Source organism: Ursus americanus, chromosome 14 (genome assembly GCF_024610735.1).
Source record: "Ursus americanus isolate L20-20 chromosome 14, mUrsAme1.1.p, whole genome shotgun sequence".
Classification (NCBI taxonomy): Eukaryota; Metazoa; Chordata; class Mammalia; order Carnivora; family Ursidae; genus Ursus; species Ursus americanus.
Genome location: NC_142140.1, coordinates 62,634,795 through 62,697,892, shown reverse-complemented (window position 1 = coordinate 62,697,892; position 63,098 = coordinate 62,634,795). Strand labels below are relative to the sequence as shown.

At 56.6% G+C, this 63,098-nt stretch overlaps 9 protein-coding genes and 4 non-coding genes across 26 annotated transcripts; 3 read left to right on the top strand and 10 right to left on the bottom strand.

Moving 5' to 3' along the window:
• Positions 1 to 31: 31 nt before the first annotated feature.
• SAT2 (spermidine/spermine N1-acetyltransferase family member 2) lies at positions 32 to 1,688 on the top strand. 6 transcript variants are annotated; one of them, XR_015726764.1, is made up of 6 exons: positions 32 to 376; positions 520 to 571; positions 703 to 786; positions 921 to 979; positions 1,142 to 1,182; positions 1,315 to 1,413. XR_015726764.1 is itself a non-coding variant. In XM_045797345.2 (6 exons), the coding sequence occupies exons 1-6, from the start codon at positions 47 to 49 to the stop codon at positions 1,480 to 1,482; spliced, it is 627 nt and encodes a 208-aa protein (XP_045653301.2). In that variant the 5' UTR covers positions 32 to 46; the 3' UTR covers positions 1,483 to 1,688. The 6 variants fall into 6 exon arrangements, 5 of the variants coding, with proteins under 5 accessions (XP_045653301.2, XP_087723682.1, XP_087723683.1 ...); XM_045797345.2 differs by having other exon boundaries at positions 32 to 226; positions 878 to 979; positions 1,315 to 1,688; XM_087867556.1 differs by having other exon boundaries at positions 41 to 376; positions 495 to 571; positions 1,315 to 1,688.
• A 9,004-nt stretch (positions 1,689 to 10,692) lies between these two features.
• On the top strand, positions 10,693 to 24,808 carry FXR2 (FMR1 autosomal homolog 2). Of its 2 annotated transcripts, none has more exons than XM_045797346.2 (17): positions 10,693 to 11,141; positions 16,850 to 16,902; positions 17,248 to 17,341; positions 17,715 to 17,786; positions 17,880 to 18,028; positions 18,296 to 18,389; positions 18,856 to 18,972; positions 21,060 to 21,230; positions 21,360 to 21,438; positions 21,790 to 21,899; positions 22,149 to 22,235; positions 22,531 to 22,753; positions 22,901 to 23,098; positions 23,182 to 23,382; positions 23,476 to 23,571; positions 23,703 to 23,803; positions 24,111 to 24,808. In XM_045797346.2, the coding sequence occupies exons 1-17, from the start codon at positions 11,061 to 11,063 to the stop codon at positions 24,204 to 24,206; spliced, it is 2,022 nt and encodes a 673-aa protein (XP_045653302.1). In that variant the 5' UTR covers positions 10,693 to 11,060; the 3' UTR covers positions 24,207 to 24,808. The 2 variants fall into 2 exon arrangements, with proteins under 2 accessions (XP_045653302.1, XP_087723681.1); XM_087867555.1 differs by lacking the exon at positions 10,693 to 11,141 and adding an exon at positions 16,534 to 16,607.
• A 1,024-nt stretch (positions 24,809 to 25,832) lies between these two features.
• On the top strand, positions 25,833 to 28,291 carry SOX15 (SRY-box transcription factor 15). The gene is made up of 2 exons (XM_045797358.2): positions 25,833 to 26,871; positions 27,463 to 28,291. The coding sequence occupies exons 1-2, from the start codon at positions 26,339 to 26,341 to the stop codon at positions 27,629 to 27,631; spliced, it is 702 nt and encodes a 233-aa protein (XP_045653314.2). The 5' UTR covers positions 25,833 to 26,338; the 3' UTR covers positions 27,632 to 28,291.
• MPDU1 (mannose-P-dolichol utilization defect 1) lies at positions 28,287 to 31,914 on the bottom strand. Its single transcript, XM_045797351.2, has 7 exons — positions 31,410 to 31,914; positions 29,912 to 29,977; positions 29,587 to 29,719; positions 29,198 to 29,283; positions 28,960 to 29,078; positions 28,680 to 28,790; positions 28,287 to 28,550 (listed from the first exon to the last, which is right to left on the bottom strand). The coding sequence occupies exons 1-7, from the start codon at positions 31,567 to 31,569 to the stop codon at positions 28,428 to 28,430; spliced, it is 798 nt and encodes a 265-aa protein (XP_045653307.1). The 5' UTR covers positions 31,570 to 31,914; the 3' UTR covers positions 28,287 to 28,427.
• A 1,166-nt stretch (positions 31,915 to 33,080) lies between these two features.
• Positions 33,081 to 35,445, bottom strand: CD68 (CD68 molecule). Its single transcript, XM_045797350.2, has 6 exons — positions 34,934 to 35,445; positions 34,439 to 34,851; positions 34,179 to 34,298; positions 33,985 to 34,057; positions 33,705 to 33,875; positions 33,081 to 33,448 (listed from the first exon to the last, which is right to left on the bottom strand). The coding sequence occupies exons 1-6, from the start codon at positions 34,980 to 34,982 to the stop codon at positions 33,315 to 33,317; spliced, it is 960 nt and encodes a 319-aa protein (XP_045653306.2). The 5' UTR covers positions 34,983 to 35,445; the 3' UTR covers positions 33,081 to 33,314.
• A 153-nt stretch (positions 35,446 to 35,598) lies between these two features.
• Positions 35,599 to 41,705, bottom strand: EIF4A1 (eukaryotic translation initiation factor 4A1). The gene is made up of 11 exons (XM_045797349.2): positions 41,613 to 41,705; positions 40,277 to 40,325; positions 39,775 to 39,907; positions 39,219 to 39,358; positions 37,863 to 38,031; positions 37,460 to 37,569; positions 37,113 to 37,256; positions 36,896 to 37,033; positions 36,697 to 36,786; positions 36,369 to 36,448; positions 35,599 to 36,256 (listed from the first exon to the last, which is right to left on the bottom strand). The coding sequence occupies exons 1-11, from the start codon at positions 41,633 to 41,635 to the stop codon at positions 36,112 to 36,114; spliced, it is 1,221 nt and encodes a 406-aa protein (XP_045653305.1). The 5' UTR covers positions 41,636 to 41,705; the 3' UTR covers positions 35,599 to 36,111.
• Positions 36,522 to 36,663, bottom strand: LOC123792203 (small nucleolar RNA SNORA67). Its single transcript, XR_006779662.2, has one exon. It is a non-coding gene; the product is annotated as a small nucleolar RNA SNORA67 (small nucleolar RNA).
• LOC123792201 (small nucleolar RNA SNORD10) lies at positions 37,664 to 37,804 on the bottom strand. The gene has a single exon (XR_006779660.1). It is a non-coding gene; the product is annotated as a small nucleolar RNA SNORD10 (small nucleolar RNA).
• On the bottom strand, positions 38,528 to 38,672 carry LOC123792199 (small nucleolar RNA SNORA48). Its single transcript, XR_006779658.1, has one exon. It is a non-coding gene; the product is annotated as a small nucleolar RNA SNORA48 (small nucleolar RNA).
• LOC123792205 (small nucleolar RNA SNORA48) lies at positions 39,606 to 39,740 on the bottom strand. The gene has a single exon (XR_006779664.1). It is a non-coding gene; the product is annotated as a small nucleolar RNA SNORA48 (small nucleolar RNA).
• A 657-nt stretch (positions 41,706 to 42,362) lies between the features above and the next one.
• Positions 42,363 to 50,179, bottom strand: SENP3 (SUMO specific peptidase 3). Of its 2 annotated transcripts, XM_045797347.2 has the most exons (11): positions 49,920 to 50,179; positions 48,322 to 49,047; positions 47,301 to 47,540; positions 47,095 to 47,206; positions 46,441 to 46,588; positions 46,264 to 46,311; positions 45,571 to 45,648; positions 43,729 to 43,866; positions 43,486 to 43,569; positions 43,319 to 43,369; positions 42,363 to 42,897 (listed from the first exon to the last, which is right to left on the bottom strand). In XM_045797347.2, the coding sequence occupies exons 2-11, from the start codon at positions 49,034 to 49,036 to the stop codon at positions 42,787 to 42,789; spliced, it is 1,725 nt and encodes a 574-aa protein (XP_045653303.1). In that variant the 5' UTR covers positions 49,037 to 49,047; positions 49,920 to 50,179; the 3' UTR covers positions 42,363 to 42,786. The 2 variants fall into 2 exon arrangements, with proteins under 2 accessions (XP_045653303.1, XP_045653304.1); XM_045797348.2 differs by lacking the exon at positions 49,920 to 50,179 and having other exon boundaries at positions 48,322 to 49,903.
• A 353-nt stretch (positions 50,180 to 50,532) lies between these two features.
• TNFSF13 (TNF superfamily member 13) lies at positions 50,533 to 53,973 on the bottom strand. Of its 2 annotated transcripts, XM_045797352.2 has the most exons (6): positions 52,833 to 53,971; positions 52,402 to 52,480; positions 52,221 to 52,268; positions 51,958 to 52,076; positions 51,605 to 51,743; positions 50,533 to 51,402 (listed from the first exon to the last, which is right to left on the bottom strand). In XM_045797352.2, the coding sequence occupies exons 1-6, from the start codon at positions 53,088 to 53,090 to the stop codon at positions 51,293 to 51,295; spliced, it is 753 nt and encodes a 250-aa protein (XP_045653308.1). In that variant the 5' UTR covers positions 53,091 to 53,971; the 3' UTR covers positions 50,533 to 51,292. The 2 variants fall into 2 exon arrangements, with proteins under 2 accessions (XP_045653308.1, XP_045653309.1); XM_045797353.2 differs by lacking the exon at positions 52,221 to 52,268 and having other exon boundaries at positions 52,833 to 53,973.
• Positions 53,974 to 54,227: 254 nt separating this feature from the next.
• On the bottom strand, positions 54,228 to 61,395 carry TNFSF12 (TNF superfamily member 12). 6 transcript variants are annotated; one of them, XM_087867554.1, is made up of 7 exons: positions 61,116 to 61,395; positions 60,907 to 60,957; positions 60,280 to 60,355; positions 59,538 to 59,591; positions 59,412 to 59,447; positions 55,108 to 55,232; positions 54,228 to 54,973 (listed from the first exon to the last, which is right to left on the bottom strand). In XM_087867554.1, exons 1-7 carry the CDS (start codon positions 61,272 to 61,274, stop codon positions 54,686 to 54,688), a joined length of 789 nt encoding a protein of 262 aa, XP_087723680.1. In that variant the 5' UTR covers positions 61,275 to 61,395; the 3' UTR covers positions 54,228 to 54,685. The 6 variants fall into 6 exon arrangements, with proteins under 6 accessions (XP_087723680.1, XP_087723677.1, XP_045653311.1 ...); XM_087867551.1 differs by having other exon boundaries at positions 59,538 to 59,588; positions 61,116 to 61,381; XM_045797355.2 differs by having other exon boundaries at positions 54,228 to 54,937; positions 61,116 to 61,378.
• Positions 61,396 to 63,098: the final 1,703 nt, after the last annotated feature.

Sequence of the window (63,098 nt, the reverse complement as noted above, 5' to 3'; positions counted from 1 at the left end):
TAGGGCCTCCGGGCGTGCCTGCTCTGCTAGCTGATTGGCTGGCGGGATGCGAACCGGGCGTGTGCAGGGGTGCGGCGCAGAGAGGACTCTCCCCGCCCCGCGCCCCCTTAGCCTGGCACTCCCCGGGCTCCCGGCGGGTGCAGGGGTGCAGCGCCGAGAGCACCCCCCCTCGCACCCACCACTCCCCCGGCCCCAGCCCGCGGCGCCCCCCGGCTGTCCGGGCCCGGTGCGTAGGCCTGGTCGAGGGCCCCCTGCCTCCGGGACGGGAGGGGAGGGTCCCGGACTTCAGTCCCAGACGGCGGGGATCGAGATGGCCTCCGTGCGGATCCGCGAGGCCGAGGAGGGAGACTGTGGACATATCTTGAGGCTGATTCGGGTGACGCCTGCGGGCCGGAACCGGGGGCCCCCGAGGGGGTGCGGGCGGCGCGGCCTGGGGCTGGGGCGGGGGGAGCGGGGAGTCTGGGCGGCCGGGGGGAGGGGCCCCCTGCCCTTAGCTGGCCTCTGTCCCCGCTGCCCTAGGAACTGGCCGAGTACGAGAAACTCTCGGACCAGGTGAAGATCAGCGAAGAAGGTGGGGGCCCGGCCCCCGCGTCCTGGCCCCGGCGGGGTAGGGAGGGAGGGATGGGTCCCCAGGGGCCCTAGCTCCAGGCCGGGCACCCAGGCCGTTCCTCTGTCTCCTTGCCACAACTGCCATCTCCCCAGCCCTGAGAGCCGATGGCTTCGGAGAGAACCCTTCCTATCGCTGTTTGGTGGCGGAGGTTCTCCCCGCCCCCGGGGAGCCGCAGGGTAAGACCAGCAGGGCCTCGGAGGGTCCCCGTCCCGGCGGTCTCCGAGGTCCCTCCCAGGCGCCCAGCGCCCTCTTCTGTCTCCGTCTCAGGGCCCAGTGTGGTGGGTTATGGGCTGTATTACTTCACCTACAGCACTTGGAAGGGGCGCAACGTTTACCTGGAGGACATCTACGTGACGCCGGAATATCGGGGTACTGGGGTACTGGGCTGAGGCCCGGGGCGGGCGGAGAGCCCCCCAGACCCAACCCCCATCCCCAAGCCCCCTAACCCCAGCCCTATGGCCTCTTCTGAGTCCCTTCAATGGAACCCCCCCCCCCCGCCCTCTTTTTGTTCTTTCTCTTTCCCCACAACAGGTCAGGGGATTGGCTCAAAAATAATCCAGAAGGTGGCTCAGGTGAGGAGAGGGATGGGGCCATGAGGGACGCGCTGGAAAAGCAAGGGCGCCTGGGAAGCCCGGGGGTCAAACACAGGGTGAAAAAGTATTTTTCTCTTTGGAAGGGAAAGTCAGTGATGTCTTCTCCCACAGGTGGCCCTGGATCAGGGCTGTTCCCAGTTCCGCCTCGCAGTCCTGGACTGGAACCACAGGGCCGTGGCCTTGTACAAGGCCCTAGGAGCCCAGGATCTGACTGAAACTGAGGGCTGGCACGCCTTTCGCTTCGAGGGAGAGGCCATGAGGAAGTTGGCGGGAAAGTGAGGCCATCCCTTGGGGATCTCCGTGGTCCACCTTCTCCTTCCCCACGAGCTCAAGCACTCCGCAGAGACTCATGTCTGCTGGCACAGGCCTCCCTGAAGGAAGAGAGGCTGGAAGAGGCTATACCCAAACTATGGACAGAGCAGAATTGAGGGAGAGGCCTTTCCACCTCCTTGCTGAGGGTGAGAAATAAAGGAGAATTACTGTAAGTGTGGTGTTGGCAGAGCAGTGCGTGACTCGATAAGCTTCAGCCGCCCCGAGACCCTTCTGGAATGTTCTGGTCTCCTGGGGTGGGGAGATGCTGCTTCTGGGGGTAAAGGAGGGCCCAAGATGACCTTCACCCTCAGAGGGCCGGAGTGTTGGCTTTGGCCTGTGGAATATAGAGAAAAGAAGAACAAGGGGCCAGCTTGGCACATCAGGCTTGTCAGTCCCACTTTGGGACCCAGACAAAGGCCTCCAGTGTCTGGACTGCAAGGTGCAGGACCCCAGACTGAGGCTGGCCCACTGGCTCAGCACATGGAGCAGGCTGCCACCTGCTGGTGGTGTTCCGGGGTTTCTGGGAAGGAGCACTGGCCTCAGCTTCTAAAAAAAAAAAAAAAAAAAAAAAAAAAATCAGCTTAGCTCACCAGCGATTTTTCTTTTTCAAAAGTCACAAAGTCCTTATTTTCAGTTTGGCAAAACCAAAACAGACCTCTAGGACCCATGGAGAGAAGGGGAGAGACAAGCTCCTGTTCTACTTCCATAATATTTTATTACATAGGTACTGTGGGTTTCGTGTAGGAAAATTGGAATGTACATATAAAATGCAAATAGAATCCATAGCCTCACTTACCTAACTATCATTAACCCTTTGGATTAACAATAACCCTCTTCAGATTTTTTCAATGTCCATATATGCACATAATTAGTTGAGTAGAGATGGGATCCTTCATATATATATATATATATATTTTTTTTTTTTTTTTTTTTAGTGAGCTCTACACCCGACATGGGGCTCAAACTCACAACCCCGAGATAAAGAGTTACATGCTCCACTGACTGAGCCAGCCAGGCGCCCCAGGATCATATACTTTTTAACAATATGTCGAAGGGGTGCCTGGGTGGCTCAGTCAGTTAAGCATCTGCCTTTGGCTCAGGTCATGATCTTGGGGTCCTGCGATCGAGCCTCACATCAGGCTCCAGGCTCAGCGGGGAGCCTGCTTCTCCCTCTCCCCCTGCTTGTGCTCTCTCTCACTCTCTCTCAAATAAGTAAATAAAATCTTTAAAAAAAACCCAATATATCAGAAACATCTATCTTCACATGCTATTAAACATACATCTGTCATCACTTTTAATGGAGGCATATTATTTCTTTTGTTGATGAACCATTGGTTAAATGATCCTAATTTAGACACTGAAAGGGGGCAGGCAGGTAACATAAATGTATAAATTATAAGAAACAGCATCTCCAGACTTCTATGGAAATGTAGAGAATTGAAGATTCATCTTAAAATTCAAATTAAAAAAAAATAGTAAGATTCGGCCAAACAGCTCACTTCTTCCTGAGTGGTGCCAGTTTGGGGCCCTTAAAACCAATTTAGAGCAAATGGGCCTTTATTTTATTTTATTTTATTTTTAAGATTTTATTTATTTATTCGACAGAGATAGAGACAGCCAGCGAGAGAGGGAACACAAGCAGGGGGAGTAGGAGAGGAAGAAGCAGGCTCATAGCGGAGGAGCCTGATGTGGGGCTCGATCCCGTAACACCGGGATCACGCCCTGAGCCGAAGGCAGACGCTTAACCGCTGTGCCACCCAGGCGCCCCGCAAATGGGCCTTTAGGACAATCTTGGTCAAGAAATAATGAAGCTGGACAACCCCTTCCACACATCGGAGCCAGAAAAATCCAGTCTCATGTCCTTGGCTCATCTCAATCTGACAGCGATTTATGTCTTTTTTTTTTAATTAATTAATTTATTTGAGAGAGACAGAGAAAGAAAGTGCAGGCACAGGAGCTGGGGGAGGGGCAGAGGGATCGGGGGATCCTCAAGCCTGCTCCACGCTGAGCATGGAACCTGACAGGGGGCTCGATCCCCCGACCCTGAGCTCATGACCTGAGCCGAAATCAAGAGTCGGAGGCTTTACCGGCTGAGCCACCCAAGCGCCCAGGGATTTATATTTTTTAAGTATGATCAATTTATCTAGTGGTGGGGCTTTTTTTAACCTTAACTTGCATCAGAATGCAGTATTTCTGGAAAGATGCACAAACAAGCAGAGAGAATGTCATCATCTCTGAGGAGAGGACCTGAGGGGCCAGGGGACAACGTTTCCCACTCGCCACTTTAAATTTTCTGCATTTTGTACTGTGCTCATGTATCACGGCTTCAGGAAAAAAAAAAAAAAAAAAAGAATACTTAAAACTTTAAAATTTAATGCAGAAGAAAAGGGCATAAACTAGGAAGCAATATTGCCAAAATTTATCTTGCCCCATCTTGTGTTGCCTTCACTTTTCGGAGTTTATGATTTTCACGTCGTCCTCTTGCCTTGGCCCCAGTCTTGGCCAGTTTTCACAGGATGTCTGCACTCCAGCGTCACTCTGTTCTCACCACAGCCTCGCCTTGGGCTCCTGCCCACTCATCACCTCATGGGCCTCCTACGAGGTGATTCTATTATGATCGGGATGAGGTGATAAGGGCCTGGGTTCTGGCCTTGGCAGTGAGAACAAAGGGGAGGGCACTGAGGGGGAGGGCTTTTTAAAGGGAACATGGAGGGACACTTGGGTGGCTCAGTCGGTTAAGCATCTGACTCTTGATTTTGGCTCAGGTTATGATCTCAGGGTCCTGGATCGAGCCCCGAGTCGGGTTCTGCGCTCAGCAAGGAGTCTGCTTGAGATTCTCTCTCTCTCGGCCCTCCTCCAACTTGAGCTCTCTCTCTCTTAAATAAAATATTTATTATTATTTTTTAATGTACCTTTTTAAAAAGATTGTATTTATTTACCTGAGAGTGTGCACATGCACTCGAGAGAGAGAGAGAGAGAGAGAAAGAGAGAGAGCACGAGCAGGGGAGGGGCAGGCAGAGGGAGAAGCAGACTCCCCGCTGAGCAGGGAGCCAACGCAGGACTCGATCCCAGGACCCCCAGATCATGACCTGAGCTGAAGGCAGACTTTTAACCCACTGAGCCCCCCAGCCTCCCCAATAAATAAAATATTTAAAAATAAAATAAAGGGAGGTTAGAGGGGCCCTTGGTTGGCTCAGTCAGTGGGGGATACAACTCTCGAGCTCGGGGTTGTGAGTTCCAGCCCCACATTGGGTGTAGGGATTACTTAAAAAAATAAAATCTTAAAAAAAATAATAAAGGGAGCGTAGAGAAAGGATAATTAAAACATCTCTCAAATCCATCCACATCCCTATGTCCCCTTCCACTATCATCTCTGAAAATTGCCATCGTCTCTTAACTGACCTCCTCCTGTAACTGCCCCCTTTCATGAGGTTATCAGTACTTTTTTTTATGATAGATATACATTATATTATATAAACAAATACTTCTATAAGGCTGATAGAAAAAACAGTCGTCTTCCAACTCCCTTAGTTTTTCAGAGACGATCCCTTCAATTGAATGCTTGAATTGTGTTACTATGTTTTGTCTTGGGTTCATCTGTATATTTCAAACTAAAAATAGCATGCAAATGTTGCTACTTCTTGATGCTTCTGTGTCAGGCATGAGATATTGACTTCCCACTGCTAACTCTCTTTTCCAACCCCACCCCATTTCCCATCATCCCACACTTCCCATATTATTTCATAATTCTGGCTGGATCTGTTTAGTGTTTACACTATTACGATTATGCCAATGCGCTTTATAATTGTGCCGTTTGGATAAGTTATTTTTTTTTATTTTATTTATTTGAGAGAGAGAGAGAGAGAGAGGGTGAGCAGGGGGAGGGACAGAGGGAGAGAGAGACCCTTAATCTGACTCCATGCTGAGCACAGAGCCTGACCTGAGATCATGACCTGAGCTGAAATCAAGGGTTGGATGCTTAACCGACTGAGCCACTTAGGTGCCCCGCCGTGTGGATAGTTATAGTTTTTCTTTCCCCAACCATTTATGTTTTTTCTGGAATTAATATTCGCTTTGTCCTTTATGCTTGTCTGCTTTGTTTTCTGTGTACTCCAGTTCATCCCCAAATTCTCCGTTAGCCGTGTTAGTGAGTTCTAAGGATATATACAAACACGTAAGGAATTTTATCCCTTCTTTTTTTTTTAAGATTTTATTTATTTATTCGACAGAGAGAGAGACAGCCAGCGAGAGAGGGAACACAAGCAGGGGGAGCGGGAGAGGAAGAAGCAGGCTCCCAGCAGAGGAGCCCGATGTGGGGCTCGGTCCCAGAACGCCAGGATCACGCCCTGAGCTGAAGGCAGATGCTTAACGACTGGGCCAGCCAGGCGCCCCAGGAATTTCATCTCTTGTATTTGAGAATTTTCTCACGGAGCCTTTAGACCTGCCTGCTGGATCTCCCTCCGAACCCGTCTTGGGATTCCCTTTGCCTCTCTTGGATTGATCTCCTGTTTCCTGCAACCGATCTCCAACCTATCTCTTTATCTTTTTCAATTTATTTTGATGGAGCTTCTTAAGAAAGGGTACTTTGGAGATGATTTGATAGTGACCTCCGGGCACCTGGCTGGCTCAGTGGAAAGTCATGCAACTATGGATCTCAGCGGTCGGGGCGTGAGTTCAGGCCCCACCTTGGGTGTAGAGATTACTTAAATAAAAACTAAAACAAAACAAAACAAAACTGTTGGGACCTTATAAGTGTGAAAATGTCTACTCTTGTGCTTAATTGCCATTGTGGTTGGGTATCAAATAGTAGGTTGGAAATAATTTGCATTAAGAATTTTGAGGGCGGGGTGCCTGGGTGGCTCAGTTGTTAAGCGTCTGCCTCCGGCTCAGGGTGTGATCCCGGCGTTCCAGGATCGAGCCCCACATCAGGCTCCTCCGCTGTAAGCCTGCTTCTTCCTCTCCCACTCCCCCTGCTTGTGTTCCCTCTCTCGCTGGCTGTCTCTATCTCTGTCAAATAAATAAATTTAAAAAAAAAAGAATTTTGAGGGCATTTCTCCATTTTCTTCAAGCTTTTGGGGTTGCTGTTAAGAAGCCTGGAATTTTTCTTATTGTGGAAAATAAAATGTGTATGAAGCCTATTTTCATTTTCCTTCTCTCTTTGCCAACCACAGCTTTTAGAATCTTCTTTTTTTCCTAGCCTTCTGAAATCTTACACGGGAATGTTTTAGTGGGGACCCAGTGGGTCTTTGCAACCTAGAAGCTCATCTTCTTCAGTTATAGAAAAATAGTTTTTTTAAAGGTTTTATTTATTTGAGAGAGGGAGAGAGAGAGAGAAATGGGGGAGGGGCAGAGGGAGAGGGAGAAGCAGACTCCCAGCTGAGCAAGGAGCCCCACCCAGGGCTTGATCCCAGAACTCTGAGATCACGACCTGAGCCCACCTCAGATGCTTAACTGACTGAGCCACTCAAGGCCCCCCCCTTTTTTGAGCGAGCGAGAGAGAGAGAGCACTCTTGTGCACGTGTGTGAACATGCAAGATGGGGTTGTGGGGGGGGGGCAGAAAGAGAATCTTCAGCAGGCTTCACACCCAGTGCAGAGCCCAACTCGGGGCTCCATCTCACAACCCTGAGATCATGACCTGAGCTGAAATCAACAGTGGGATGTTTAACCCACTGAGCCACCCAGGCGCCCCTAGAAAAATATTTCTTAAATTGTTATTTTTGGGGGCTCCTGGGTGGCTCAGTGGGTTAAGCATCTGCCTCCAGCTCGGGTCATGGTCCCAAGGTCCTGGGATTGAGCCCTGAGTTGGGCTGTCTGCTCAGCAGGAAGCCTTCTTCTCCCTCTCCCTCTGCTCCTCCCCCTGCTTGTGCACTCTCTCTTTCTCTGTCGAAAAGATATTCCATATTTCTGTTATTTCTTTCTGGAATTTTTTTTTCTCGAATGTTTAATCCCATGGGCCAGACTTTTAATTTTCTTGTATTTTCTTTCCTTATTTCCCATCTTCATTTTTTGCTCAACTTTCTGGGAGATTTCTTTAATTTCATTTTCCAACCCTTCTCTGGAATTTTTATTTCTGACTTCATGTTTTTAATTTCTAAGAGCTCTTTTTTTTTAAGATTTTATTTTTTTGGGCAACCCTCTCAGGTCCCCTCCCTCCTCGGGAGCTTTGTGCTATCACTTTGCTATCACTCAATAAACCTTGCTTTAAAAAAAAAAAAAAAGATTTTATTTTTTTATTTGAGAGAGAGAGAGAACAAGCAAGCAGAGGGGCAGAGAGAGAGCTGGGTGAAGAAGTCTAAGGCAAGTGTCAACATTCAGTATGTATGGGGCGCCTGGGTGGCTCAGTCGTTAAGCGTCTGCCTTCATTTCAGGGTGTCATCCCAGTGTTCTGGGATCGAGCCCCGCATCAGGCACCTCCACTGGGAGCCTGCTTCTTCCTCTCCCACTTCCCTTGCTTGTGTTCCCTCTCTTGCTGGCTGTTTCTCTCTCTGTCAAATAAATAAAATCTTAAAACAAACAAACAAATTCAGTATGCAAATTTTCACATAGTCCCCATTTTCAGTAACTATCCAAAATTCTTCTATCAACCTATCCATCTTTCTGTCTTCCTCCCAATCCCTATGTATTTAGAAGTCCGAAGATAAACTGGGCCTTGTCTGTTGACACATCCTTCGTAGTCTAGCCAGAGGAACCTTGCTAAAAGGCAAGTTGGCTGAAAATCCGGCAATGGCTCCCACGGCTCTCAGCAAAAAGTCCAAACTTCTAAATACATTCCAGTCCCTCCAAGCTCTGGCCCAACCCTTCCAGCCACGTGCTCCTGTCCAGTTGGTTCTTACCATGTTAGACTGTTTTCAGAACCTCAGATGCACTGTACTCTCCCCCTCTGGGCCTCCCGCATAAGCCGTTCCCCTGTCTGAAACACTGTTCCCCGTTTTCCCACTCCCATCTTTTGCCTGAATGGACCGTGACTACAGCAGATGAACAAAAGTTAAACCTGAGAGGATTGTTGGTGTCAGAGGCTTGGTAGTTCGTGAGGGTGACATTTCTTTTTTTTTTTTTTTTGTGAGGGTGACATTTCTAAAACAAAATTCAGTCACTCCTATTGCTTGAGTCCAAACCCAAACTCCTCAGTCTCACAGCCAGCATTCTTGACAATCTGCACTTATCAGCTGCTCACACTCTCTCTCTCTCTCCTTGTCCGAATCACTGCTGGCTCTTTACCATCTCTACTGTCTCTGCCACCCTGCTTACTAATGCTTGGACATTCTGGAAGTCACCTCTTCTTTTTTCAAAAAGTTTTTGAAGATTCTATTTATTTATTTATTTATTTGACACCGAGAGATAGACCAAAAGCAGGGGGAGCAGCAGAGGCAGAGGGAGAAGCAGGCTCCCCACTGAGCAGAGAGCCCAATGTTGGGACTCAATCCGAGGACCCTGGGATCATGACCTGAGCTGAAGGCAGAGGCTTAACCAACTGAGCCCCCCAGGTACCCCTCCTGAGTTCTTTCTTCCATGACTGGCAGCACCATTCACTCATTGACCCTAAGTACAAATCCGAGAGTTGTCTGGGGGTCCTCCCAGTTTTTCACTGGCTCCTGAGCCCACCCCACTCCACCCTCACCACCAATTCTTGTTGACTCTACTGTAAATTTCACCAGGCTCCAATCTACTTGTACCTCTGTTGTCCACAGCCCTCATCCAAGGTCATCGGCATCTTTCTTACCTGCAATAGTTCTTCCCCAGTCTCACACCTTGGGACCACCCTTACTCTTTAATCCATTCTCCACCATTGTAGAATGCAAATCATATCACAGACACTCCTGCTTAAAACCTCTCAGTGGCTCTTCAGCATTCATAAAGGAAAAGCCCTTCTCCTTCATCGGATTTACAAGTCCCTCGCAGGCTACCCTCCGGCAGTTCCCTACTTCAAGCCAAATGCCCTTCGAATTAGTCATGGTTCCCCAAAAGACAAGTTCTTTCTCCTCCTCTACATCACTGTGTTGTGATGGCTCAGGAATACTCTTACCGCACGTTTCCTTCAGCAAACGTCTACTCAGGCCTCAAGTCTCAGTTCGTGTCACCTCCTCAAGCCTTCCCAGGTCGCTCTGAAGAACCGCTGACCATTGTCTCCTTGGGATTCCCTCTATACCCAGTCCTTACCTCTAGCACATTTTCAGTAGAACCCCATTCACTTACTTGTGAGTCGGTTTAAACTTGTTTGTCCCTCCCTTGCCGATGCATAAAATCCTTGTTTGGGGAACTACCTCTTGTCTTTGCATCCCTAGCACTTAGCACACCGTGATTGGAACACACGGAGGGCGAAATAAATACTTGCTAAATGATGAAATGCACAACCCGATTCTAATTTCTGTGCTACTTTATATTCATCTCTACAGCTCTATTTCTTATCTTGGTTCAGGAATCTGAAGTTTTCCCTCTACTACCCTCTTACTCCACAACATTTTTTCCTATTTTGAATTTCCTCAGCATTTGGATATCAAATCTTGTGCTAATCTAAGTTGCCTTTGCTTTTTGGTACTGCCTTGAAATTATCCTTTAACCTTTCATTGGGTGCACGATCGGCGTCTACTCAAGGCAAGAACGCGGCTCTTAAATCTATAGCTAGATTTACAGATGCTTCTAAAGAGTCGATACACGCGTGTGAAAGATTAAGCCCGGCGCATGCGCATCAGGCCTTTTTTTTTTTTTTCCCTTTAGACTCCCCCCCCTTTTTTTTTCTTTGGAGCGTGCGCATCAAGAAAGACAAAGGTGGGGAAAGTGACCAAGCAGTCATCCAGGCGCATGCCCATCCCTAACTTGCCCCAGCCCCGGGATGCTCACAGTGGGGAAGTGGGTGTGGCCTGACCGGGAGCCGCAGAAATCCAATCCGACTGAGTGGGCTCGGCCCCTCCCTCCGCACGATTGGCTAGCTCTCAGTGTTGTGGGGCGGGGAAAGGAAGAGATGTGGGCGGTGGAGTTGGGGGGGGGGGCTGGCGAAGGAAAAAAGCCATCCCGTTCTGCGCAAGCGCAAGCAAGCGACCAGGAGGGGGCGCGCGAGAGCGAAAGGGAGTGTGGAAGCCCTGATGCGCTGGCGAGCGCGAGCTGGGTCGCCAGCCTTGACGCCTGCGCCGTGGCCCTCGGGGCCCCGCGCGCGGCGGGCGGGTGCCCTGTGCGCCTGCGCAGTAGGCGGCGGCAGGGGGAGGTGGAGGCCGTGGAGCGGCAGTGGCAGCAGCGGGTCCCGGGACTGAGGCAGCAGCGGGGGCGGCGGCAGGCGGAAGCTGAGGTGACGAAGGCAGCGGCGGCGGCGGCCGTTTCCCTCACGGTGGCGGAGACCAAGGCGGCGGCGGCGGACGGGGAGCGGCCCGGCCCCGGCCCCCTGCTCGTTGGCTGTGGCAGGGCCGCCGTGGGGCCGGCCCGGCTCCCGCCCCCCGCGGCTCCCCCTCCGGCTCCTCCCCCGGGGAGACGCCGGGGGCCTGGCCCGGCCCGGACTCAGACCGCCGCTGCAGCCGCCGCCGGGGCAGTCGGAGGCGGCGGCGGCGGCGGCGCCATGGGCGGCCTGGCCTCCGGGGGGGACGTGGAGCCGGGACTGCCCGTCGAGGTGCGCGGCTCCAACGGGGCCTTCTACAAGGTGAGGCGGCGCGCCGGCCGGGGACACCCGTGTGCGGCCCCCTCCCCCCCGCCGGGGAGGGGGGCAGTGGGGCGGGATCGCGCTTCTGGAGCCAAGTCCTGGCCCTCCGAGCCCTAGAGCCACGCTCCCGCCCGCAGTCCTCCCGGGGAGACCTCTGCAAGTGAACCCCCTTCCTCGTATTTTCGGCCTGTCTATTAATTACACCTGCTCTCAGCCCCCCGTCTCAGGAAGCATGAACATTGGGGCATTATTGTGCTTGGATCAGCGTCCGCCTCCCCCCCTCGCCTCCCTCCCCAGGAGACCCCATTTTCCCAGCTTCTCGTTGACTTTTCTTGTTTCCCTAGTAGAAAACATACCTTAGACCTTAATCGCACCCCCCCGTCGAAGCACATGGAGAATTCTCTTTATTCTTCCCTATTACCCCCTTGGGAAGGCCGTCCCATATTAGATCCTTTTATCTTCCTCGGAGAGGCCTCTGCCTCCTGGCTCTGGAAGACTCACCCCACTTTCGTGCTGCATTTCTGCTCCCAACCCAAGGAGAAACGGTCAAAATCCATTTATGACATTTGCTATCTTTGACCTCAGCAACTCTGGGTTGTAACCAGTCAAGTTGCCTCCTAGCCGTAAGGTGGCATCTTTTCCCAAGTCTCTCACCCCACCCCTTTATCCCAAGGCCAGCTGGTCTACCGTTCTACGGGGCTGCGTTCCTTTTTGTGTCACTTTGACCTCAGCTATCTTCAGATCATTCCTATAGGTTCTTCATCTGGAGCAGGGTAAGCCTCACGTTCATAATCTCCAAAAACTGGGGGAATCACATGAGATCTGAAGGATTTCCACTTCTAGAACACTTCTGGCCAACTCAATCTGGGAATCTGATCGCTTTTTTTTTTTTTGCCTTTTTTTTTTTTTTTTTCCAAAGAAGGGGATTTATCTTTAAAGGGTCCTTGTTTACCTCAGCTCTTCCCTTGCCCGTGGTTTGGTTCCTTAGAACTCCTTTTACTACCGTCTTCTTTATCTGTTCTGAGTCCATTTTCTAGCACATTGTTTTCCCATTTGGATGAAGCCAGAGGGAGACCCCTCTTGCCTCTCAGGAATTTTTCTTTGTGTAACTGTTGTTATTTTTGAACCGCTTTGGACTTTATGGCTGGAATCGTGGCAGAGACTTTTCTGATTTCGGTCTTCTTACATTTTACCTGAGGAGCCAGAGCAGGGTTATCTTCTATCCCATGGGAGGAGGAGAGCCCCCTTTCTTTCACTTCCTTTCGGACCTTTTCTCCTGTAAAAGATCTCTCCATCTTCATGCCCTCGGAAATGACTTTCTCCAGCTCTTTTCCCGTGAAGTCCTGTAGCTGGAAGGGTCTCATCTTGGCCCTCGTAGTGGAAGGTTTCTGCCCTGGCTTCAGTTGCTTTGAGTGTAGTGATTTTTTTACCCACCCTAAATGCCTATCCATTTCTGCCTTGCTTCGCTCACCAGATTTCTTTCTATTCAGTGCCTGTGGCGACCCTTATCTCTTTATCTTAACTTATCCTGTCAACCTAAGTCCTCGGCTTTTTATCCTAAAACTTGTATATCCTCCGGAAACCACCTTATTCCATGTCTGAAGGAAGCTCCCGACTGATCTCTTCTGTCATTTTTTGTGCATAGTTTTCTAACTCAGAAGACTTTTTCTTCTAGCCTGACTCTGTAGCATTTCTGTTTTCTTTGGCAAAAGTCTCTAATTCCTTTCTGATTCTGATAGAGAATGTTTGTCTCTTGTATCCTTTTTCTTCAAACTTGCGTTACCTTTGTTGAAATACCCTTCCTTGTAAGATTTTAGCCCCATTTCCCCCTAGTATCTTGTCCTTCATCTGGGTGTGTCCCACCCCTCAATTCTAGGTTCCAAGAAAAGTGATTCTTAAATTGAGTTTGAGATTGAGATATGATACTTTTGTTCTAGGAAGCATAGGCACTAAGTATAGCTGGGAAAGATTGGTATCCAGTTCAGATTAACTGTGTGGGACGGATGGGAAGGGAGATGTCCCTTTCCACGTATACGTGTCCGACAGAAAGTCTCTTTCTGAATCTTTTTCCCCCATGGGCTATGGCAGTGATAGACTTGGGTGAATCAGGGACAGGATGCTTTGAATCAGAAAGTAAGTTTGGAGTTGAGCTGAAAGCCAGGTGATGGGGATTTTGTGTTCTGGCCACGTTAGCATTTTCTGCCTCATGGCTCAGTTAAAAACAACAATAAATCCCTAAATTCAGACTAATCGTTCTTCAACTTTCAGTACCATATAGATACTTACCCATTCTGACCTTGCTACTGATTTAATATTCATGACTCAGCAGACTTTGGTGTGGGTCAAAGAATGTTTACATTGCTTCGAGAACTGTAAATTTGGGAAGGCCCCTTTCTCCTGTCTCCGAATTGGGTCCTACTGTTGATCTTTCACGATAGCACTGCACATGTCAGATCTGGGATCTAAGTTACCCTGTAGCTATCCCACCAACTCTTCCTTTGCTGCCAGTACCTAAATGTATTTTACTCTTTAAGTCGCACTCTCCCAAGTGAAGTATCTGTAAACCTTCAGGACACGATCATCCAGCTTTCCAGACCTTGCCTGGATGTCCTCATTCCCATTCCCATTTTAAGGCATATCGCGTCCTCACCTTCGACCTGTGGTTTTTACCCAGACCTCTGCTGCTTTTCTCCTTGAACTCCCTTGATTTTGAGAGCTCAGGACTAGAAGATAGGGTGGAGGTGGGGACTAATTGCGTATCTTCTAGTTTAAGGAAACTGAAGTATCTAGAAACCTTGGGCCACTCTCCCTTTGTCTGGTCTAGGCCCTATAAGCCAAAGCCAGGATATGCGGCAGCCACTGGCTTGAGTCATTCTCTGGATCTCGTTGGAGACTGACTCACCTGCTCCTGCCCTCACCTGCTTCTCTCCTTAATGGGCATGGACTGAGCACAACTGGGAGCTCACTTTCTACCACTGGTTCTTTGAGGGGGAAAAATGGGTGATGTGGGCGAAGTTAGGGAGCAGAGGCTGGACTGGACTACGAAGTTTAGGAGAAAGCTTGTTCTGGAGAGTATGTGAAGGAAAAAGACCCTAGAAGTATGAGAGCGTGGTGTTCGGTGGAACTGCTGAGTAATGTGCGGGAAACTCCATTCTGAGCTCTGCGTTTCTGCCTTGGGGATGGATCACGGTAGCTGAGGAAGACGGGGTGGTGGTGCTCCCTCTACCTGACCGCCAGCCCCAACATGCTGGGGGACAGTTGGATAGAGCCTTGGGCATATCCTCTGAAGGAGTATATCTAGGAGCGGGAATCTCTTCCACTCCTTTTATCTCATCCCTGAAATGTTTTGAGAATAGCTGATTCTTTCTCGAACTGTTTTTCAAGTTTGGAGATAGACATTTTAGGGAGAGAATTGGCTAAAGTTAGTAGAAGAGGCTGGTTGAAATGTTTCTAGAAATCCAGACAGACCCTCATAAAGGGAGAAAAGAAGAGGAATGGGATGCCGTGTTCACGGTTATCGGAAGAGGGAGGAAGGCGCTCAAGAAGGAGCTAAGAGAAGAACCGGAAAGGGAAGAAGGACTCGGGCAAGTAGCGCGGAGTCAAAGTGCCTCCGGAGACTTGAGTGCGGAATAGTAGGCGAGGGTATAGGTGCTGCCGAAGGAGGCGTGGAGAAAGCCTGGGGAATGGCTGAGGAGGAGGCCGGGTGCCTTGGGCCATAGGAAAGCTCTGCGTAGTGAGACGCTAGAACTAGATCTGATCCCGAAAGAGAGAAGGATGGCCAGCTGGGGTCAGGAGTGAAATTCGGGTTTAGATTTCCCCACCATAAGGAAGCAGCAGTATAGCAGATTTACGTTTGGCCCATTGATTGAGGTGGGAATGATACAGGTGTGCATTTTCCATGTTTTCTCTCCTAAGCTCAGCTGTTGTGCCTAGCTGCAGAGCTCAGGAATAGTTCTTGTGTGTTAGCCTTTTGAAACACCAAGTTTTTTCGTTTTAAAGATTGATTTATTGGGGAGGGAGGCAGAAAGAATCAATCCCAAGCAGACTCCCTGCAGACTCCCCGCTGAGCGCGGAGCCCGACGCCCAGCTCCCCACAACCCGGAGACCATGACCTGAGCCGAAATCAAGAGTCAGACACTCAACCGACGGGGCCACCCAGGCGCCCCACCCCCTCATTTTTGTTAACAGCTTTATAGAGATACAAACAGTGAAGTACGTATGTTCGAAGTATAGTTTTGTTAGGTTTTTGGCACAGATACCTGCCTGCATACTCTGTAGATGCAGGTCATACCATCGCCGCAAGGCAGGGTACTTCCATCACTCCCAAAAATTCTGTCAACCACCTATCCGCTTTCTGTCAGTAGTACATTAATTTGTATTTCCCAGTTTTTGACGAAAGTGAAAAGGCCATTCAGTAGAGAAGGGGTAGTCTTTTCAACAGATGGTGCTCGAACTGGCTCTCCAAGGGGTAGAAAAGGAGCTTTGATCATATCTTGTACCATATACAAAATTTAAATCAAAGCAGATCATAGACCTAAGTGTAAAACAAAAACTGTGAAACTTGTAGAAGAAGAAATAGCAAAAAACTTTGTGGCCATTGGATTCGGTAAAGATTTCTTAGATAGGGGGGCGCCTGGGTGGCACAGCAGTTAAGCATCTGCCTTCGGCTCAGGGCGTGATCCCGGCGTTATGGGATCGAGTCCCACATCAGGCTCCTCCACTGGGAGCCTGCTTCTTCCTCTCCCACTCCCCCTGCTTGTGTTCCCTCTCTCGCTGGCTGTCTCTATCTCTGTCAAATAAATAAATAAAATCTTTAAAAAAAAAAAAAAGATTTCTTAGATAGGAAACCGAAAGCTGTCATAAAAGAACAAATTGATAAATTGGGCTTTCAGGATTAGCAATCCCTAATTTTGAGTATGTGAATATTAGAAGGTAGAAAAGTTGGGAGCATAGGATTGAGCACATAGCTTTGGCTTCTTCAGTGAGGACACAGGAGGAAGTGGACCAGCTATCCAGTCACCGCTGTTCCTCTCCTCTCCCACGTCATCTCAATTTGGGGGTCTTTTTATCCTTTTCAGATTTCGTAGCAGTGTGTCATAGTCTAGCATTAAGAAATCTCACATCTCCGAAGTCCTGATTTTTCCTTCCGTCGATCGCGGTCATCGTTCTGAACTTGATCAGTGCTCTGGGTGTTCAGCTGGGACCCGGGCATGAAGGCCCCAAGTCTGCTCATGCCTCTTGCTGCCTTGGGGAGCTAGACCCTTCTCTCCTGGCGGATCCTGATGTCCTCTAGGTGTCCCAGGACAGCCTCACGCTGTCTCATGGGATATTCTTAGCCTTGCTGAGTGTGGTTGGTATTTTAATTGAACTCTGGCAAGTTGCTCAGCACAACAGGAGGCAGACAGATAGGGAGGCCCCTGTGGGAGCCATAGTAGACCCATCCGTTTCCAGGCTGTTCTCATGCAGGTGATGTTTCCTCCTTCTGTTGAATTTGTCTCCTCTTATTTCTGGATATTGCCACTTCTCTTTCCATGTCAGTACCATTTCCTTTGTCTCTACCTCGACATTCATATTTTTTCCACAGTACAGGTTTTTCTGGCCTTGTCTTTAGATTGTTTGTGTCCCTGTCTAAACCTCAAGGTAATGTCCGCTTGATGGTGGTAAATTGTCTTTTTTTTTTTTTAACTTCGTTCTACGATCCATTCTAGGGCTTTGTGAAGGATGTCCATGAAGACTCTGTCACCATCTACTTTGAAAACAAGTAAGACCTTGGGAATAGAGAATCCAGCATACTAGGTCCTAGAAGGAGAGTGGAGAAGAGGGGGCGGCTGAGTCCTATGAGGCATGTAATAGGTGTGCGGAGAGCCAGGGGGTTCGGGTGGTCAGCTTCTGTGGATCCCAGGAGAGGAACGGGCCGAAATTTGGTGAGGGTGGGGGAGGTTTGACCTAGTATTTAGATTCTGGCCAGAGAGGAGACACCGCTCTGAAGCAGGGCCTGGAATCACCAGGGAAGGTGGAAATTGCCCAGCAGAGGCAGTAACCCCTTCCTGAAGAAATGGACAACCACAGTAGCCCGAATAGCTTCCATGTCACTGTTCCCTTGCAGCTGGCAGAGTGAGCGACAGATTCCTTTTGGGGATGTCCGGCTACCACCTCCAGCTGACTATAATAAAGAGATCACAGAAGGGGATGAGGTGGAGGTAAGGGCCATGGGCTTCACCCTTCCTGAATGTCACTTTTCCCAGGATTCCGCATCTCCCTTGCCTTGATACTAGTATCCGAGGCTCCTCGCTGCTTGGTTCAGGTTCCTTCCTCCCCACTAAGCTACTAGCCCAGCCTGGTAGAGAGAGAAATGCACCGGTTCCTGGTCGGTCACTGTTGTGATCAAACTCTCGGGGAGCCCCAGGCTCAGGGGAGTCGCTTTCCTCCGTTTATGGTAACAGCATCCTCTGGTTTTTAATCAGCTCTTTGCTCCAGTTTCCTTTGTTTTGGTGTAGTGCGCCCCCCAGCTGTCTGAGCGCCAGTCCGCGCTGGGGTTCTGGGCGGTCCTCAGTCTCTTATTCTCGCCTCCAGGTTTACTCTCGAGCCAACGAGCAGGAGCCCTGCGGCTGGTGGCTGGCCCGCGTGCGGATGATGAAGGGAGATGTGAGTGATGGGAAGCACTTGTCTAGTCACCGAAGGGGGAGGCAGATGCTTGGGTCATCCACGCTTGTTTCCTCCTCTCTTTCTTTCTGCCAGTTCTATGTCATCGAATATGCTGCCTGCGATGCCACTTACAATGAGATTGTCACCCTGGAACGGCTCCGGCCAGTGAATCCCAATCCCCTTGCGACCAAAGGCAGCTTCTTCAAGGTTACCATGGCTGTGCCTGAGGATCTGAGAGAGGCGTGAGTTAGGGATGTCGGGGTGGGGGCCCCCTGGACAGCCCTCCTGTGTGCCCTTCCTTCTCCTAGGCCCCACGCCCACTGTCAGTCTTCCCTCCTGTTCGCTTGAGGCTCCAGAGCCCTTCTGGCTCCCAGTCCCTCGCTTTCTTTGTCCCTGTTCTCTGACTGCGGTCCTTCCTCTTTTCTCACTTTTGTTGTCCCTGTCTCTCCCCTGAACCTTTGACTGCGCTCCACACTGTGCCCACTGAGCACCCCTCTCTTTCTCGGCAGCTGCTCCAATGAAAACGTCCACAAGGAGTTCAAGAAAGCGTTGGGAGCGAACTGCATCTTTCTCAACATCACAAACAGTGAACTCTTCATTTTGGTGAGTGATTCTGCCTGACTTGCACGCAAACCCTTTCAGTGTTTTTTCCTTCTCCCTTTTGAACTCCTTTGCAGAAAGGAATGAGCTCAGATGTGCTTCTATTTATTTGTCAAAGAAGGCTCTTTATGGCTCCTGACCCCTGCAGGCCCAGGTAGCCCCCCGTTTCCTTGACCTTAATTTATTTTTTAGCCTGGCCATCATGTCGCAGTCGGGGCTGGGCCCTCCCGTGTGTATCTGGACTCTCAGCAAATGGACTGCAGCTCTCACCTCGGCCTGCACTCACTTCCCTTGGGTGCCCGGCTAGCCGGCCCTCGGGAGGCTGACGATGATTTTCCTCTTCTCTCACTTCATTTCTCAACTCCTGTCCTTTTCCAGAGCCTCAGGCATCCTGATTCCCGGTTCCTGGCTCTTCCCCAGTGTGTATTCAAAGTCCGTTTTAGTGACGGTTCCTTTGGTTTCTTCCCAGTCGACCACAGAGGCACCTGTGAAGCGGGCCTCCCTGCTCGGTGACATGCATTTCCGAAGCCTGCGCACCAAGCTGCTGCTCATGTCCCGCAACGAAGAGGCCACCAAGCACCTAGAGGTGAGTTCTGCTCCCCTTTTCCTGCTGACTGGCATTGTCGTCGTCCGCCTCCCCATCCCATCCTCCACCCACGCTCTTGCGTTTACAGAACAAAAGGACTGAGGCCTTTCTGGGCCATTAAACCTGGGTCTGCTGTTTCGTCCCAGACCCCTCCAGATGGCAGAGCTCCACCGTGGTAGAATAGTACAGTTGTTGCCACACTTTTTTCTTAACCACGGTGCCCTTTTGATCAAATGAAATTTTGCTCGAAAGCACAATCCCTAAAACAGGTCAATCCGAGCAGCTCGGTCTGAAAGTGGAAGAGGGGGCTGTGGCCCCGGCCTCACTGGCCTCCCCAAGTCACCTCTGAGAATCAAACCGCTTTGCAGGGTATATTTGAGAACCGTTCATACGCTGGAAAGACCACTGGACTTGAAATCCCAAGTCTCGCTTTGTCAGATACTGACCTTTGGCAAATCATTTGATTTCACCGAGCTTTCTCTCTGTGACAACGAGGTAGTTAGACTAGAATATTTCTGTGAGATCTTTCTGAGTTCTGAGATTGTGGGAGGGTCAGGTTCCCTTTTCTTGGGTACCTTCCCGTCCTACCCAAGTAGGGTGCGTGTGCTTCCGTCCTGTCCATTTATCAAGAGAACTCATCTTTTGGGGAGGTTTTTCTCTGAGCGTGTGCAAACTGTGGGGCACGGCGATCTTTCACTTCTCCGGGGATGCTGTTACTTCGGGCACTGGCAGGTAAAAATTCATCATCACCCCGAGATGATACAAAGTGTGTCTGCTCCGGTTCCCAACGAGCAGATTCCCTGTGACCAGAGGTAGACTTCAGCTCTCCTAGGGTCGGGTTGTATTGATCAGTGTGGTAAAGAGTGGCAGATATGGGCCGCTGGGGGGCTCAGTCGGCTGAGCGTCTGACTCGATTTGGGCTCCGGTCCTGATCTCGGGGTCGTGGTATTGAGTCCCACGTTGGACTCCATGCCCAGCTCAGAGCCTGCTCAAGACTCTGTCTTTCCCTCTGCCTCTGTTCCTCCTTCTCGTGCAAGCTCCCTCTCCCCACTCTCTTTCTCTCTGTCTCTCAAATAAATAAAATCTCTTAAAAAGTGCAGATAGCTGAGATAGGCGTACGTGCAAAGTCTGTTTTTGAGCGAGCTTATTCTTTTTTTTCTTCTATTCTTTTAAAAATTATTTTGAAATATTGCTTGTGTAAAGGACAAAGATAACACAACAGGTATCCTTGTACCCATCAGGCAGTTTAAGCAATAAAACTCTTGGCAGACTTCTCCAGAGGACATTTGTAAATCATTGTAGATCCTCTCCCTCCCGCCCTAACTCGGTTGCTTTGAACACCCAGTGTAGTTGTGTCTGCTTTCTCTTCTCCCTAGTGTAAGTCCTTGCCGTAATACGCTCCCCTCCGTCTTGTAAGGAGGAGTAGTAGACTGGGATCGGCAATGTCCCCTTTCAGATATCTTCCCTTTTGGTGCTTCTAGCTAGGATTCCCTCTTCCCAGAACCTTCCTGCCCTTGTGCTCAGCTGCCTACGGCCTGGTTGAGAAGTGACGTGGTCGTGTCCTGTTCCATAGCTCATTACACACTTCTCAGTCCCTCGCTTTCTGCTCATTATTTTGGGAGTTGATACTAGTTTGGTTAGGTAATCATAGTTCCTTACTCTTGCATTTACCTTGTGGAAGGGCCTTTCACACCTTATTTTATTATTATCCTGACTTTATTATCATCATAACCGTATTTAGTCTCCTGAGAGTCTGGGGGTGGGGTGAGTCAGGTGTCGTCGTGCAGCAGATGGCAGAGTAGAGACCCTGAGAGTGGGCTGTGTTTACGGTCACATAGGGTGTTAGAGCCACGTCCAGAACTTCGGGGGCTCCAGCCCAAGCGCTGCCCTCATGAGCCACCCCTCCCCGCGAAGCACTGGTGGTCGCCAGGTGGGGGTGGGATGAAAGGTTCCTGAGCTCTCCATACAGGTCCCAGTGGTCTGTGGATCCAGGATGGTTCTGGCTGGCTTTCGCATACCGTCAGGTACCCAGGACAGGTGTCTGGGGTCCCACCGCCACGAACCCTACTGTGTCTTTTTCCTTCCAGACAAGTAAGCAGTTGGCAGCCGCCTTCCAGGAGGAGTTCACCGTGCGAGAGGACCTGATGGGCCTGGCCATCGGGACTCACGGTGCCAACATCCAGCAGGCCCGAAAAGTACCTGGGGTGACGGCCATCGAGTTGGGTGAAGAGACCTGCACTTTCCGCATCTATGGGGAGGTCAGCGAAAGACAGCTGCAGTTTAGGGCCCTTGGTGGGGAGAGGCGAGCCTCGGCGGACCTCCCTCCCTGACTTTGGTGGCAGGAAGATGAGTGTCTGAGTAACAGCTGTCCTCCCCTCCCCTCGTAGACTCCTGAGGCGTGCCGACAGGCCCGGAGCTACCTTGAGTTTTCTGAGGACTCCGTGCAAGTGCCCAGGAACCTTGTTGGTGAGTCGAGGGTGTGTACACATAGGAGAGAGTGTGGGTGGGGGGCGGGGCGGGGCAGGTGTGAGATCCCCTAAAGCTGTTCTGGGCTCAGCACCCCCTGTGGACTTCCGGTGTCACAAGGACGGAGCAGACAGTCGGAAGAGTGACAAAAATGGACGAACAAGTTGCCAGGGATTGTAGTGTTTTGTCTTGAAAACTCACCAAAAACTTGGAAGCAGGAGAATAATTAAACAGAATCCATATGTAGGAGCTGGAAGACTGTTGATCTTAATCTGTTTTTACTTTTTTTTTCTTTAAAACAACAACAACAACAACAAAAACAACCAGCCTAATCCCTCCTTTACCATTCAGGCAAAGTGATTGGAAAGAACGGGAAAGTGATCCAGGAGATCGTGGATAAGTCCGGCGTGGTGAGGGTCCGAGTGGAAGGTGATAACGACAAGAAGAACCCCAGGGAGGAGGTACGGGGCAGCTGCATCGAGAGATGGGCTCCAGAAGTAGATGGGATTGTTCTCTTGTTCTTCTCTGGGCGCTGGGATTTCTAGAGGGTGGAGGATGGGGGCTCCTGGGGCGTGGGGGACGGGAACTTCTGTGTCCCCCAGTAGATGCAGAGCCTAGAATGATCCCACTGGGTGAGCTTCCAGAGGAGACGGTGGCGTCGGTACCTGCGTGGACTCTCCCGCTAACCCCTCCGCCCTCTCTGCTTGCAGGGGATGGTTCCTTTCATATTCGTGGGCACCCGGGAGAGTATCAGCAACGCGCAGGCCCTGCTGGAGTACCATCTCTCCTACCTGCAGGTACCCAGGCCGGCGGCCGGAGCCGAGGGGTCCGGCTGTAGCAGGCAGGCTCAGGCTGCTGGTGGATGAGGTTAGGAGCTGTGGCGCCCAGTTTGTCTCTGAGGAGAACGGAGCCGTGGAGTGGAAATTCGGGGCCCTGGCATTGGATCCCATAACGTTCCTTGTTGAGCCACTGTCTCCCTCGCGTTCCTGAGAGTTGAGGGCGGCAGGGGCGGGGAAGCCCGAGTGAGGCGCGCTGCTGGCGGCCTCGTCGGCATGGGTCCTCCTGAGCTCTCTGCGTCCCGTACCCGACCAGGAGGTGGAGCAGCTTCGCCTGGAGAGGCTGCAGATCGACGAGCAGCTGCGGCAGATAGGGCTGGGCTTCCGCCCTCCCGGGAGTGGGCGGGGCAGCGGTGGCAGCGACAAGGCCGGATACGCCACGGATGAGAGCTCCTCCTCCTCGCTCCACACTACGAGAACCTACGGGGGCAGCTACGGGGGTCGCGGCCGGGGCCGGAGGGCAGGCGGTCCCGCCTACGGTAAGGTTGCCCTGGGCCTTGTGGGAGACACAGGTCTGGGTGGGATCTCGAGGAAAGGGTGGCAGACAAGTGGAAGGTGCGACTGGCTGGGGGATGGACCCTGAGGTGGGGCGAGTGACCTGGATTGAAGCGCACCGTGTCCTTCAGGCCCCAGCTCGGACCCGTCCACGGCTTCTGAGACCGAATCAGAGAAGAGGGAGGAGCCCAACCGAGCAGGGCCGGGTGACCGGGATCCCCCAACCCGTGGGGAAGAAAGTCGGAGGCGGCCGATTGGGGGCCGGGGTAGGGGACCCCCACCTGCCCCCCGGCCCACCACGAGATACAACGCTTCGTCTATCAGCTCAGGTACCAGACAGCGGGGTTTGTGGGTGCAGGCCAGAAGGAAGGGTGAGGGAGGCCCCATAACCACCTTCTCTTCCTCTGACCAGTGCTGAAAGATCCAGACAGTAATCCCTACAGCCTACTGGACACATCCGAACCAGAGCCCCCAGTGGACTCGGAGCCTGGGGAACCCCCCCCAGCAAGTGCCAGGCGCCGCCGCTCCCGCCGCCGCCGCACGGATGAGGACCGGACGGTCATGGATGGAGGCCTGGAGTCTGACGGGCCCAGCATGACGGAGAATGGTCTGGGTAAGGGCTGGGCCTGGGTCTGAAAAGGTAGAGCTGGGCAGGAGTAGAGGTACGGAGATGAGATGCACCACTTGGCTTTTCTCTGCCCCGCAGAAGATGAGTCGAGACCCCAGCGTCGGAACCGGAGCCGCCGCCGCCGTAACCGTGGGAACCGGACGGATGGTTCCATCAGTGGAGACCGTCAGCCAGGTCAGCGGACACAGTGCCAGCGTCCTTGCCCAGAGCCGAGAGAACGGGGTGCCTTCTGCCAGGGGCTGGGGCTTGGTGGGTGTCGAGCTGGATACGAGCTTCGTCTGAAACTCGTCCTCTGCCTTCCGCAGTGACCGTGGCTGACTACATCTCCCGAGCAGAGTCTCAGAGCCGCCAGCGGCCCCCCCTGGAGCGCACTAAACCCTCAGAGGACGCTCTTTCAGGACAGAAGGTAGGCCGGCGGGGCGTGATGTACCCCGTCGCGTTTTCCTTCCGGGGCAGGGCGTGCCGGGAATTCGCAGAGAAGGCTCTGCTGGAGTTGAGGCTGCGTGTGGAATAGGGGAAGGTTTGGATGGGAAAGAGGGAAGCTTGGCTCGGACTTGCCAGGTTCCTGTAAGAGTCCCTGGAGCGGCAGGTCAGGGGCCGGTCCCCGGGGCACCCGTGGGGGGCACTAGGATGGTGGGGGGATGGCAGTACCTGAATTTCTACTGACCGGCTTCCTTCCTTCCTGTCCGTTTTTGTTTCCCACTTCCCCTCAGGGCGACTCTGTCAGCAAGCTTCCCAAGGGCCCCTCAGAGAATGGGGAGCTCTCAGCCCCCCTGGAGTTGGGTAGTTTGGTGAATGGGGTTTCATAAAACCTCTAGCCCGCATCCCTCCCTTCTCCATCTCGCTTGCTGCCCAACACCATGGCCCTCACAGGCCCGACTGACCTGCGCTGGAGCTGCTCTTATCTAGGGGGGAGGGGGGTGGCACAGCAGCTTGGGTCCCCCCTCAACCTCCAGGAGCTAGTGGAGGGGTGTGTAACAGGGTCATACCCCCTCCCTCTTGTCCGCCCTACCCCCAGGGTGAGGGGAGCCTCTCTCCTTCCCCATCAGACTGGATGTGCCTTTATCCTCTAATGCCCCGATCTCTCTGAACACCCCCATTCTCCGCCTGCTGGTGCGGGGTGCTCCTTGACCCACCCAGATTTGACAGTTCAGGGGGGCTCCCCTGCTATCCCTCCTCCCATCCTGTACCCCCCATTTCTGGGGCCTCATCACTGTGGAAGACGGGGATAGTAAGGGTATAAGTGGGTGGGAGGCATGGGGAAGGTTTTGGAGTAGAACCAGGGGTATGTATGAAGGGGGGTGACAAGGTCCCCCAGGGGAGGGGGGACCAACCTTGTCTGGTGGATGAGACTGCGTATTTATTTTTCACTGTACAGTATTTAAAAAGAGAATAAAAAAATCCAAATGGCTCTCTGGTTTCTGCACCTTCCTTGTCCCCAGTTGGGTCCATCAGTTTCTCTAGGATGGACCTGCCCTGGCCTTGTTTCCTGTTTCTCCATACCTGGCTTCTCTGGTGTTCCAAAGATCCTCTGCTTCTGGGAATTCCTGGCATTCCTGTGTTCCAGGCTCGGGTCCCTTTCTACAGCAGAGGCCAGTGGCTTGTGGCCTGTGTCTTGTTGCCTCTCCCCTCCCCCAGGTGTGCTGGTAGAGGGAGCGGGGCCACTCCTCTCCCCTGAGTCACAGTGGGCTAGGTAGGGCTGCTCTGAGCTGGAGCTGGTCCTGCTAAGAGCTGAGAGCCAAGGCCGGCTGCCTAATCCGATTACCCGAGGCCTGGGGCTTGGGCCGGGCCTGGGGCAGAATGGGGAGCCAGGCTCCCCGAGACAGCCTCTGAGACTTAGGGGTCCAGCCCTCATTTCTGCTGGCTCTGCTCTGGGTCCAGGCTGCTTCTCAGGCATCCATACTGCTCAGCGCTGCGTCCTGGGGGGGTGGGGGTGGGTGGGAGGAGTTGTCCCCGGCCTGGCCCGGCCCCTCCTTCAGACTCAGGTTTGCAGATGGCACCCGCCACGGCGAAAGCGAGGTTTGGGGGCTGGAGTGGGGAGGGCTTAAGTGTTCTCACCTGGAGAAAGGGGCTGAATCACCGCCTGAGCACCTGCTGCGATGACTCAGGAAACAAAAATGGCCTGCCTCCTGACTGTCTTGGCCCAGGGGCAGGTCAGGGCTTTGAGGAGCAATAGGCACCAGAAAAGGGTTTGGGGTAGGGGGTGGGGTGTTCCCAACTTCCTCCTAGCTCAATTGTGACCCTGAGGGCTTTTGATTCCCTGTGCTTGATCCCATTGTGCAAAGGAATTGACTTTAAATTGCCAAAGCTCCAGAAGGGAGGGGAAGGCGTTCAGAGCTCCTGGGGCTCGAAGGCTTGACAACTGGGTCTTGGGTGGGGAGGGGGCGTGGTGCCCCAGGGGAGTGTTGGGGGCTGGGAGGAACAGGACACCTGGGTTTGCCTAAGGGAGGGGGACGTTGGCGCCCTTAAGGAGGCGCGGTCTGCAGGGAGGGGAGTGGGGAGGAGTCAGGTTAAAAGCTGTTCCCGGGTCTGGCCCACCCGCCAGCCCCAGACGCTGAGGCCAGGTGAGAGGGGCGGTGGCGGCCGGGCCCCGGGACTGCTCGGAGACGGGGCGCGCGTCCGCGGAAGGCGGGCTGGGTCGGGCAGCTCGCGGCATCCGGAGCGGAGAGCGCAGCGTGCGCGGTGCGGGGGTACCAGGCAGCGGGTCCGGCGCCGGCGCTCCGAAGTGCGCCTGATTGGCTGGGAGCAGGGGCTCCGTTCTCAGGACTCTGAACTTGGGGACGACGCCTACTTTTTAAGGACACGAGTTCCCCTGGAACGACTCCACACTCGGAAGACACTTGCGTTTTGAGGTCACCGGGTTTGGGCATCGACGTTCCGCTTTGGAGGGGAGGGCGCGCAGGACGCCCTCTCAAGGCTTCCCTCCACGCCCCACGCCCCCATGGCGCTTCCCGGCCCATCGCACGACCAGGCCTGGGGCCTGGAGCCTCCTGCGCCCACGGCTCCTGCCAACTCGTCCTCCGGCTGCGGGGAGCGTGAAGGCGCCGGGAGCCCAGGGGTCTCCGGGGGGCTCCCGCTGGAGAAGGTGAAGCGGCCCATGAACGCGTTCATGGTGTGGAGCTCCGCGCAGCGCCGCCAGATGGCGCAGCAGAACCCGAAGATGCACAACTCGGAGATCTCCAAGCGCCTGGGCGCGCAGTGGAAGCTGCTGGGCGAGGACGAGAAGCGTCCCTTCGTGGAAGAGGCCAAGCGGCTCCGGGCCCGGCACCTGCGCGACTACCCCGACTACAAGTACCGGCCTCGGCGCAAGACCAAGAGCTCGGGCGCCGGGCCGCCCCACTTCGGCCCGGGAGGCGGCGGCGTGGCTGCCGGCGGGCCGGTCTGGGGGCCCGGGTTCGCGACCGCCCAGGGGAGCAGAGGCTTTGGGTACCAGCCGCCCAACTACTCCACGACCTACCTGCCTGGCGGATACGGGTGAGCGCCTGGGCAGCGGGCGGAGGAACCGACAGGGACTCCGACTCCACCCAAGTAGGGGCCGCTGCCGGGGGGGGGGGGGATACGCCCCCCCGCCCAGTGCCCCGCTGGGGTGGGACGTTCTGGTGGCCCCGGGTTTCCCTGGAGGACGTTTCCATTCCAGCCCGGCAGTGGCGGCCCCCAGGATGTGATCCTGTTCTAGTTAACCTGAATTTCCCGTTTCCTCCCCGCTTCTGGCCCTCCTGTGACCCGGCTTCCTCTCCCTGCCCGCGGGGCAAGGAGAGGCCAGGCCCAACTCTGCCCCTTCCTGGCCTGCCGCCCCAAAAGAGGAAAACAGGCGCAGCACGCAAGCCTGCTCCGGAGCGTGCCCCGACAAGGCTGCGCCACGGTTCTTAAACCATTCTGGGGTCTGGTCCGCAGCCGGCGCAACCCAGTGGGGACCGGACAGCCAGGGATGGGTAGCCGGGTGGTGGCGAGTTCTACCTCTGTTTGCCAGAGCTGGTCCCACCCACCCCCGCCTGCAAATGGGGAGCCCTGCCGGCACCTCCCACACCCAGGATGGGTTCTAACCCAGTGTCTCTCTCTTTGCAGCTCTTCCCACTGTAAACCAGAGGCCGCCTCGCCGTGCTCCCTCCCTCAGAATAACCCCAGGCTCCAGGGAGAGCTGCTCCCCCACTACAGCCCCTACCTCCCCCCGGGCTCTCCCACCCCATACAGCCCTCCCCTGTCGGGGGCCCCCATGCCCCTGACCCACCTCTAACCCTGGTGGACATGGACCGCCCACGAAGGGCTCCCTCCTTCTCTGTCTTCACTCAGGACCTCCCACCCCCACCCCAGGCTGCGAACCCTTTAGAACTGTGTTGGACCCCAGTTCAGAGAAGGCCTTGGTATGGTCCCCGTCTCCGCCACCTCCCCCCAAAAACAGCACACTTTTTTTTGTAGGACGAACACACTTTTTACAATTAAACCGTGTCTCGGAGTCTTTATTGTCCCGTGTCTGCGCCCCCCTCACGCAGCAGCAGCAGCCAGCAGTCTCCGCTCCCTTCCGCCCGGACCTGCCAGAGCACGAACCTCCTCACCCCACCCTCGGGCCCTGCCTGAGTCATTCTCCACCCCCTCCCCGCCCCCCACCCAGCACCAGGGTCCTGGAGACCGTCCCAACCGGGTTCGGGGACGGGCGCAACCCCAGGCTCCCAGCTGCTTCCACTGGCCAGGCTCTGCCCTCCGGGGTCGCGGGGAAGTGGGGAGATGGGGAGGGCAGGGCCGACTTCTTCGCCCGGGAATAACCGCTGCTGAGGACGAGTCTCCACCAAACACAGTTAAGTGAGTTACTAGTACTTGCACGGGACAGTGTGAAGTGACAGCCTGAAAATCCCCACCCCCATCCTTCCCGAGGATCCGCATTCCCACTACAACCCTGGCTCGAGACTTTCACAATCGCAGAGGAATGAAGAACGAGGAGAGGTCCCACCCGCGGACTGGTTCTGGGTGGGAACGGCCCTGAGGTTGGGTGGACGCCCGGAGACCCGGAACGCGCTCCCGCAGGCAGCTCAGCCCTATTGCTTTTTCTTCTCGTGCGGGGCCTTTGCGTTCCAGTAGAAAAGCAGCTGCGCAGCGATGAGGCCGTTGCAGAGGGAAGAGACCACAAAGGTTCCAGCCATGAGGGGGTCGCCGGTCTCCTGCGAGAGCGAGCGGGCCAGGGTCACTCTTGCGCCGAGCCCAGAAAGTGTTCAAAGAAGCGGCCTCCAGCCCGCGGCTGAGCCAGAGCGGGGTTCTAGCGCCCTCTAGAGGGCAGAAGGGGCACTGACCTGAATGGAGGTGAAGATTCTGGCCAAGGAGCCCCCGAAGAGCAGAAAGACGGTGACGGCTGAGAGCTGGCCTGTGTGCCCGTTCTGGTAGTTCGTGGCTGCCTGGAGCAGCTGGGGGGGGATGTGGAGAACCTCCGTTCTGTCATCTAAACTCTTCCCATGTTCCCGTCACACACATCCCATCCCCCTCTGTGCAACACCACCCCCGCATCTGCGGCTCCCACTCTGTTCATCCAGTCCTCCCCCCACCCAGCATCCTTCCCGTGCTCCCAGGACTCACCCTCCCCACGACCACCGCAGGCACGTTGGAGGCTTGTAGCAGGGTGACGAGGGCCCGGGGCGTCAGCGGGGAGAGCAGCAGTAGCAGGACCAGCGCGTAGCACGCGAGGAAAGTGACACCTGGGGGTCAGGGAGGTAAGCAGTCCTGATGAGCCTCCCCAGACCTCGGGCTGGCCCACGCCGGAAGTCCCAGCAGGGCCCCCGGAGCCACGCCCTGCTCGGGGCTAAACCCCCAGCACCTTTCATGGTCTGTCCCCCGTAGTGCAGGACCAGGAAGCAGATGGTGACTGTCTGGAGCATCAGGAACAGGGCTTCACCCCAAGAGCTGCAGAGTCAAGAGTTGGGAGGAAGAAAGGCGGGCCTGGAAAGAGGCAGGGAAAGCCTCCATGGCCCGTCCATCTGGGGCCACTGTTCGCTGATGCCTCCCCACCCTCCGCAGCCCCGGCCTGATGGACTCCGTCTAGATCCCGGCCATCCTTGGGATGCGCTCCTCCTCTCACCACGTCCACAGAAGATGGCCAGATTTCCAGAAGGGCTGGAGCTTTGCCGCCCTTGTACCTGCCTCACCCTAACCCCCACTGGACGTGTGGACGTTTACCCCCGGGGACCCGAGGGTGGGCTCCCTCACCTGAAGGGGAAGTCGTTGGTGATGCTGTACACCATGGTCCCCGTCAGTGCCACTAGTTCCAGCATCACCGACTGAAGGCTCAACCCTTCGGCACTCTTGGCTTTCAGGATTTTGAACACCTGCGGCAGCTTGACTGGAGAAGGGATGAGAAGGGCAGGGGTGAGGAGCCCGCATCCGTCGGGCAGTCGGGGGCAGAGCGCCGCAGCCGCGGAGTGGACTGGGAAGCATGCTAACTCCACTTCCAGTTAAGGGACCCACCCGGTTTTCTGGCATCTGAGCACTCCACCCTCCTCCCGACGGCTGGGAGAGAAGATAAGGTACATACCCAGGAGCGACCCGGCCACGATGCCCAGCCCCAGGCCTTTGCTGAGGAGAATCTTGAGGCAGGGGACTGAGAAGAGAAAAAGAAGTAAACAGCACAGACGCCTCTGGAACCCAGTCCGGGGCTAAACGGTTTTCATGCTGCTGCTCCTTAAGACCTAGACAAACCCACATAAGGAAGCCCGGGGCTGTCTGGTGGCAGGTGAAAAAGGCCTGGCCTTCCTGCTCCAAATCCTATCACTGTCAGCTGGCTTTCCAAAACAGCCTTTACCATGCGGATTACATCTACACTTCTTGGTGTGGGGGCGCCTGGGGGGCTGAGTGGATTAACCCTCTGCCTGAGGCTCAGGTCAGGATCCCAGGGTCCTGGGATGGAGCCCCGCATCGGGCTCTCTGCTCAGCGGGGCGCCTGTTTCTCCCTCTCCCCTTGCTTGTGGTCTCTGTCAAATAAAAATCTTCTTGGTGTGACTTCCAAGGCTTCCACTGCTTCCCTGTGTAAAGCTGAGCAATGCCCAGGAGTCCTCTGATCCTTCACTCCCCCCTTCTGAGCAACCCAGGCGGTCCCCTGCACGTGTCTTCCCAGTGCAAGGACAGGTCTCCCGATACACTCATTCCTGAACCTTTGGCCCTGGTCCCCCGCTCAGGGACCTCACGTTATCCTTCAGGGGCTTGCTGCGAAACCCTGGCCCACACTTTCTCCACCCCAAGGAGCTCGGCCCAGTGGGAGTCATGAATTGGACCCAGTCGTCCGGGAGCACAGCGGGAGACCCGGAACGGACAAGGGCAAGCTGGGCAAGTCTCCCACGGGACCTGGCGTCTGCAGTGGGTTTCGTGTGCACCTGCTGCCTGGCAGACGGACTGCAGGCAAGTCACTCCAGGATTAGACCATGAGCACACGTGGGGGTGCAGAAGGCGCCTCTGGAAGTACCGCTGAAACCTAGATAACTCAGAGGCCTTGAAGCAAGGGTAACTGCTCCTCAAAGCCTACTGTTTTTTTTTCCAAAAGATTTTATTTGACAGCGAGGGAGCACAAGCAGGGGGAGCTGCAGGCAGAGAGAAGGGAAAAGCAAGCGCTCCGCGGGGCAAGGAGGCCCATGCGGGAATCGATTCCCCGACCCTGGGAGCATGACCCGAACCGAAGGTGAGATGCTTAACCGACTGAGCCACCCAGGTGCCCCAAGGTCTACTGATCTATTGAAGCTTGGACCGATTTGGTCAGATTTTAGCTTTGTTCTGTGCAGTTTTAGCCTTCCCATCTTTTCCTTTCACAAAGAAGTAGTTCCTCCGCCGCCGGCCGACCCCTCCGCGGCCTCCCACCCAAATAATGGCGAGCCCCCTCTATGGAGGCCGAGACACTTCCGCCCTATCCGGACTGACTTCCGCCCGGCTCGGCAAGGCGGGGGTCGCCGCCGCCTCCGCCTCCGCCTCGCCCACAGTCCCTTGCCACTGATGACCCGAGGGCGCTGGAGCAGAACTTTGATAGGATGCTGGATAAAGCTCACCGTGAAGCAAGTCCCACTGGACGAAAATTTGGTCGTAGCATTTCTCAGGTAAAAGAAGCGGCACCAGCGCCCGTTTGAGCGGACCGTCCATCTCGGCCGCCATATTGCAAAAGTAGCTTCCGCCCGTCTCTCCAAGCCGCCATTGACCGACGGTGCGCATGCGCGCTCTGGGCCCTCCGCCCCCCTCTTCCCCGCTCTTTCTTACGCCACCCCACCTTCAGGGGCGTGGAATAGGTCTCGACCAGAGACCACGTTTCGGAAGCACCCTCCCTGTTCGAATTTTACGGAGTGCTAAAGCTGTGCGCCTGCGCGGTTCCACCTCTCGCGCCTTTGTTTATGCTTCCAGTTCGGAGACAACCCTGAGCCTCCTGCCTTTCTCCGCTCCTCCTGCGCGGCGCCATCTTGTCTTCCCCCGCCGCCCCCACATTGTTCGAAGTTGAGAGAGAAGGAACATGACTCTCCGGAAGGGCGTTGGGTGGGGGCGCCGTGGCTCCCTATCTCCTGTTGTCTCGGAGTCTCCAGAGGGAAGGGCGCCGGCGGGGGCAGGACAGCCTGCGCCAGGCAGCCCTCCGGGGCGCCGAGGTGCGCGCAGGCCCGTGTTCCTCCCTCCCCCGGCTCGCCCTGGGCCCTGGCGGTTGCGGTTGGGTGCGTCCTCAGCTGCCGGGCCGGGACGGTGAAGCGGAGGCGGCGGCGGTGGCGGCGGCGGCGAAAGCGAGCCTCTGGGCCCCACGGTTCCCTCCCACCCCTCCGGCCCCTGCGCCTTGTGCGGCCGCGTGCCGAGCGAGCACATCAGGGAGGCCCCGGGCCCAGCAGCTCCCCTGGGGAAAGGCCAGCATGGACCGTCCTCCACCACTGTGGAGCGATGCCTTCCGCTCCCCCGCAATGGGACCCCAGCTCCCAGCCATCCTGGTGGAGGCGGGCCTGGCCGTCACGCCCTGGCGTCCCGGCGCCCGCTCCAAGGACCACGCTGTCGAGCAGCCCTTATTTGCCACAGCCAGCAAGGTCACACGAGATCCGGGGAGGCGGTGGTGGGGCTGCCCGCAGTGGGGTGGGTCTCCGGACTACAGGGCCCCTGCAGCTGGAAGGGCCCCATCCTGGCTGCCGGGCGATTGCACTGTGGCCCTACTGTAAAGCGGGGCAACTATGCTGGGGCGGCCACCCACTCCCACTAGGTACACCCCACAGCGGCGGGCCCAGGCTGGAGGTATGCTGTTGCTGGGGGAGCACAGAGGATGACTGTGGGTGGAGGTCAGAGTGCCCACTGCTGCCATGGCTGGGAAAGGAGCATCCCTGGTGCGGTGAGGGTTTAATCGGCGCGTTCACCCAGCCCTGGACACGGTGGGCGGGGCAGAGCGTTCGTGTTGCTAAGGAGCTCCGGCACAGCCTTTGGAAAGGAAATGACACAGGTGTGACGTTCCCACCCACACTCATTGGCCATTGCTACCTGCCTCACCTATGATTGTGAAACTGGTTTGGAGGGCAGGGGGCACTGGAGCAGCCAGAGGGCCCGGAAGAAGAGGCAGAAGGGGGGCGAGGCAGATGCGACACCAGCTGTGCCAGGCTTTGGGGGATGAACCCATGAGAGCAGGTGGTCCCACATGATGGTTCCATCCCTCTCCTGCCATTGCCTGGCTCCCTGAGACTCAACCATGGACGGCGCAAAAAGGCATGTGACCAACACTCCCAGCTTTTAATCCTGGCGAGAAGGACAGGGAAAACCGAGGACAGAGGTTCAAGCAGGGCCGGGGGGGGGGGGGGACGTGTCACATTTAATGAGCATCTTTCCCCGGATCCTTTCCCTACTTTTGTTCTTTAAGACGGAGAGGGAAGGTAACTTTGTTTCTGAGTGGGTTGAGTGGTGAGAAAGGAGGGCCCCGTGGTGTCACCTGGTGTTGGGACAGATGCTCAGAGGGCCTGGTAGGTGGGTGGGCGTCTCCGGACGATGCAGAATGTGACCAGCACCAGGGTGAGGAGGCCGAGCAAGATCAAGCCGATGACGAGTGCCAGCAGGTTGAATTGGTCGCTGGGACAAGAGAAACCTGGCAGAGAGGGAGGGCCGGCAGCCATCAAGGTGGGGGCCGCCCCGGCGAGAGGAGGGAGGAAGTCGTGGGGGGCACGTGGGGAAGTGGGAGATTGGCGAGGAGCTCCCCTAGAAGACTGAGCAGTAAATAAAAGGGGAGAAGGGCCGAGTCTTGCAGAGGAAGTAGGACAGTTGCCTTAGAGCGACTACAAGCCTGAGACAGGAAGGAAAGTTCTTGGGGTGTAGGAAGGGAGGAGGGCAGGAAGCGGTCTTACTCGGCCCGAAGGCCCCTGAAGGGGGTAGCTGAGCGGCCTGTAGCTTCAGGTGGAGCAGGTCCAGGCGCAGAGCTGGTGCCAGAAGGACGCTTGCGTTTCTGCAGCTGAAGCTCCGGCCCAGGGGCGCTTGGAGAGCTCGAAGGGATGAATTCTGACCCGAGAACGTCCACTCTGGAAGAGTGAGGAAGGGTCAGCTCTCCGTCCCTGTCCCCGCCCCCGGCTTCGGTCCCTTCAGGAGCCCAGACGGCCAGGGCAAGCGGCGAGAGGGCAGGTTACTCACGCGCTGCCTGCGGGAAGGACACGTTGTACTCCAGGGCCAGGTAGTTCAGGTAGACGGCGCCCTGCTGTGGCTCCTGGGAACGTGACCAGAAAGGCTCAGGGTGGCGGGATGGGGGCAGGCAGGGGCTCGGCGTCAGGAGCGCAGCAGGGATTGGCGGGAGGACGGCACGCGGAGGGTGGGGGATGGTGAAGTACCTGCTCGAATCCGAAGCTGAGCTGCCCGAAGGGGAATGAGAGAAGCAGGTGGGGGTGGGCGCCCTCACAGCCCCCCTGGGGCTTGGTTTTGTTGGGGTTCAGAACCGAGATGCCCCAGGCCTGTAGAAGTGAAAATGAGAGTTTTGTAAGAACACAGTTGTGCCATCCGAGGTTCCCTGTGTCCTTCAGCCCCACCCTGCGTGTCCCCTTCGAACCGCAGCGGTGGCCTCGCTCCCTTGCCCCCCCGCTCCTGGCTTTACCTTTCCTCCACCCTGGGTTGGGTACCCAACTCCAATCCGAATCTGGGCTTGGAGCCGAACGCAGGGCTGCGAACCATTAGTCCAGGTGTAGTCTCCTATGGCCTCCTGGGGCCCTGGGCTGGGACTCGGCGGGGGTGGCGGCGGCCCTGGGTGAGGGGAGCTGGTGGAGGCGTTCGGGCTGGTGGCGGTGCTGTTGCTCGTTGTGGGATGAACTGTGGTGTTTCCGTGACTGGGGGTGGTTGGGGGCTTGTGAGTGGCTGTCGTGGGCTCATGGCTGGTGGCGCCTGTGGTGGTGGTTCTGGGGCTCGTGGTGCCAGGGCTTGCCGTGCTTTCTGTAGCTGTCGGGGTCACCGTGAAGGATGGTAGCAGAGTGGCTGACTTTTTATGAGGACAGTCGTTCCCTGTCCCCTGGGCTTCCAGCAGAGGAAAAGACTGGTTAGCAGCCTGCGGGCAGGCTGCGCTCGGGGCGCCCTCCCCTCAGGCCTTTCTCCTTACCTGCCAGCAGCCCCAGCGAGGCCCCCAAGAACAGCGCGGCCAGCCTCATGCCAGATCAGCCTCCCGGGGCGGTTCTGGCTGCACAGAGGCTCGCTCAAGCCTATTCCCTCTGCCTGCCTTTGGAAAAGGAGGAATTAAGCTTTTGACTTCCTGTAACCGAGACAGTCCGCCCCCAGCCTGACTCAGGCACCTCAGCCCCAGCCACCAACCCGTTAGTCATTGAACTTCTGTGAGGGGATTGCCCTGGCTTCCCAAGTGGGAGCCACCAGCCTCCAAAATGTCACATGTAGATGGGAGTTTGGGGGCAGGTGATCCTTGGGGATCGGTGTGTCTACAGGGGATTACAGAGCCAGTGGGGAAACCGCACCCCCCCATGTTCTCCAGAAATGGGGTCTTCAGGGGGTTGTAGTTTTCTGTTCTTTTCCCGGCTGCCACTTCCTCTTGGCCGAGGCACGTGAGGTGCTCATGATGGTGCTTGCGTCCAGCTGGTCAGAGCAGGTCATGATGTAGCCAGTGATGTGCCCACTCCGTGGTCATAAGGGAGGTGGGGGAAAGCAACCCAAGGGCGATTTGGAAGGGTAACTACTAGCTGGGGGGGCACAGCCGGAGACGTGCCCAGTAACAGGTGGGAGGGAAGGGGAGGCAAGAAATGAGAAGCCCAAACAGGCAGTTTGCAAGTCATTTTATTCAGAATTTTGTGTTTTGTTTCCTGAATCAATAAATACTATACAAAACAATGTAAAAATGGCTACCACTTTCTCTCCCCTGCTCCCCCCACCTGGGGACAATCCCCTGGGCCACTGAACTCAGGGCTTCTCCAGATTTGGTCCAGCAAATGAGGTTGAGTGACACTATGGCCCCTTGAATCCTTCTCAGAGGCATTCAGCTGGGGCAGGGGAGAGCCTCTGGGGTTTGGAGGTTGACTAGGTTACGGAGATGGATTAGTGTTTTTGGGAGAAGAGACGGCGCCTGGAGCAAGAGCCTGCCCCAAAGAAAAGGGGGTCTCAAATGTTCACGGTTCCTTCTTTTGCCTCAAAAAGTGACATTTATTCAAAGAAAAAAAAAAAAAGAAAAAAATGACAAGATGTCCATCCCTTGGCTCCCTTCCCTCCCCCCTCCTGCTGCTCTTCAGCCCCCCAGACTGAACCCTGGGGAGGGCTAGGTAGCAGGACAGCCCCTCAGATGAGGTCAGCAACATTGAGGGGCATCTCCTCAATGGAGGTGTTGTAGAAAGTCTCGATGTCTCGAAGAGTCCTCTTGTCTTCTTCTGTTACCATGTTAATGGCCACACCCTTACGGCCAAATCGTCCGCCACGCCCGATTCTGGGGGAAAACAAGGACACCTCGGTATCAGGGACGATAAAGGAAAGGGAGGGGGAAATGGAAGTTTTTAAGCTCAGGGTGTGTTGCGGGAACATTCCCGATCTACACTTACCTGTGGATGTAGTTTTCCCTGTTGGTGGGAAGGTCATAGTTGATGACTAAAGAAACCTGCTGCACATCAATGCCTCTGGCCTGGGTAGGGGGAAAGCACATGTGAGCAGGAGACCGAGGAGGGGACGTGATCAGAGCCAGGAGGGACCGCAGCGCGTGTAGGCAGCCAAAGGCAGGCGAAGGAGACAGACGTGCCCTCTCGCCTGGTAACCTGAGGCATGCCAGATCTTATTCCAAGCTGCTACTTTCCTGAAGCGGGCACGGGCAGGCCCCTTGGAGAGGGAATCACCTTGGACGGCCCCTCCTCTTTCCCGGCTCCCCCTACTCACCAGCAGGTCCGTGGTAATCAGTACTCTGCTAGAGCCCGAGCGGAACTCTCTCATGATCACGTCTCGTTCCTTTTGGTCCATATCTCCGTGCTAGAGCGGGAACAGAGGGGAGGCCGTGTGTCACGGGCACGCGGTGCTGAACGGCAGCTGTAAGGCGCGCGGACACACCGCCGCCAGGGACAAGGCCGAGAGCACGCACCATGGCGGACACGGTGAAGTCTCGGGCGTGCATCTTCTCAGTGAGCCAGTCCACCTTCCTTCGGGTGTTGATGAAGATGACCGCCTGCGTGATGGTCAGGGTCTCGTACAAGTCGCACAGCGTGTCCAGCTTCCACTCCTGGGAGGGGGGAGGGGAGACCGGTCAGGGGCTCTATCCGACCCACCCCCGCCGGCCCGCCTCTGGCCCCGGGCCCCACCTCTCGCTCCACGTTGATGTAGAACTGGCGGATACCCTCCAGGGTCAGCTCCTCCTTCTTGACCAGGATCCGGATGGGGTCCCTCATGAACTTCTTGGTCACCTCGAGTACGTCGGAAGGCATCGTGGCGGACAGCAAAACCACCTAACAGGGAAGAGCGGCCTCGGTGGGGGACCCTCCACCATGCCTGCCCCCCGCCCCAGACCACGTGAAACGAAGCCAGTGCATCAAAAGGCTCCAGGGAGACCCCACGGATTCTTGACGGCGCCTCTGCTCCATTCCCCCAAGCACACCACAGTCGACAAAGAACTCCTCGGCTCGGCTCCAGTCAGAAACCTCTCTCGTACCTGGGTGTTGCTGTTGAGCTTCTGGAATATGTCATAGATCTGGTCCTTGAATCCGCGGCTTAACATCTCATCCGCTTCGTCCAGCACAAACATCTTGATGTATTTGGGAGCTACGAGAGAGAGAAAACACCAACAGGTAGGGGTTAGGGAACTGAGAGGAGACTGAAGTTTCCCAGGAAAGAACACCAAAGGGACAAGAGATCTACTCTCAGAAGACGAAGGCTGATCCTTTGCCCACGACTCCCACGCTGGGCCCGCTGGCAGCCCTGGGAAGCAGAACACCCCCCAGGGCTGAGGGGACAGGGAAGCCGGGCTCAGATGACACGCATGGGTTCATCACAGAGCAAGCGTCCCGCAGGCACGCTGGCGGTGTGGAGGAGCACAGGGCACTGGGGAGACTCACACAGGTATCTCCGGTTCAGCATGTCAAACACGCGCCCCGGGGTGCCCACGATGATATGCGGGGCCTCCATCTGAAGCTTCTGCACCTCGGCCCTCACATTGGTCCCCCCGATGCAGGCGTGGCAGGAGGCACCCATGTAATCTCCTAATGCCATGACGACCTTCTGTATCTAAGACCCAAAAAAAGTGCCCTTATGTTAGCTACGCCCATGCCAGGCCCTGTATAGAACGGTTCCGGTGTAACGCTCTCCCACCCCGACATGCACCATTCAACTCCCTTTTCAGGCAAGAAAGGAGCAAATACCTCATTTAAGATCCCACTGCAGCAAGTGGCAGGCTCGGGATCGGAGCTCGAGGCTCCTGTGAACACAAGACTTCACAACAACTGCCCTTTCTCAAAGCCACCGATAACGCGTTTTCTTTAATCTCATAGTTTTGTGAACAGAATGCCATCTACCTGGGTCCTCCTGAACTCCCGCCACAGAACTTGGGCCAGGGGAGAGGTCCACTCTTTAAAACAAACCTCTGCTTTGCTTGCAGTGCCGCCTTACCTCTGTTCACAAGTTAGCAGAGAATCCTCCTGACTTCTCCACAAAACTTTTCTACTTAAGAGACTAGCATTTCTGACCCTTTCTCCTCCAAAACCCGGAAAAGATCATTAGGGTTTTATATGTCCCACGCATGAAACAGCTCTGGCCACCGACCCAGGCATCAAGCTGGGATGAACACGGGACTGTCCGTGTGGTTCGCCCCTGGCTGATACAAGAGCATCACCACCGCCGAGGTGTCTCTCTGCCCACTGCCAGGGGTTGTTCACAGAACAGCTGCCAAACTCGCCCAGCCAGCCAGGCTCCACCTCGCAAGCCTTTTCATTTGAATCAGGAAATGGGTGGAGAAAATAATGCTTTTGTTTGGGTAAGAAAGGGCTTATAATTAATCCTAACAAGCCTTCAGAGATCCAGAAGTCCTCAGCTCATCTTCTCTACACGGTGGTCCCTTTCTTTCCCGGGGCTTCAGTTCTGCCAAGCTGGTGGTCCTTGGGCTCCATCCCACTGGGGCCATTGTCTCTGGGGAGCACAGCTCTCCAGATTCTTTTGATTATGCTAATAATTTTTCTTTTTTTTTAAGATTTTATTTATGTGACAGCCAGTGAGAGAGGAAACACAGCAGGGGGAGTGGGAGAGGAAGAAGCAGGCTCCCAGTGGAGGAGCCCGATGTGGGACTCGATCCTGGAACGCCGGGATCACGCCCTGAGCCGAAGGCAGAAGCTTAACAACTGCGCTACCCAGACACCCCAATTATGCTAATAATTTCTAAAGCAGTCCTTCAAGGAAGGAGGAAGAAGCTACATGCTCACCTGCTGAGCCAACTCTCTAGTGGGTGCCAGGACCAAGGCCTGCGTAGCCTTTAGATCCAATTCAATCTGTTGCAGAATCGATATGGCAAAAGTGGCTGTTTTCCCAGTCCCAGATTGGGCTTGAGCGATCACATCATAACCTAAACAGATGAGCAGAAATTTGCCATGAAAGCACATACCTTTCAGGATAAACATTCAAGGATCAATCAATAAGCACCCAACAGAGCTACACAGCAAACATCAAGTGCTTCACACGCTTTACCCCATCTGGAACAATCTGGAAGGTCAGATTAACTTAGTACTGCACAAAATTGGCCTAGAAACACAGGTATGAAGAGCAATTACGAGCTGGCTAAAATACTACCTTACTGAAATTAAACCAGCAATCCATGTATCCAGGGCATGAACCAGGCACCGGCACAAACCAAAAGCCAAGCTGGGATAAACAAGGAGTTGCTTTGTCCCTGACTGATATGAGACAAGCACCACCAACCAGGTGCCACTCTACCCAGGTCAGGGACAGTCCAAAACTTGTCCGGGGGCCTAGGGCTCTTACCCTTGATACAAGGAAGAATGGCTCGCTGCTGGATGGCAGAAGGCTTCTCAAAACCATAGGCGTAGATGCCACGGAGAAGGGACTCAGAGAGGTTCATGTCATCAAAGCTGTCCACAATCTCATTCCAGTTACTCTGTAGGATACAGACAAATTCCAGTGGTAGGAAAGACAAGGCTGTGTTCTAGCACCAGACAGCCAGACCTTGTACCCCCACCAGAGCCCCCCACCTCTCCTCCCTCCAGGGAAGCCAGCTGGCCCTACAAGGTCTGGGAAATCACCAGAAGGGGCCAGTCCACTCATAAAATCAGAAACTAGACAAGATAGAAGAAAGAACTCGAATAAGTGGCTTCACACACTCCAGGACAGATATTTTGAACGTATCACCGTAAAGGACTTGGGGGGGGGGGGAGAAAGGATCGACTTGGCAGGTAGGCAACCACCACTCCCGAAGACACTGCCTTTCCCAGAGGGGAGGGACAATGGCGTAGGGGGGCAAGCTCACCTCGATGACGCCTTCGGGCTCCATCCCATCGGGGCCATTGTCTCTGGATCTGTTGGTTTAAAGTAGAAGCAGGCCAACTGAGACGCGTTAGAAATCCTCCCAGCAGCTGACGGCCCTGCACGATGCCATCGGCCTCCACTCCCCCAGCTGACCCCGCTAGCTCCCCGAGGATACAGCCCTTCCTCTACCACAGAGTCAGGCCCCTGCCCCCGGCAAGCTGCAAGGAACGCCGTCGCGCTCCCGGGGCCCGGAGGGGGTCCGCGCCGCCGGGCCCACGTGTCCCGGGCCGGGGCCGCTCCGAGCCAGAGCGCGTGCGCCTCCCCCCGCGGCCCCGGCGCGCCGGAAGTCCCGCCCCTCACCTCCCAGCTGCGAGGGGAGGACATCCCCTTCCCCCCACGTCACTCCGCCCGCGCCCTCCCCCACCCCCTCCAGCCCGTCTCCCCGCCTCGCGGTGCCCGGATGTGGGAGGCCGCGGGCGGTGGCGGCCTCGCGCACAATGAGCCCCAGCCGAGCTAGCGAAGGGGGAGATTGCACAACACTCAGAAGCCAAGCGGGCTGGGGGAGGGGAGCCCCTCGGGCCGCCATGTGCTCGCTCCCTCGACCACCCGGCGGCGTCTGCCCCCCGCCACGGAACAATCCACAGCCCGCCCGCCCCCGTCGCGAAATGGCGTCGCCCTCCCATACCTCAGGCCGCTCACCCCTGAAGGAAAGTGGACCTGCCCATCCGCAGTTTGCCAATTGCCCGGCTTGTGCGGCAAAATGGACCCGCCCGCCCGGCGCCGGGTGGGCTCCCGGTGCCTCACGCGGCCGCTCCTCGGGGTCAGGCTCGGTCCTGGCCGTCAAGAAAACCAGCACACTGAACGGCCGGCTTCTTCCGCCCCGCCCCGACTCTCCGGGCGCCCCCCCGCTCCGGCGAGTGGTCCCGTCGGAACCCCCGGAACTCCGAGCGCGCGAGCCCTCCCTCCGCCAGAGAGGCGCCCGGACCCGCCGGCTCGGGCCATGCGCGCTGGCGGCCGCCGCCGCCGTCCCCTGCGCCGGGTCGCGACCCCGCCTGGCGCTCGGGCGCCGGGGCCTCAGGCGCCGCGGCGGGGGGGGGGGGAGCGGCCTCCCGCCGGGCCTCGCACGCCGGGCCGTCCCCGCTCGCTGCCCAGGCCCCGGCCCTGCCCCCTCGCCTCCCCCCCAGGACCGGGCCTCCCGGCGTGGCTGTCCCGCACAACCCCGGGGGCGGAGGCCTGGGGCGCTGGGCTTCGGCTGCCCCCCACCCCCACCCCCGCGGGGCCCTCGGAAGGGAGCGGCAGGGTGAGTAGCCTCAACCTTTTGCAAAAGGATTTCTTACCGGGAATCCTGACTCGCAGACATGATCCTTAGAAACTAGGGCGGAGTGCCCGCCTATCGACAACTTATAGAGCGCCCGACCCCGCCCCAGCCATCGCATTGGCTTGGCCGCCTCGGCCCCGCCTGCCGGCACTCAGCGACTCGGCGTGACGTTAGTTCGCAAGCGCTCCGGCACGCCGCCACCATTGGACAACCTGAACGCCTATCAAGGAGAGGCCCCGCCCCGCGGCCCCATTGGCTGTGGGGCCCGCCTTTCTCGCCGGTGCGGAAGTGACATACGAGAGTCAGGCCTCGAGGCCTGGCAGCCATCTTGGGGCCCAGCGCCCCTACACGTGCGGAGGCGAGAGCGCCTGGGTCATGTGGTCCGGCCGGCCCTATGGCGCGCGAGGGGCGAGGCTTCAGCCTCCAGGGACTTCCGGGCTCCGGAGACCGCCGCTTCCCTTCGCCTCCGCTCCAGGTGCGCGCCAGAGCCAGTTTAGTTTGTCGTCTCCTGCGGCAAAGGTAGATCGGACACCGCTCCGAGCCGTTGCGAGTGTGCGGGGCGCCGTGGAGGCAGGAGGCGCGGCCTCGGCCACGGGCGGGGGCGGGGAGAGGGAGCCCCCGAGCTCCTCGCTCATCCCTGAGCTCACCGGCGTTCCCTTGCAGCCCCGGCTTCCCTGCGGGGGCTTCGTCGCTGCCCGGGACGGAAGGCCGGCGCCCGGGCCTCCGCGCCTCTGGCAGGGTGGCTGACAGAAGGAAGACCAGCACTATGTATCTCCAAAGGATCCTTTATTGACTAGAGCAGGACCGTGGCATTTATATATATATATAAAAAAAAGTTTGAAGATCTGGCAGGCAGTAATCCCTTTGCCCGCCCACCACCCCCAGCACAGATTTTCCTGCCCCGCCCCTGCACACGGAAAGCGGTGACTGCCCCACCCAGGCCACAAGGCCAAACTCCTCCCTGGCAGAGGGAAAAAGAGGCTGTTCCATGGCCACCCCCATGAACATCAGAAATCAACAAGTATTCTCTCGAAGAAAAAAATACAGAAATCAAAACATTTAAATATGAAAAACCAAAGGGAACTGGGTGGGGAGAGGCAAGAGAGGAAAGGAACTGGAGTTTCTTGGGAAGGAAGGGTCCCCCACGTCCCCATGCCCATGAATGAATGGGCTTGAGGCCTGGGATACGTGGCTCACACAGTGAGTTTGCAGTGACACAGCTCCTTGTAGATCTGCCGACGAAGTTTGGGCATGTCCTGCTGGGTGAAGCTGAATGGCTGAGACAGGGCCAGGTGCTTGCAGTACTGGGTGTTGACAAAGCAGGCCATGAGAACCACCTACTGAGCATCCCCCAAGTCAGGACCTGTGCTACACACTTCACAGGAGCCAGATCCAACGCACTCGACCTTTCCAAGAACTTCCACATTTCACAAAGGGAGCCGAGGTCCCGTAGCCTGGGGCTCCAAGTCTGACTCTAAAATCATTGTTCTTGGTACCTGCACTGGGGGTCGGGAGGCAACTACAGTACAGCCAGAGACCAAGCACCAAGAGCCCCGGTCCCAGTGTGGGATGGGGAAGCCAGGAGAGGACCACCGAACTCCGCGTTTCTGCATTCTAACACGTAAGGGTGCTCCCTGCTGCACAAGTGCCTGTGAGCCAGATCGGGGAGGCCGAACGGTCTCCCACCTCCTTCCCAAAACATTAACCCAACTGCTATCTGCTTACCTGTAACACAAAGGCACCACAGTCACTGTCATTATTCTGCCTGGCCACATTCTAGAAAATAAAAAGGGAGGCCCTTCACCTGGAGGCTCCTAGGGGGTGTGGCTTCAACTCTGCCTCCTACCACACCTCGCTCACCACCCTGTCCCCACCCCCCTCCAGACACTTACCATTTTGAAATAACCTTTCCAGCCCTGGTGGAAATCCAGCCGGTCTTTCTTCACTGCCTCTGCCTGTAGGTACTTGGCAATATGCTACACAGACGGAAAAAAGGAGGAAGTGATGGCCTGGGTTTCCCAACTGAACTCAGGGTATGGTGGTCCCAGCCACCAGGCCCGCCCTTCTGCCCAGAATGCCTTGCCACTGGATTTTCTCCCCACGTTCTGCCCGTCTGTCCCCCTTCCCTCTCCAACCTTAGGGCAGCGGCGGTTCAGGGTGCGCTGCGAGTCGAAGTAGGTGATGGTGCGACGCCTCACGTCGACAGAGATGAGGGACCAGTGCACCTCCAGGTGGATGGGGATTAGCAGTAGCTCCTTATTGAAGATGTCCACCTAAGGGGGGTGGTGCTGGAGGTCAGGTCAGATAGCCCGAGAGTCCTGCCCATTGCCACGAGGGTCCTAAAGAGTGGGGGTGCAGGCAAGGAGCCAAGGGGCAGAGCACACGGCCCAGCCCCTCCCCTGTAAGGCAAGGGTCAGCATATGTGGACTCCAGGGGTGAGGAAGAAGGCAGGTCAGAGGAGGTCGTGTCAGAACAAACACTGGTGAGCCCAGGATGGCCAGGTACTTTTCACACATTAAAGGTCCAAGTGCTGAGCAGCTAAGAACCCAGGCTCAGGATTCTGGAGCCAGACTGCCAGGGTGTAAAGCCAGCTCCTCCATTAACTAGCTTGTGACCAAGCTGCGTAATAACTCTCTATACCTCCGTTCTCTTATCTGTTAGAGGCTGAAAATGACAGCACCTACCTCATCTCTTTGTTATGAGAGTTAAATTAGTTAACATCCATAATACGCTAACAAGAACGGCAGGGTTCCTAGTAAGGATTGGCCACTTAACACGACAATCTGACGAGGACGTTCTCACGGTCGACCTAACAAACGAGGGAACGCAGCTTGGCACAATAAGGCGACCCGCCGAAGGTCAAGAGGGCCACAGGTGGGGTTCAAGCACAAGTATGCGGAAGGCCAGGCTCTTCTCACTGCGCATCCCCCCACCTCGACTGGGATAAGCAGGCCTGCCAGGTCACTGAGGGTATGAGCCCCTGAACCTGGGGCCAAAATGAAGAAATGCTGGAGCCAGTGAGTCCTCCGACCTCACTATGGAAACTTCCCGGCCTTCGAACTGGAGAGCAGGAAACTAACGAGAGGGGACAAAGGAACTCTTTTTTTTTCCCCCTAATCAAATGCGCTCCCTCCTAATTCTTCTCCCCAGTAATTTCCACTACCAACCCAGGCCTCCCTAATTCCTAGCTTTTCTTCATTCCCACGTCCAACGCATCAGAAAATACGATCCGTTCCAACCACAAAACCTGCCCCAGAGAAAGCTGCTTCTCTTTCTGCCCGCAGCGCCCTGGCCCGCGTCGTTCATCTAAGCTTCCGTGCTCCCCCCGAGTCTGCCGCCTGCTTCCACTCTTGCCCCCCTTCCAACCCTCAGGCAACAGGAGTTTAAAACGTGAGGGACTTCCCAGCCTCCTTAAAACTTTTCAATGGCTTCTCGGGGCACATAGAGTAAGATGTGCCCTCCTCAGCTTCTCCTCCATCCCTACACGATCGACACTCTGACCGAATGTCTTACCATATTCCCTCCGCTCACTCTGGTCCAGCCACATAGGACACCCACGTGGGCCTTCGGTGCCTCAAATGCTCTTTCTCGCCCTGAGTCCCGTTCCCCCCCCACTGTTCCCCCCAGATCCGCACACGGCTGGCTCCTCATCACTCGAGGCTCAGCAAAGAGAGGACTTCCCAGATCGCCCATCTAAAGGACCCACCTCCCATGCTACTCCATTACCCTTTTAAGTTAATCATAGCACCTAGCACTAGCTGAAATTTCACCTGCTTATTTACTCTTAACTCCATAAAGGCCCGTTTCCCTTATCTAACACTGAATCCGAGTGCCTACAGCAGGACCTCACACACACACAAGACCTTTAACATTTGAAAGACTGAGTGAGCAGGCCTGAGGGAGGGGCTCCTAGAAAACAGAACTCTGATCCTTTCCCGGGAAGGTGTCACACAAGCGGATGTGAATTGGTAACTCACGTTTTTGGTCCACCTTTTCACCCCATCATAACCCTTGGTACGGAGTTTATCGTAGAAGAAGCTGTTGAAGAAATGCACCTGTGCCAATGATACAAAAGAGCTGGATGGAATTAAAAGAGCTCAGGCCCTCCTGCCAAGTCTCCTGTGCCCGCGTCGCTCCATTTCACTATGGCTCCAAGGGCCAGTTTCAACAGCCTCCACTCCAACTCACTGAGGGTAAAAAACCAAATCCTTTTTAGCCTTATAGTACTGCTCCCCATCCCAATTTGTGGAGTTAGCCACAGGGAAAAAACACTACCCACTGGGGGAAAAGAATAGGTAAGTTCAGGACCAAGATTACAGATTTGAGGGGCGCCTGGATGGCGCAGTCACTTAAGCATCCGACTCTTGGTTTCAGTTCAGGTCTCGATCTCAGGGTCAAGAGATCGAGCCCCTCTTTGGGCTCCAGGCTCAGCACGGAGTCTGCTTGAGATTCTCTCTCCCCCTGTCCCCTCACCTCGCTCTTTCTCTATCAAATAAATAAATCTTAAGGAAAAAAAATACATCACAGATTTGAATTTAACAGACTGCCTTCTACCCCCTCTGCCCACAAACAAAGATCCTCTTTATGGATAAAGCGATAAAAGGGCACTGAAAAAGCTCCTTAGAACCGCAGACGGTCTTCTGGGGACCGAGGTACCTGGCAAGGCCTACCTTTTCAGGGACCGTGTCCATGACCAGGTCTCCGTACATGTTCATCACCTGGGGAGAAGATGGGAGGCAACTTGCCATGGAGGGTGCAGCATGGGTACAGGGCTCCCCCAAACAGAGGGCCCCAGACACCCTGCTCCCGAAATCCCTTTTGGGGCCCGTGTCTCCACTGCTCCTCACCTGGTCATTGAGCCAGTTCTGTCCATACAAGGTGCCCAGGTCGTCCATGGTCAGCACATGCCGCTTGTAGGCCACTCGGAAGCCCCTCACCATGGCGTTGCCCGGCATCCGCTGGTACGACTGGATCAGCTGCAGCACCAGGCCCTTCCTGAAGAGGCCGAGGGTGGAGTCACACAAGAGCTGAGGGGCTGGGGCATACATAAGTACTTCCTACTGCCCGGAGTCAGAATCTAAACTCTCCTTTTTGGGGCACCCAGGTGGCCCAGTCGGTTGAGCATCCGATCTTGATCTCAGGGTCCTGAGTTCAAGCCCCGTGTTGGGCTCCACACTCAGCGTGGAGCCTACTTCAAACAAACAAACAACTAATCTTTTTGGGGGTCATATGTCCTTTTGAAGACCTGCTAAAAGGCCCAGTCTCCAGAAAGAGGCACATGAGTATCAGGTATACACAGTATTTTGGGGTCTCAGGTAAAGCTCTCCCCCCGCCCCACCCCCTGCAGCTCACTGGGGCTTGGCACTCTGCCTGCAGATTCCTCCCCTTTAGTTCTCCCTTCCTCCTCCCCAAGTACATCCCTATGGGAGAAAAGGCAGCAGCATTCTCTCCCTACCGTCAGGTCCCAGCCCTCTTCTCAGGGCACCTCATTCATGCCTCACCTGGAAGGCGTAGAGAACTCCTGCTGAAAAATGTCCTCCAATTTCTCTACTACCTCATCAGTGCTGAGGGGGATGAGGCTGCCGTAAGTCTGAAGGAATTCATCCAAGATGCCTGAGCGGAGGGAAAGGGGAGAGGGATGAGGCCTCCAGACTCCAGTTTAGGAGCTGGCTGTGAGGAAGAGAGTGGGCCCTCTAAGGTCCCTTACTCTGTACGCAGGTCACATGCTCCTCCCGCAGGGGGCTGTGCTGGCCAGCTTTCTCCCCAGGCCGCTCTGCCTCTTCTGCAGCGCCCAGATCTGAGCCCTGAAACAGTTCCTGGGCCACGTGGTCCCCGATGCTGCACACATTGCTGATGAGGATGCTGGCATCAGGGGGTGCCAGACCCCGCTCCCCTTCCGGCCCAGGGGGTCCCCCAAAGCCGTTGGGAAGAGTACAGGAGAGGAGGCCTGGAGGACAGGGGAAACAGGATGGGGATGAGAAAGCGGCTCAGATCAAAGAACAATGGGGTAAGAGTAAATGACACACACAAATTATAAGGCCACAAGGATAAACTAAAACGGAATCCACCAATATAAACTCTAAGGAAAGGAAACCTCAAGCGTGAAATGAGCACGTCTGAGAGATTGTAAAGAACAGAAAAGAAGACGTACTACTCACAGGGCAGAAGCAAAACGAGACTAAGATTCAGAGAGATCTAAATTTCAGAGATACTTATCACCACTGTATACCTGGTTCCTAGTACAGTACCCTGCAAACGTTTGATAAATACTCCAACGACTGGTAAAAACATAGCTGGAAATTGTCTGGCTGAGAGGCCCCGAAGAACACATTCTAAGTGAGAGTGTCACTCACTGCAGGTGACGCAGTCCACTACTCAGAGAAATCCCATCCCACCACTAGGAGACCGGCACCCTTTGCAGATGCACACGCCCCTTTATTCTGAAAGGGCAAATGAAGAGGGATTTTAAACACATAAGGCTGGCTCGACTTTCGTAAACCACACCTCCCTTTCTCATCTACACACAGAACACCTACCTAGGGACTCTGTATCCCGGCCCTGACTACCTCCCCAGACTTAGTTCCTGCTCAAAGAGGAGCTTAAGACATTTCACAGCTATCCCGGACCCGCCCCGCCCCGTGCCGTCCTACTGGCTTTAAGCCCAGCTGTCACCACCACAAGAGGCTTCTGATCCTCCCCACTCCCCCCTCCACCCATTCCCACCTTACCAGAGTCAGGGTCCAGAGGAGACTTTGGAGTCCACCTTAATCCATCTTCCTCCACTGGGGGCCCAGAGGACATTGGTGGAGACCCTCTCACCCCATCCTCAGCCATGAGAGCACCTAGCAGACCCAGCCGGGGCGGAGGTGGCCCCCGAGGGGAGTCAAAACGACAGCAGGGGGATGGCACCTGTGGCGTTGCACCCCCTTCCTGGGGCGAAAGATGGTTCTTGGGGTGTGCGAGGCCCCGCCGCCGGCCCCGGTGGCGCCCCCAAAGCTTCCAGTGGAATGTCAGCGAGGTGCTTTTTGAGTAGAGCAGCATCCGGAAGGCTCTCATGGCTCTGCGGCGGCGCTGGGAGCAGGTTTTTCGATGCGTAGGGCGGGGAGGGCGAGGCCGCTGGGAGGCTCCCAGCTGACCCCATCTGGGGGGCAGCCTCCAAGCTGCCACTTCCTCTTCCTCATCTTCATCCTCGTCGTCCTCTTCTTCTTCCTCCTCTTCACTAGCTGAGGCATCAAAAGAGGGCCGAGGGACAGGGAGGCGTCTGGCTGGCGCTGTGGTCCCTGACCCAGGATCTGGCCCAAACCCTCCACCTGATTTGAGTCGGGGTTTGGGGGGTGGGGGCCAACGAATACGCTCCCGCCTGGGACTTGAGTAAGCTGGGGCTATGCCAGGTCCAGGAGGCTCAGGCCCCCAAGACCCGGTCCCTTGTATAGTCTCTTTCATCTTCCAGTAGCCTGTAAAACAATGGTCAGAGTGTCAGAATCCAAACAGCCTGTACCCCAGGATCTTGCCTCTCTTCCTCAGCATGCCTTCTCTGGAATCAGATGCAAATAATCTAAGGAGAGAGGAAAAAAACGCAAAATCCTACAGATTGCCGATCGTTTCGGTTAACATGGTCCACAGGGGCCCTTTAAAGTCCGTGTCATCATTTCTCCCCTGACCAGATAGGAGCAAAGAAGAATAAGGCTCAGCAGCAAGCCACCGGGATCCTATTTCTCAGATCCCCAGGTTAAACCCAGTATTTCCAGGCTCTACTTCTCTATTTAAGACCACCAGGGGTAGCCTAATTGAACACCTAATGAGGGGCACGGCTCAGCACGAGAATCCTGACATGATAGAGACAGCTGAGGAGGACACAACTTCCACAGGGAAACCGTGGTCTAGTGTGGGAAGAGAGTTCTCTACCACCTTGGAATGAATGGGGGCTGGGGCGGGGAGGGGAGGGGCATGCTCAGGTCGTCTCAGGAGGTCTCAGGAGGGAATGGGGATCCCAGGGCTATGGTTCAGGTAGTAAAATCTAATGAAAACGGAAGAATGTTAAAGGAAACTGAAAGAGAACCCAATCGGTGCTTAGGCAGGCGGATCAAGGCGCTGGGACAGAACTGAGCTGCGTGAGCCACGCTGGCCCAGCCCCCTCTCCTGCTCCGTTCCCGGGGGCCAGAATGCGTCCCACACCGGTTTGGTCCCACAGGTTCAGGTCAGTTCGGCGCCCGAGGGCCTTAAGAAGCCCCTTCGAGGGCCTCCCGGGCCCCCGTTAGGTGGGAATGAAGTCCAGGATCGGGAGAGGCCGCGGCAGAGCTGGGGGAAGGGTAGGGGGCGTCCTCACCGGGAGCGGGGAAGCCGGGCGGACGGGCCCGAGGGCGGGCGTCTCCGGCCTCAAGCTTCCCGGCTCATCTCTCCGGCGACGGCAGCGGCCCCGCCACTCCTGCTGTCTTCAGGCGCAGCCCTCTCAATTCAGGATTCCAACGCTTCTGGGCCGCGCGCCGCGCCGCCAAGCCGCCCCGCCGCGGCCGCCTCTTGCTCTGCTTCAGCCTCCACCTCCACCACCTCCCCCTCCTCCTTCTCCTCCTTCCCCTCCCGCGAGCCCCAGGCCCACCGGCGCTGGCGGCGCACGATTTGTACGTCACACCCGGCGAACAGCGCCGGCGCGGCCAGCTCGCGCCTAGTCCCGCCTACTTGAGAGCGTAGACGCCACGGGACCGTCCCGCCCTCGAGCCCCGTGCGGGGCTGCGCCTGCGCACGCCCGCTGCTCCGGGCCGCGCGCGGCGATCCCACCTCTCTCCCGTTTGCGCTTGCGTGTCCCCCTCCCCCCAGCTGCGTGTCCCGCCGCGTAGCCCCTTCGGAGCGCTTGCGGGCCCGAGCCCCGGGGCAGCGGAACCTGGGTCCCTTGGGGCGCGCCGGGGGAGATCCCGGGGCTAGGCAAGGCAGCGAGGGGAATGGAATCGTTTATTCTCTTTTATTTAAGTCTAAGCAGGTCTTGAGCAGAAAGAAGAGCCCAGAGGAGTGAAGGCAGACCAGCATTAGGGCGCACGATTTACCCAAGGCTCCCCGAACACCCGTCCCAGCCCAGAGGGGCTTGGAGGGGCCCGTCACGCCAGGGGAGTGGAGAGCAGGAAGGGCAGAACTTGGCACTAGAGCAGTAATGTCGCTGCAAAGGGACCGCCGTCGTCGGGCACCCCCTGCAGACGCGCGCGTAATAAACACACCCCCGGAGACAGTGCTGGGAACTGGGCCCCCGGAGCTGGGGAGAGAAGTGGGGGTGAGGCTTCTTGTGGAGCGAGGAGGCAGCGGGTACCTGGGGAGAGGTGTGGCGTAGGGAACCACGAGTCTTCCCGAGAGGAGGGAGGCTTCGTGGGCTTGTGCCAACACGCAGGCTGATTCTCTCAAACTGCCGCTAGGTGGCGGTGCTGTTCTGGAAGCATTCCAGTAGGGCCCAAAGTAGGTCCAGACAAGGCCTGGCATTGCCCACCCCACCCCCCACCAGAATGTGGGGCTGGATGGGGGACAAAAGCAAGATATTACACCTCTTTAATATCCAGGACATCAAAGTCTAGGGGATGGGGGGGCGGAAAAGGGAGGAGCGCAGTGATGAGCCGTCAAACCCAGGGTTCCAGTCAAACCCAGAAGAGGCGCTCTTGGCTGTCTCCAGTATGTACCCACCCTTGTCTTCCGAGCTCAAAACCACCATCCATATCATAATCACAGTTTCACAAACCCCAGGAAGGTTCCGTGCGGAGAGAGGCTAAGTTTCGCCCTTCCCCGGGGGATTGTGACACTCAGAATATCCCCTTGGTGTAGGTGGAAGACACCTGAGAAACGGGAGAAAAGATACGCTCCATGAAGCACAGTCCCGCAGACTCTGGTGCCTCCCCTCCCTGCTCCAGCTCAGCCTTCCTCCTGCTTCCTGGCCTGCACCCCCAGATCTACCTGTCCACCCAGGCTTCCGGCCCCCGGGGTCAGAGACACCCTGCTCTTCTCACAGCTGCCCTGCCCTGCCCACGGGGCTCTCACCAGCACTGTAGCAGCTGTTGTAGGCCCAGTCCGGGTTGGAGGGCATGCTTCGGACACATCGGAAGAGAGTCTCCTGCCTTCCCTTGCCCTCCCGAGACACCACCTGACCCATGGTGAAAGTCACATCATGGAACAGGACCTGACAGGGAATGGAGGAGAAGCTGAAGGAAATGAGAAAGCATGGCTCAGGCCTGGGAGGCCTCCGGAGCCTGGACGAGGGAGCTGGGGAAGGAAGGAGGGTTTTTGAGGTTTGGTACGAACAGAGGTATGAACCCTCAGTACCAGGGCGTCCAGGCCCTGGGAGAACGGACCTCTCAGCCCGCAGATGAGGCTTAGGGTATGTGTGGGTTTACCTGGCTGTACAGCAGATAAACTCCAGCGTCCCAGACTCGAACAACATATCCCTGCGCCTCCAAACCTCTCCCACGCTTCAGAGCTGGTTGCCACATCAGCTCCGTCACATCGGAGTCCTCTGGAAGTGAGGATTGTGGCAATCAGGACTTCCGGGCATTCTCAGAGACTGTTCACCTCTAGGATTCTCTTGGGCCCAGGTGCCAGCCCTGAAGTTCCCTGATCTTGCCCCTCCCCCAGAGCCATTATCTAAAGTAGTGCTCACCCTTGGAGGTGATGTTGATGGGGACAAGGTGCAGAACGGAGTGCTTCTCTGAGGACAGAAGAAGGAGATCTAAGCAGTGCCCACCTGGCCCCTCCCCCCTCCCCCTGGCTCGGGGGAATGATCTCCAGATCCCCCTGCTGCTTGATCACGTCCCACCCCTGCTGCACCCCGAAGGCCTCACTCTTCTGTTTATGGGTGAGTGCAGCTCTCTTTCTCCGGGATCTCTCCCCATTCTCCCAGGCTTCCAGGGCATCGGGGCTCTGCTTGTGGAAAGAGGGTCAGGGTTAGGCTAAGAAGCAAGGGTCCCCAGCAGCTTTTCCTCCCAGCTCCCCTTACCTGCCTCCCAGCCCCAGGAGCGCCTCACATCACTCATGCACTTTTCCCTAGCGACCTGAGTCTTGGTGCTGGCTGTCCTCCAGGATCTGGTAGGCATGAGAAGCATTAATCTTTAACAATTTCCTGTCCTAGAACGGCTGCTCCCTTGACCTCCAAACCTGGGACCCTCTCTTGCACCTACTCAAAACTTCACAGACCACGAGGCTAGACCCAGGACACCCGAGATGGCCTTGGCACCCAGCCTCTTCTCCCCCACCCCCTTCTCCCCTCACTCACCTGCTCCCGGACGCTCAGCCATGGATGCCCTTCCTCCTTCCCGGAGGGCCCTGCGGCCCTCTGCAGCCGAGCCACCTCTCTCCTTAGATTTTGCAGCTCTGTTTGTTGGGTCAGCAGAGCCATGGCACAAGCCACGGCCCCCAGAGCTGCCCCCCAACTCAACCAGAGGGCGACTGAGAGTGCCGGCTCTCGGGCCGGGCCCCCCATGTCTCCCGGGGGCCCTTTGGGGGCTAGCAAGGAAGGAGATGAGGCTGGCATGAGCTGGGGACCCTGCCGGAGGCTGTGGCCTCAGGAGTGGGGTGGCGGGGAGGTGGTGGGGAGGGTGGGGGTACAGAAGGGAAGAAGAGCGTTACGCAAGGGAGGAATAAAAAGGAACTTGAGAATAAAAAGGGAGGAGGAGAGCCAGCAAGGGGCACTGTTGGCGCTCCTGGCACCCCGCCGTGGGGCCGGTGTTGTCTTGAGATGCCCCCTCCGGACGGACACACACACACACACACACACACCCTCCTCCAGCCTCAGGAGAACTTGGTGTCAGTCTCTCTAGGAAGGACAGGACTGCCAGTGACACCCAGGAGGAGCGGCCGAGCACAGGAACCCTGGGACGGCCCCAGAAGTGGGGGAGGGAAGGGTGGCTGGCTCCGGGGCATGGTGCCAAGAGCAGGGATGGAGGGGCAAACTGGGCAGCCTTGGGGGTCCAGGGGTGAGAGGGTAAAGACCCTCTGGCTCAGCCATGGGGGAGATCTTCGGAAATGACTGAAGGTGGAAAAGGAGGGGCAGGGGTAGATAGGAAGGAGAACCAGGGTCGCGGAAGCAAGAAACTGGCTGAGTTCTGGGGTTAAGGCCAGGCCGGGTGTGTTGGAATAAGGCCTGCACTACTCCCTGTGCTGAACTTGGCAAGGAGGACTTCCTGTTTCCCGAGAAAGGCTCTTACATAAGGCCCTGGTCAGAGAGAGAAAGACAGCCCCAAGCACCCTACCACTGTAGGAGTCCTTCCCCTGGACCCAGGGGCCTGGGTTCCCATGTTCCTGGGCCCCAGCATCTTGCTTCCTGACCCCGAGCTCCTCTTCGGGCCTGCTCCCACCCCGCATCCCAGCCAGGGCTCATGCTAGCACCTGCAGAACGTCCCGGGGCTGCCAAGAGGAAGGGCCCTTGCTCCTCCCAGCCAGGGATTGCCCGCAGGAGGAAGCCCGCCTCCTAGGTAAATGAGGCAGCTTCTGCTGGACCTTGGGCACAGGACTGATTTTTTTTTTTCCTGGCACTTTGCCTTTCCACTCTCTGCTCGTGCCTCAGGGGTCAAAGGCAGGCTAGTCCCCACTCCTGGGTGCCCAGACCCCCTTCCCGTAGCCCTAGGCTACCCTGAGAAATGTTCCCCGAGCCCCAGTAAAGAGAGAGACCGTGGTTTATTCTCTTTAATATCCACTTATCAACATTTTGTCACAATAATAATAAAAATAATATCTGTTTTTAAAAATCCACAGGGAATTATCAAGGAAGGAGCTTGTCTTGCTCTTAGCCCTCGTGGTGGGGAGCTCCCGGCCTAGTCCCGGGCTCCCTGGCGTCCAGCCCCAATTAGTGCCTGAACAGGGGGCGTTGGGGACCCATCCTCACCCAGAGTAGAGCAGACACAGTGTCCTGGGGGTTGTGGCCAGGGCAGGGAGTCAGGAGATAAATGGGGGCGTCGAAAGACCAGGGGTTCGGGAGCTAGTGAGGTGGGGGGGGTGTCAGAGGAGAAGGGGATTATCTATGTGGCCAGGAAACAAATGTGAACAAGTCCAGGCGGCCTGCAGAGGGCGGGCAGGGGGCGGGGGGGGGGGAGAGGAAGGGGGGAGAGGGGGGGGCGCCACTGGGGCCCCTCAGTGAACCTGGAAGAGTCCAAAGTAGGTGAGGAAGGGGGCGGCCTTGAGATGGGCCCAGGGGAGGGTGCGGATCCGCAGGGACGACCCTGGCCGCAGGGGCAGCAGGCCCGACACCTGGCAGAGGCGGAGCTGGGGCCCCAGGGCGCTGGCGGCCGTGGCCGAGAACTCCTCCAGGCAGCGCAGGGCCAGCGCGTCATCCACCAGCAAGTCCAGCTTCAGGTAGACGGCCTTCCCCTCGTCAAAGTGCACCTGCCGGCCGGGCGGGAGGCGGCGGAGTCCAGGCCTCTGCCGGCCGCAGCTCCGTTTCCAGCAGCCTTGGCGACCCCCAGCTCTCCTCCCCGCTTTAGTTCGCCCCCGCCCCCCCCCGCCCCCGTTTCCCCCCCCATCCCCGCTGTACCATGCGGCCAGGTGGGGCTTACCTGACAGTACAGGTAATAGAGCCCGGCCCGCACGACCAGAAACTCCCCGCTCTGGCGGTCATAGCGCAGGGGGTTGGAGCTGTTGATTTTGGCCTCCTCCCAGCCGCGCACCGTCCCGTCCACACCTGAAGGGGGGTGTTCAGCGATCAGGACTTTCTCACCCTCCCCAGGGGCCCGTTGAGGACATAAGACTGGGGGTCCCCGTTCACCCAGAAGAGGCAGAGATGGCACGGGCCCAGGGAGCCCGCGGTGTGACAGAAGTGTGTGAAGACATGCGACGTTTACACGGGTCTGTGACCAGAGCAGTGAGAAGCAAGGCGTCACCGGCCACTTCCGGGGAGAAGAGCCAGATGGAAGGAGAAGCGCTGGGGGCTTTGGTATTTTGTGTCTCTGCTGTTTGCCTCTTTACTCCGAGAACGTCTACGTACCACACTGGAATCATGTAGTGCTTGGAGTACGAACATTAAAAATAAGAGAAGGGCACCCAATGTCCATCGCACGATGAATGGGTAAGGAAAACGGTGGCATGGCCACACCATGGGATATTATTCGACCCTTAAAAAGAAAAATGCTGCCCTGTGGACGAACCGAAAGCATTACGCTAAGTGAAAGAAGTCCATCCCAAAGGACCACATGTTATGGGATTTCCATGAAATTCCCAGATAAATAAACACACAGAGACAGAAACTAGATCGGTGGAGGCTTAGAGCTGGGGGTGGGTGGGAGAAATAGGGGTGTTGCCTAAAGGGTACGCGGTGTCTTTCTGTGCTGACGGCTGCACAGCTGTGTGAACAGGCCAAGACTAAACACCACCCAACTGTCCACTTTAAGTGGGCGAATTGTACGGTACGGTGAAGTCTAGCTCAATACAACCGGGCCAAAAAATTAAAAAGCCGAGAGCTAAGGTCAGGGCCAAGAAGACGAATATAAAATGACGGAGCAGGACCTCAGGTGGCTTCCCCGGTCCTCCCCGGGCCACCCCGGTCTCTCTCTCCACTCCAATCTCAATGACACAGGGGGCTAGCTCACATGACCCCTGCCATCTTCCTGCCTCCCCCACCCCCCGCCCCTGCACACAGCGAGCCCCTTCCCTCCGTCAGATCCCGACTCAGCTGACAGCCCTTCCTCCTCTGGCCCCCCAGGTCCAAACAGCCAGTCCCAGCCCCACCTGTCGTCTCTTCCCCACGCCAGCCCATTTCCTTCATAGCCGTCCCGGGCACGGGATCATCCGGCTTATTTATTTATGTGCCAGTGTGGGGTCCGACCACGGCCTCCTTCTCGCTACCGTGGCATGGCACGCAGGGCCGGGCCTGCTCTGAGCCGGCACCCAGAGAACGCTGGTGGGAGGCCAGAGGGAGGCGGCGAACAGGGCCCACAGATCTGGCTTTGTCTGGATTCACCGGAGGCTCTCCTGGGCCTCACTGGGCAGCCGCCTTGCCCAGCCCTCCCTCATCCTCACCCATGTGATTCCCCAGCTTCCAGTTCCTACAGGTTCTGCCACCCCAGTCGCTGGGCTGTCTCCCTCCCCAGCCTGGCCCCTGCCACTCCCGCGGGGGTTCTTCCCAGCCTCCCTCCCGGTCGGACTCCCCCGGTTCGCCTTCTTCCTGCTGCAGCTGATTCCCTACACATGACCGCACAGCGAGGTTTCTAAAACGCAGGTGGGAGCCTGCCTCTTCTTGCTCTGACCTCAGAACGCCTTCCAGACTCCCTTTGTGGCCTGGCTCCCTGTGTTCCCCCAAGCTCCCGGCCCACGCTGTCCGCGAGCACTGCCCTCCAAGCACACGGAGCTGCTCGTCTTACTCATGGCCAACTCGGGGCTTTGGCACAAGTGGTTCCTTCTACCTGGAACGTCCTTGACCCCTCGTCCACCTTCGGTTCCTGCTTCAAGGCCCACGCCTTCTGGGGGAAGGAGTCCCTGACTCCACTGTAAAGTTGTTTGTCTTCCTCTATGCCACTTTCCTTATTGTTCTCGTCGCGGCATACTGTAATTTCCAAATTTATATGCTTGTCTCCTGTCCTGGACGGTCATCTTCTGAGGATAGGTCTGGGTGTCATTCCCTGCGGGCCCCGAGCCCGGTCCTTACCAACAGCAGGTTGTCAGGCAGCGAGGGGAATGAATGTCTGGGTAAGTACTCAACTAAATGGTCCATCCGGAGGGGAGAAGGGCTGGCCCCGGGGCATGAAGAGTAGGGGGAGAGGAGGCAGGACATTCCCCACTTTGGAGCCGGCTGCAGGAAAGGCCGGTTGGCCAAAGGGCATGGTGTGCCTGGGCCCACGGTGTCACAAGCACAGCCTCACGTGGACATTCTTCACTGCCTGGCTACTCTCCTCTCGCTCCGGTACTCATCGAGGCAAGGGTTTTGTACCCTCTCTCCTGGACCCACCTGCCCATCTTCCTCATTGTCCAGAGGACCTAGAAGTCGTCAGGCAAGGGCTCCCTCACCTCCCCCGACCAGAGCCAAAAACTGACCTGTGCTCACATTCTCCACGGACCCTCTTGTGATGATGGGACGATGTGTCCCCTCCCTTCGTTCTGGAACCCACCCCTTGCCCCCTTTCTGGACACTGCCCTGCGGGTCCCCCATACCCCTGTGCTGGGCATGTCCAGTCCACAAGCACACTCTAGCGAGCTTCGAATCCTGGTCCCACCACTGAGTATCGTCATGACCTCGGACAGGTTAAGTAACCTCCCTCTGTAAAATGGAGCAGATCAGAATATCTTCCTTTTAGGACCCGCTAGGAGGTCTGGATGAACGGGACATTCGGTCAATGTTAGCTAAGATCCCTGCAGTACTGCTTATCCCCAGAAGGACTGAATTTTTCCTCCATCCACATCTCCCTCCAGCCACTGGCCCATTGCTCTGCTCATCACAGAGAAACTTCTGGAAAGGGCTGTCCCTATCTCCAATTCCTCTTTCCCATTTTCTCTTAACCCCGTCCACACTGGCTTCTATCCTAACTGCACCACTGAAGCCACCCTGGCCAAGGTCACCAGCTGACTTTTAAGGTTACCAAACCCCCATGGTCAAATCATGTGACCTCTCAGCTGCATTCAGCACAGACAACCACACCCTCGTTGGTGAGACCGCGTCTTCTCTCAGATCACAGGACACCCTCCTCCCCGGCCTTCTTCCCTTCCGTCGGGCTGGTTCTCAGTCTCCGCTGGGTTCTCCTCTTCCGCGCCACTTCTGGATGTCTCAGAGCCCCCGGGCCTCACTCCTGGGGCCCTTCTTCCCCCTCGTGCCTCATTCAACCCTAGAGCTCTAAACACCATCCGTATGGCCATGGCTCCTGACCGTAGGCGTCCTGACCTAGCCTTGGCTAGCCAACTATGTCCAGCCACCCACCTGGGGCACTCCCTCATTTATCATCACTTGTCCCCTTGTTTAGTAGGAGATCTGAAATTCCATTATTAATTTACGTACCTCCCAACCTATTTCTTCCCTGGTAAACCGCATCTCCATAAATGGCATCATTATTGCCAAGGATGCCCAAGTGAAAAATCCGGAAGTCACTTTTGATTTCTTCCCTTCCCCTGCACAGCCAACCCATAAGCAAGCCCTATCTTCAAGCCACACACCGAGTCCCTCTACTGGCCTCCATCTCAGCTGCCAGACCCCCTAGGCCCAGCCACCCTCCTGTCTTGTCTCCTGGCCTGTCCCATGGAAGGGCATTCCAGGTGAGGGCACAGTGTGTGCAAAATTCAGAAGAGGCACACTGGTGGGGAGAGGCATCAGGCCAAGTTTGGAGACTGCGTAAGAGTGTACAGGGAAAAGGGGTGGAGAGCAGCCCATGGAGAGGCTGCAGCCAGGCCAAGGAGCAATGGAATAATGACAGTGAGTCCAGAAGGCCTTAGCGGGGCACAGAGTAAGGAGGGGCAGGGGGCTGGGATGGGGAAGAGGCTAGAGACTGGGTTTGAGGCTCTGAGGTCATGGTGCTGAGATGGGAGGTGGGGTAGGGATGGAAAAGGAGCACAGTAGAAACACTTTAAGAAAAATGGTCAGGCGTGAAGACTCACGGATTACGTGGGTGGGGGAAGAAGAGGGAAGAATCAAATGTGTTTCTACGGAAGGCTGGTGGTTGGGTGTGGGGAGTCTGCCTGGGTTCTCACGCCTGGGTCACAGACAGGGACCAGGTTTGGGAGCTGAGAGAGCCCTGAGGATTTTCTTGAACTGGCTTCTGGGGTTCCCAGGCGGAAAGCGGGGGAGGTCAGTGGAAAGTGAAAGGTTCTGAGGGCCCCCTTTTCTAGGAGGTCAGTGCTGTGGGGGTCAGGGGGGAGCTCAGAGGTGGGAGTGGGGTCTCACCAGCCTGTGCTCCGTCCTGTCCCGGTCGTGGGTGAACTGTAAGGCACAGGAAAGGGCCGTTGAGACCCGCCCCGCCCCACCCCTCCACCACCCGTCTCCCCGGGGCACGGCCCCCCCATCACCAACCTTCATAGTGGGCAGCAACAGCTCTGCGAGCCCGCGGCTTCCGGCCTTTGGCTGCTGAGAATCAGGGAAAGACAGACAGGGAATATAGCGCCCCCTTATTCTGGGGGGCCCAGGAGCCGCTCCCCAGCTGCGCCTCCCTCTCAGAGCCCCAGCATCCTTATTCTTGTCCGGACTCCTGGCCTCAGAGCCTCGGGCCACACCGCCCCCATAAGCAGAATGACTGCATCATTCATCACCCAAACTGGGTTGTTCCTAAGAGCAAAAGGGTTGCTCTTAAAAATCTCACGGAGGTAACAGTCAGCGGGGACAGCCCCGTGCAAACCTGGACATAGGGTCACGTGGTCATCCCATTCACAAGTCTCTCTGCTTCCCGGGGCCCTGGCCTCCGCCTCCTCCCCCACCTTGTCTCCATCAGGACCCCATGGGTTCCCCTAACCCTGGGCCATCCCCTCCTTCATATCTGGCCTAGGGTCTCAAGTGAGAAGCAGATCCATGACATGGGAGGGGATTATGAGAGAGAGCGCCAGAATTCTAGGTTTGCGGCTCAAGTGATTAGCTGCCGGACTCTGAACCCCCCCACCTATACCTCAGTTTCTCCATCCCCACCGTAAGTGAGGATGACGGTTTTGGCTCTGCCCACTCCGTGGGGCTGTTACGGTGAACAAAAGCAATAATGAGCGCAGAAGCCACGGCAGACCGGCCACTACAATTATGCCCGAAGGTCGGATTGAGGGATGCTCACCGTTTCTGCGAGGCCGAACCAGCCGCTTCAGGAAAGGCCCAGGATCCTGGCTTTCCTCTGCCTGGGGATGCAGTTCCTACGGGGAATCAAGGGTAGGGCTAAACCGGGGTCTTGCGGGGACTACCAGGGACTAAACTGAGACCGACAGGGGGCCCCCGTCGGGAGAGGCACCAGCCAGCAGCCGGCATACAAGCCTTAGGGAGGCCAAGGGGAGGCCAGGTCCTGGGGTCAGGCCCCAGCCTCCACCCCGCCCCCCAGCGCCCCGCCACACAAAACCTGCACAGACCCTTCGGCGCACTCGGCACAGTGCACACGCGCCCACACCCGGTCGGCGTGCACAGTGGGCACACACCCTGCACGCACCAGCAGCATCCCTCTTCCACGGCAAGCTCCCCCCACCCCATACCCCCCACTTCACCCACAGCCAATAAACACTCCCGACTCAGGTGACACAAACCCCTTCCACACAGCCGGCACCCTCCCTCTCTCTCCGTCCCACATACGCATGCACGGCGGTGCACACCCCCGCACACACGCAGTTGGCACGGCCAGGGCACACCCTGCGCCCTCGGCTCGCGCGCACTCCCCACGCCCAGCAGCGCGCGCCCGGCACCCACGGCCACTCACCGGCAGGTCCGGGTCCTCCTCCGCCACCAGCTCCCCCTGGGAAGGCTCCTGCTGGGAAGGAGGCAGCGTCACCCCGTCCTCCTCCACCTGACATCTCACCCTCCACCCATCTTCCTGGCCCCGTGCCCTCAGCCCACCCGGCCCCGTCCGCGGCTCCGCAGACTCGGCGCCCCGCCGGCCCCGGGAGGGCTGCGCCGCAGGGGCCTCACCTGGGCGGGCGGCGATGCCCGGCTCCCCAGGCTGACCGCGGCCAGCAGGAGGCCGAGGCAGGCCAGCGCCAGGCCCAGGCCCAGCGCGAGCGGGGCCAGCAGGGCGGTGCCCGGCTCCCCCCGGCGCCCCCTCCGCCTCTGGCTCCGACGGGCGGCCATGGGGGCGGGGGGCTGTGCCTGCCTCGCCGCCCCCCCCCGGCCCGGGACCCGCGGGGGCGGGGGCGGGGGAGCCGGCGGGCGGAGCGGGCGGCCGAGAGGGAGGGGCGAGGGACGCGCCCGGGAGGGGAGCGCACAGGAAGCCGGACGCGGCGGGGGCGCTGAGCCGCGGGCGGCCGAGCGCGTGCACCGCGCCGACCCCGGGAGGAGGCCCGCGGGGCCGGGGTTCGCGGGAGGGGCCCCGGGCGCGGAGGGCCGGCTGGGGAGCGGGAGCGGGGGCGCAGCGCGCGGGGACTCCACCCAGGCCCGGGTGCGGTGGAGGCGGGGGGAGGCGGCGGGACCCCCGCGCCTCCGACGGGACCAGTCCTGCGTTCGGCCCGACTGTGGATTTCGGGCCCGGGACTGGGATGACCCTGCAGTGGGGTGAAGGCCGAGAGCCGTTTGGATTTTATCGGCTGCACCGAAGGACAATACTTCCGTGCACGAAACTGGAAAAGAGCCTGAGGACATCATTCACACGGGTCATGTGCTCACTTCTTTCGGCAGATCAGTGGGGAGTTGATGAAAACTTCGGCGGCGTCCTGCGGTAGAGAGAGCTAGCTTCTGGCCCGCCCTCGTGCCAGCCTCCGCCCCCGCCCCCAGTTAGCGGGTTCCCCTAATGCCTCTCTCTGGAAACACATGGGCCGCTTCCGCTAAGCATGGGGCTTAAGTGAGTTCAACGGGAACTCCAAGAGCCCGATGCATGAAATTGGTCAAAGCTGGACCCCTTCTGCCATGAAAACACTTAGGTGAACAGTAAGACCCTCAAAAATGCATTTAACCTGTAAGGTTCACTGTTTGCAGTGAAAAGTCCTGTTGCAAGAGTAATAATTAGCTTGGGTGAAGCAGTGGTTCTAACTAAGGAAGTTTCTGGAAAGGCTTCTGCCCTGGGGCTCTGCTCAGTCTTACTTTCCCTGCATTCTGGTCTTGTTGGTTTCCTTCCTGTTCTGGAATCAGCTGAACTCCCTCCCTGCCTCAGGGTCTCAACACCTTTATTCTCCTTACTTGGCACACTCAGACCACCCTCTCCCCCAGTTAGTCATTTCGGAGAGTTTTCCAGACCATCTTTCCTCATGAGGGTCCGAGCTGCCCACGTCGTCCCTTCCGATGTCCTCTCTTTCTCAACTGTCACAATTTGTAATGACAGATTTGGCTACTCTCTCCCCATCGACATCATAAAGTATAACATTATCTATTTCCTGGTTTCTGCTTATTGTCTGTGTCTGAAATGTAAATTCCAAGAGGATCTTATTCACTGTGTTCCCCGCACCTTGTCAAATGCTGGTTCCCCAAATATCACTAGAACCAGCTGTTGATAAGACAAAGCAGAGTTTATTGCTTGTCCCTCAAAGGTCTGACGACGCCTTATAGGGAGACGGGCAAACCCACGAAATTTATTGAGATGTTGTTAGAGCGGGTCGTTCCAAGCTGGGGTAAGAGCGGGAATTGATTAGGGTAGGTAAGGGTTTGGGTGGATTCATGTAGAATTTACAGAGCGAAGTGAGGGGCTCAGTCTTAAGGTGTAAACTGTGAGTTGATAGATTTTTTTTTTAAGATTTTATTTATTTATGCGACAGAGAGACAGCCAGCGAGAGAGGGAACACAAACAGGGGAGTGGGGGAGGAAGAAGCAGGCTCCCAGTGGAGGAGCCCGATGTGGGACTCGATCCCGGAACGCTGGGATCACACCCTGAGCCGAAGGCAGACGCTTAACGACTGCACTACCCAGGCGCCCCAAGTTGATAGATATTTCTATTGAAAATCAGCTGATTTTTTAAAGTAATCTCTA

Coding starts and splice junctions, on each gene's coding strand:
- SAT2 (XM_087867556.1), top strand. CDS start 47: ATGCGAACCGGGCGTGTGCAGGGGTGCGGCGCAGAGAGGACTCTCCCC. Junction 377..494: donor ATATCTTGAGGCTGATTCGG/GTGACGCCTGCG, acceptor CCCTGCCCTTAG/CTGGCCTCTGTCCCCGCTGC. Junction 980..1,141: donor CGTGACGCCGGAATATCGGG/GTACTGGGGTAC, acceptor TCCCCACAACAG/GTCAGGGGATTGGCTCAAAA.
- FXR2 (XM_045797346.2), top strand. CDS start 11,061: ATGGGCGGCCTGGCCTCCGGGGGGGACGTGGAGCCGGGACTGCCCGTC. Junction 23,099..23,181: donor CGCTTCGTCTATCAGCTCAG/GTACCAGACAGC, acceptor TCCTCTGACCAG/TGCTGAAAGATCCAGACAGT. Junction 23,572..23,702: donor CAGTGGAGACCGTCAGCCAG/GTCAGCGGACAC, acceptor TGCCTTCCGCAG/TGACCGTGGCTGACTACATC.
- SOX15 (XM_045797358.2), top strand. CDS start 26,339: ATGGCGCTTCCCGGCCCATCGCACGACCAGGCCTGGGGCCTGGAGCCT. Junction 26,872..27,462: donor TACCTGCCTGGCGGATACGG/GTGAGCGCCTGG, acceptor CTCTCTTTGCAG/CTCTTCCCACTGTAAACCAG.
- MPDU1 (XM_045797351.2), bottom strand. CDS start 31,569: ATGCGCACCGTCGGTCAATGGCGGCTTGGAGAGACGGGCGGAAGCTAC. Junction 29,720..29,911: donor CGTGGCCGGGTCGCTCCTGG/GTATGTACCTTA, acceptor TCCCTTCTCCAG/TCAAGCTGCCGCAGGTGTTC. Junction 28,551..28,679: donor GAATCTTCACCTCCATTCAG/GTCAGTGCCCCT, acceptor TCGCTCTCGCAG/GAGACCGGCGACCCCCTCAT.
- CD68 (XM_045797350.2), bottom strand. CDS start 34,982: ATGAGGCTGGCCGCGCTGTTCTTGGGGGCCTCGCTGGGGCTGCTGGCA. Junction 34,852..34,933: donor CTCGCTGGGGCTGCTGGCAG/GTAAGGAGAAAG, acceptor CTCTGCTGGAAG/CCCAGGGGACAGGGAACGAC. Junction 34,299..34,438: donor CAACCCAGGGTGGAGGAAAG/GTAAAGCCAGGA, acceptor TCACTTCTACAG/GCCTGGGGCATCTCGGTTCT.
- EIF4A1 (XM_045797349.2), bottom strand. CDS start 41,635: ATGTCTGCGAGTCAGGATTCCCG. Junction 40,326..41,612: donor TCTGCGAGTCAGGATTCCCG/GTAAGAAATCCT, acceptor TTAAACCAACAG/ATCCAGAGACAATGGCCCCG. Junction 36,257..36,368: donor AGGGAAAACTACATCCACAG/GTAAGTGTAGAT, acceptor GTTTTCCCCCAG/AATCGGGCGTGGCGGACGAT.
- SENP3 (XM_045797347.2), bottom strand. CDS start 49,036: ATGAAAGAGACTATACAAGGGACCGGGTCTTGGGGGCCTGAGCCTCCT. Junction 43,570..43,728: donor TGAACCGCCGCTGCCCTAAG/GTTGGAGAGGGA, acceptor CCGTCTGTGTAG/CATATTGCCAAGTACCTACA. Junction 42,898..43,318: donor GTGGTGCCTTTGTGTTACAG/GTAAGCAGATAG, acceptor GTCAACACCCAG/TACTGCAAGCACCTGGCCCT.
- TNFSF13 (XM_045797352.2), bottom strand. CDS start 53,090: ATGCCAGCCTCATCTCCTTCCTTGCTAGCCCCCAAAGGGCCCCCGGGA. Junction 52,481..52,832: donor GGCTGAGCGTCCGGGAGCAG/GTGAGTGAGGGG, acceptor TTCCACAAGCAG/AGCCCCGATGCCCTGGAAGC. Junction 52,077..52,220: donor CATCAACATCACCTCCAAGG/GTGAGCACTACT, acceptor CCTCACTTCCAG/AGGACTCCGATGTGACGGAG.
- TNFSF12 (XM_087867554.1), bottom strand. CDS start 61,274: ATGGCCGCCCGTCGGAGCCAGAGGCGGAGGGGGCGCCGGGGGGAGCCG. Junction 59,448..59,537: donor TGTTGCTGCCCACTATGAAG/GTTGGTGATGGG, acceptor TGTGCCTTACAG/TTCACCCACGACCGGGACAG. Junction 54,974..55,107: donor TCTATTACCTGTACTGTCAG/GTAAGCCCCACC, acceptor TGCGGCCGGCAG/AGGCCTGGACTCCGCCGCCT.